The following is a 72,089-nucleotide window of genomic DNA, read 5'->3' on the forward strand; positions in this document are numbered from 1 at the left end:
AGCCAGAACAATTCCCTATGGAATTCCTGAGCTTGATGAAGAAATAAAGATACCCTATTATGAATCCAGCACTCTCATAGAAGAAAAGATGAATGAAATACAAAGTGCATTGGATATAAGAAGGAGACAAGAGGCACTTAGAAAGGATTAAAAATATAGGCAAGTATTAAATGAAATCAAGGACATATTCATGGATGCCTTCAGTCTACAATCTCTAGATGAATCAAGACCAATTATAGAGCAACTATTAGATATAGTTGATCAGGTAACAAATGAGGACCATGACACCAATGCCAAACTAATGAAATGGTCAGAGAAGAAATTCCAAGGTAAGGTCAATGCGAAGATATCAAATACTATCATTTTGGGACAAGTTGACTTGGCTAAGAAATTAGATAGATTCAAAATTGTACTTGGAAATATATTCTCCCTTTACAATAAATTGTGTGATTTTTCCAATTTCACACAAGAGATCAGCCAAAAGATATTGAGCTTGGAGATAAATCTAAAGATTTCTAGCATGCAACTTCTTATCAATCTAGCTCAAAGTGAGAAGCATTTTGCTCAGATGCTTCACACTCAAAAGGAACTAGTTGTATTAATAGCAGAAGAGGCTAATATAAAAGCCAAGCTAATGCAAATTCAATCCTCCATCACCCCTCACTTGGAGGTACTTCACAAGGAGCAAATGTATTCAGAGACAGTCCTAAAGAAAGATCCAAATCTTTCTACACATGGACTTGTAGACCTAGCAGCAGAGCTTGTGCAATCCAACACAAGTCATTGGATATTGCATTAAACAACTAGGATGCAGCTCTAAAGATACTCCTAGAGGTTAACAGCTCATTTTTGGCTAAACATGGAATTACTCCATAGAACCCTTTGACATCAGTGTCAAAAAAGGGGGAGATATATATTATAGGGGGAGTAATAAGTAAAGGAGGAGATATGTAGATACTATGGGTAATTACCAAATTTTGACAAATTTTGATCATTCATTTATTTTGAAAATAAAAAGGAATGATTGTATATAACCAAAAAGGGGGAGACAAGGAATAAAGAAGTGAAGGAGAGATGTAAAAATTTGGTAATCACATGGAATACAGGGGCATCACACAGATCAGATACAACATACAGGCTTAGAATGTAGAAATAGGTCAAAGGACAAGGAGGATTAGGCACATTGGTACATAATTTCAATTTCAAAAGCATAATCAACTTAGGGGAGTCATAAGGTATATTGCTACTCACAATTTTTTGAAATTTTGCATGTAAGTTGAGTAAGTAAAGAATGCACTCAATAAGGTTAGGATCATCAATGCTTAGTTACGTGTTTTTGACACTCATGTCAAAGGGTGAGATTGTTGATCAAATAAATAGTATTGACAAATGAGTGTCAACACACTTAACCATTTTCACTATGTATGTTGAGTACACAATAGATGTCGAGCTAGAATTTGAATAGGTGTTGAGTCACAATTAGTGCCGAGCAAATCATAGTTTAGTATGTGTCGAGTGATCCAAGAATTGTTCATGTGTTGAGTAATATAATTATTTAGATGCCAAGCAACTTAGAACAACATATTCTGAGCAATACAGGATATAACAGGTGCCAAGTAAACCAAAAATTGTAGATGATGTTGAGCAATCTAGAAATCGTATGTGCCTAGCAACAGTAATACTTCATGTGCTGAGCAACACAGGGTCAGCATAAGAGTTTGTATTTGCACAAACTAAGATGTGAACTATTTTTGGAGCTAACTTGGAGAAATTTTGAAGGAGAAAAAGGATAAGGACAAATCATTTGCATTCCCTATGCAATCTACATGCAACCAATCAAAAAAATGGTGAAGACATGTAACCAATAAGAAAAATGCAAAGTATGAGCGAGAATTTGAGATTCAATATGAATCATAGATCCATACCTAATCCTAAGTCTTCATATTCTTTATAAGGAGAATGAATGCACCATTGTATGTGTGGAAGAAAATAGCATAAGGGGAGATTATAGCGAAATTTCAGTGTGAAGAGGAAAAGACTTAGTGGAAAGAACAACATTTATAAATCCAGTTAATCAGAACAAAATAGGGGACATATCTAGAGATCAGATCTAGTAGATATCAAAAGAGGAAGAGCAGATCAAGAGCTTGAATCAAGCAATTTGAGATTGCATTCAATCAGGTTAAAATTTCTAATACTCTCTCACATTATATTAGAGGTTGAAATCCTATGGTGATAGGTTAGCTTAACAACTAGGTAGGAGAGCCTTTGGAGAAGGTCAAGAAAATCCTATGTATTAGATGGGTTTAATAGCCTTTATGTAGATCCTTTAACAGGGTGACACTTCATGTAAAGTGTTTGTAAATCCTTTCAACAGGTCACATTTAACAGTGTGTTGTAGCCTTTAATAGGGCAAATCATCAGAAGTGGTTGAACTCATTGCTGCAATGATTTTTGTGGGTGTCATCCCCACCTCAGTTTTACCTTCTTATTCTTGGAGGGTTTTTGGGTCACCAAAATCTCTTGTGTTATGTATTGATGCATGCTTTCATTTTATGTTTGTTTACATGTTTACTTGCATGCATGTTAATTTCAGTTATATGTTATTAAGGGTTTGAAAGGATAAAAATTGGTTACTTCTGATTCACCCACCACCCCCCCCCCCCCCCCCCTCTCAGAAGTACTCTTCCCATTTGAACATTCCAACAATTACAACATATCATTAATATAAATAATACTGACATAAAAATAGGCCAAGAACCTAGGAAAGCCATAGCCTTAAATATGTGTCTAATATGTTATCATTCATTTTCATCTCATGTGCATGGTGTTTCTTGTAAATTGAGTTTGAGAACATCCAGTACTTATGCATAGCTATGATGAGGTCTATTATTTTCATAGGAGGAGGATGTTAATACATGATAAGGAGATCTTTACCATTATCTTATTGTATTGCAAACTTAATATTGGATTTCCTTACCTTTTTGAAACCTCACATTGACTTTGAGAAAGCTCAAATACTTAACAAATTGAGTCATATACTCATCTTGAGATCCTCCATCCTTCAATATTTTGTTCTTGAACATATGACCAATCTTGTCTCCTTGGCTCTTATCCCTTTCCCTTGATCTTCCCCCATAACCATCCCAAGAGCTTTGTGAATTTATTCTCTTTGAAAGACCCCATACTTTCTATTCCCAAATTCAATCCCAACATTTAATTCATTTACAACAAACCATGCATTATGACTCTGATCAAGTTGCATAGCTAGTGAATTTACAAGAGACAATCCATTGCTAAGTCCTTCCATTATAGAGTTCCATCCAGAGTGAGTCAAATCTACTAATACCAATGTGGGCCCATACCACCCTTTGTAGGAGCCACCTCTAACCATAATGCCCTTCTTCCCAATCCTCTCCACAAATTCCCTTGGGAGAAAAGAAGAAAGTCTATGTAGGGCCCACAAGAAGGGCTGACCGCTAGCTTCTAACCTGAATTGCACATCATCAATCTCTTCACTACTTAAAAAGCATTGGCTCCCAAATGACACATAGACTATAGACCTTTGAAAATACTTGTCAAGCCATGAAATGACATCCAAGCCAACTTTCCTTTTAGAAAAATGTAGTGATAAGAGAGGGCCAAGTGGAACAACTAGTTTCCTGGTCACCTTCCCAAACTACTCAACATACTTTCCCTATGTCTTAGCACATGTCTTGACTGTCATGCTATTAGAGGCCCCTATACCACACAAGTATCACTCGATGTAAAGTTGGGGCCCATTGATGAGTAAATTCATTGTAGCCTTATAAAGCCTCAATGAGATCACATGTGAGGGATAGTCTCTTGTCGCTTCCACCATATTGTATGTCGTTAAGTATATTTCCATATTGTTACTAAATGGGATTCATAGCTTAGCTAATAAGAGAGAATCCAGCTACACCAAATTTGGTGGTGGATCTTCCCACCCACCACTATGCAGTCAAAGATTGCAAACTCTCTCTTCACAAAGTCAGATCTTCCTATCCACCACTATATGTGACCAACCCCAAAAGGTGTACATAGAGGCCAACATTTTTTTGAGATCTAAATCTCTTATTTCTTAGCTTGGAACCAACTCCCACTAGCTTAGATGCAAGACAAGAAGATGGAAGAAGCCAAAAGAACCTTCAAAAGAGAGATTTTGCATATTTTTTAATTCTAGGAAGATGGAAACTAAACAACATACGAAGACAACTGAGTCAAGTTTGGGGACATTGTATTTGATAAAGGTCTTAGCACAATCTATTTAGTAAGGAGAACATTGGTAAGTTAGGTGGGACCATCATTATCTTACATAAAAAGAGGACTAGATTATTAAAGTCAGTTTAGTGGATAGGGTGTCCCATAGGGTATTTTTAGCTTCATAGAAGCTAAAATTTGATCTGTCTATCATGCAGTCTAGATAAATCTTCACCAAAATGTTTTCAAATGGGGCTCCAATCAATCTTCCATTGTAATCAATAGTGAGGTCAAATGAATTGAAATGTCTAATGGTCTTTCTATTTCTAGTGGAAGCCCTACTACTTTTGGCAATGACAACTCCAATAGCTGAAATTGAGGAATTCGCAGGCTTGCAAAGAGGGGCTTAATCTTAGCTATATTTAGTGATGTTAAAAGCAATGAAACTTGAATGCCTTATTATGTGACCTTGATGGAGAGCTCTGCATAAGTGGATATGTGATTGTGGGATAATTAGGGAAACATTAGGACATGTAGTAGTTGACTGCCATTATTTTGATATCCCCCTTACCCCATCTTACCAAAAGATAATTGAATAGGAAATATAATATTGAGATTGAATAGATTTGAAGAGTGTATATATACAAATTAAGTGAAAAGAATTTGAATTTTATTTTAGTGTCAAAAGTGATGTTAGCAAATGATCATATGTCTACTTAACTTTCTTATTTTTGACACCTTGTTGTTAGTTCCTATTAACCAAAAATGCCCGCCTCCCAGAAAATCAAATTCAAATGATAAGTCATTTAATGGTCACCTAGGGTTTTTATGAAATAATTTAACATTGGCCATATTCTTTGTCTTCATGTTATGCCTTAGAATATTTCAAAGTTGTGACCGTGCGATTCACATAGTCGTAGTGGGTTAGATGCTAACTCAGGTCAAGGTAGCGAAGATGCAATTGATTTGTGTTTGCATCATCGCAGAGTTAGCTGGTTCAACCCAAGTCAAGGTCTCAATGGGGCAGTTACATTGTTTTCACCTAGTCACAGGGTGAGTTTGGCAAACTGTGGTTTAAGTCGCAATAGTGCGGTAAGGGAAAAATATTTAGTGTTTCAAGGATGCATTTCACACTGGGTAAAAGCACAAACCTGTGTCACCTTTTATAAAGGAATGTGATATCAGAATGTGACAATTCAACATTAATGACAAAAAAAATGGTATTTGTGTTCAAAATATGAAGATGATGTAAACTAATGAAATGTGTAGAATTAGATGAATTTTATGCCTATAATTTTTATAATTTTTTTGAGTAAGAATTTATTCATTTTTTCTTTTTTGAAGTCCCTTTTTTAACTGTAAAATATATAGGGTGTAGTTCCCGTCAAACAAGTATATGCAAATCATCTTTTTTTGTTCTGATTTGAAAATATCTTATAGAGGACATGTATAGCTAGTGAACAAAACAAGAAATAATTATTTTTGATGTATATTTTCTTTGTTATAAGTACTCAAGTTCGACCTTATCAAAATCCAACACTTTTTTTATCCCATCAAAACTTCCCTATCAAATCTATACCTTTTTGAAAAAAAAATTACATATTCATGAAGAGGATTCTCTCCTCTAGAGATTAATTTTTATTTTTATTTTTTTGATATGATATACTATTTTTTTTCCTTTTTTGAGGGAGCATCTTCTGAAATGTTAAAATATCGACTTATAATATTTTGAGATTATAACATATTATAACTAATTAAAACACTCAAAAAATTATATAATGATGATATTGAATCTGAGATCTATAAAAGGGTATTTTTATTTTTTGACAAAAATTGAGTTTTGATAGAGAAATGAGATGTGCCCAAAACAAGTTTTGGTATCATGAATGGTGACACAGATATGTGCTTTTACCCCATTGTTAGATCTTTTAGATCTATGGCCAGCGCACTATCGCAACATGTTAAGAGGGAAGCTATGGTTAGAGTTTTGATGAAATAATTTCTTTTTTTTGTTTGGTCACAAGGTTAGAAGGTGAACTTCGGGTCAAAGTGGTGACGATGTGAATGCAGTCAAGATCTCAGTCTTTGCATAATTAATGGAAGATGTTAAGGGAAGGCTGTGAAGTAGCAATAACCAATTGGTCTTGGTTTCACAAGCAAGAACTATTATTGAAGAAAGGTGGTGGTGAAGCTACGATCACAAGTGGTAAAAGCATGAAGACTTCGCAGAGTGGTGAATGGTAAAAGATGTTTGGTCTATGTGGCAAGGCTTGATGGTTGACTCTAGTTGACCAAATAACACAACTAATTTGGCACACTTATGACAGTGGAAGTAGCTCCTTGATGATGGATCTAATCTTTTCAATCTTTTGTAACCACTTTCATCATTCTCCAGGTCTGATAAATACAAAGGAACACTCCATCACTGCCTATTGATCCATCTATTTAGTTAGAAGTTAATGACCATTTTTTTCGAGCTCTCAAAGCTTTTTTTGGTGGACAAGTGAATTACCAACATCCATTTTTGTACCGAGATTATATATCTTCTAGATTTGCAATAGTGGTTGGATGTAGTGGTTATGAAGTGGTTCTATTAGAAATATCTAGTTATGCTTAAGCTATAAAAGCATATCTTTTGTAACTTCTCAGTAATAGATTCTTCTTTGTTTTCCTTGGCATGTTTTCCTTGGCATGTTTTCCATGTGCATTGTAAATTCCCTTTACCTCTGAGCCATTATAATTCTCTATTGTAACTCTTTCAACCATTAACACACTGTGCAAGACTTTTTTACCTCTGGTTAATGTTCTTGTCTATATTCTGTAATTTGCATGATTGTATCTATTTTGGCAATTGAATGATATTGAGTGAAGTTTCATCTTTTAGCATTCTTTTGTTGTCTAATCTACATGTGGTTGTTAGAGTAAACAAGGCCTGAATTCATGTTCTTTGAAGTTATGACTGGTTAATTGTGCATATATGGGCAGAGGAAGGATTGAACGCCCTATTTTGGTGCATCACCTCCTTAGAATAGATTAGGTAGTTACTTTCATGCATTCCTTCTCCCTTTTGTCTTCAAGTGTAGTTTAATCGCATCTTGATAGCATAGGAAGTTGGCCTTCTCCAAAGACTCAACCTCATAGTTCAAGTCCCACAGCTTGGAGGTTATTTCCATGTTTCACAAGGTTGTCCTTAAGTAAAAACTTTGGACAAGGGTGCAAGCTTTTGTGACAACAGTTCCTACTAAAGACAAGATACTAATGCATTAATTGAATTCATTTTCTCAATTAAATTGACGAATCACATTAAAGAATTAAACAATCTTCAAATGTTTATATTTATTTTTTATTTTTAATGACTATATAAATCTCATTTATTTAGAATCCTACTAGGCCATACTAATTTTGATAGGGAGTAAAATTAATTTTCAACAACAAAAAATATGTATTTTCAACATGTCTAATCAAAATTCATGAACCTTATCTTTTTGTACCTTGTCCTTTGTACCATCATTAATCTCTTTCAATTGATAAATATATAAATTAAAAGTCCATTATCTTTATCTACAAATGACAGCATTAAAATAATATAAATATATTACCTAACATATTAATCTAAAATGATTTAAAAATAATATTGTGTATTATATTATGAGTTTTTAATTGTCTTGCATATGTCAATAATAACTAAAATTAGAGCTTAATTGTAATGGTAATTTTTATATCTATACTAATTTTTTCTTTTTCTATTCTAATCATTTTCACTTTTACGTCAAACTACACTTTTTTTTTACAAATTTGGTTGAAAGCTTTTTTTCTTTAGAGAAAATATATTTTTATTAAATAACAATATTTAAGTATAATATAATATATTTAATAATTATATTTTTAATTTTATAATATGATTTAATATATTAATTTTTTTTCCAATTATATATGATAAAATAAAATATTATATATAATATAGATCCATTCTATAAATATATGAAATCTATATCACATATATGTATGTATGTATGTATGTATGTATGTATGTATGTATGTAGGTATATATATATATATATATATATATAATTATAATATATTAAATATACATATATATAATTATAATATATTAGAAAAGAATAGTTCATATTGATTTTTTTATTAATATATGTATATTATTTGTTGTAAAATGAAATATCATAATTTTAAGTATATTTTTAAAATTATATGTTATTTTAAATGTATAAAATTATTTTATTTTTAAGAGTTTAAAAAATTTGTTTAAAAGACTTTATAAACTTTTATAAACTCTCGCTTTTTAATTCTAAAGTAAAAGTAAAAGTTCTTGATCATTATATTTCATAAAATTTTAATGCCATTATTTAAAATCTTCATGCAACAAATATTATGCATTCAAATTTAAGAATAACTTATATTTTTACACTTTTTCTTCATTTTTTATTTCAATTTTCATTAATTTCTTCTATTGCATCTCTTGTTTGGTACCATATCAACCTTCAAGAAAATTGTTTTCCTTCTTGGCATCACTACGTTAATCTAACTTCAACATGGTCACAAAAAATATTTCTCAAACTTTGGAGATAATATTTTGTTAGTGTTAGTGTTAATTCTAACTTAACGATGGCTCTATTCTAAACCATAATTTTAGCATTTATGAGCTATGATCACCGATATTAGTTATTACGGTCTTCACCATTTGTTCAAACAATGTTTACCATGTATGTGCTTTGTATGCTTTGTTTATAGTGGTTTTCAATCTATGTTCATGCATAGATTTGTTATATAAAACATGAAATATTGTAATAATAAATTACGAAGAGCACAATGTAATCAATACATTTTTTTATTCTTGGTGGCTCTGTATTTTTTTAGTATTTTTTCCCACATGGTATCATAGCAAGTTGCTAGGAAAGAGAGTTTTTTTTGTAGGGATTGAAGATTAGAGCTTTTGGTCTTTATCTTTATCATGCCATTTAGTTATCTTGAGCAGATGTCGTTGATTTTTCTTATGCCCACATGCAGAGGCTTGCATCAAAATGTCATGGCATCAAAGTTTGGACCTGATTCTACATCTGAGATAGGTCAATATCATGCTCTCTTTGCATGGATCTAACCTTTCTTTTCTCTCTAGTGATATAGTGCAATTTGTGGATCTGTCATGTCTATTAGTGTGAATGCTTTCTTGGTTCCATAGTTGATCATATTTATAGATGATTGGCACTTGTGTTTTCAATCAACATTTTATTCTTGCATGATTGAGTAATGTTCTTAGGGTTACTCATACATATTTATGTGTTACCTACATCCTTGATAGATAGATGTTTTGCCTTTGTTTTTCATCTATTCGTTATTTGGGGGAGCTATGTAGGTTACTGTCTTGTGTATCTTTGATTGGTAGATGTTTTGCCTTAATTTTCCATCTATTTATTGTTTGAGTAGTGTCATTGGGGGCACTCATGTAGATTAATCCTGATCTTCATCTTAGTTTCAGAGGAGGTTCTTCATTCATGGCTATGATTCAACAGATGTCCATAGTTTTCTCAACTCAAATAATTTACATTGCATCTTTGTAGATTTTTAGGGGGGAATTTATTCCCACTAGGTTTTCCCTCTTTCCTATTTGCTTCATTAATTTTTCCTCATTCTCCTTATCTAGAATGAAGGGGGGTGTTAGCGTTTAATTTCAACTAAGAGTCTTAGTTGTGCATGGTCTTCCAATAAAAATTCTAAACTTGAGTTTGAACAAAGATTGTCCACAATTTACGGTGACTATAGAGATTAAGGGCACGATTGCCTTAATTTCTTTCATGTTTTGGTTTCTATTGTAATTTTCGCCGTAACTTATTGTTTGAGCACTAGTTTCAGCTCTAAATTCATGCATTGATTTTCTATATAAATCATGTAGATTATAAGAAATTTTTATGGAATGTGAGGAGTTTTCTAAATTCTTTGTTTTCTCTAGTTTGTAATTATGGTTTTCTTGATATGTGCAAATTATGCTTCTTTCTTAGCTAGATCTAGCAAAAGAATTTACATGGTTGTATTTATTACATTGTGCTCTCTATAATTGATATTACAATATTATATGATTTATATAACAAATCAATGCATGAACATAGAATGAAAATTGCGATTAAAAAAAATGCAAAACACATGCATGGTGAACATTGATTGAACAAATGGTCAAGATGGTAATATTAGTGATCATAGCTCATAAATGCTGAAATTACAGATTAGAATAGAGGCATCATCAAGTTAGAATTAACACCAAAACTAACACCCCCCCTTAATTGTAACTAAGGAGAATAGAAGTTAATAAAGAAAGGAGGAAAGAGGGAAAATCCAGTGGGAATTTAGACACAATTCAAGATGGTAACTAGGAATGGTTGTCAAGACTATTTTAACCAACAATATGCAACCAAAAAAAGATACCCATACTTCTTTCCATGCTAAAATTATTGATTTTATTCTCTCATTAATTGTTGCCCGGTAACATGTTTTGTTTGTCCCCACAAAAAAAAAGGAATGCCAAGATAAGAAGAAGGAAGATGGTCAATTGGAAAACCCAAAATATTGGCAATTTTATTAGAATAACCAAACTCGTATTGAAGAAAAAGATCTTGGATTTTTGTAGATTTATCTTTTGACTTGAAATTGAAGTGTATGGATCAAGAGTACTTTTAATCAATTTAGCTTCTTGAATATTTTATGCTCCAAATAAAAGAGTGTCATTCGCAAATAAGGAATGAGTGGCAGTGACAGAAATGCCAACGATATGAACCCCATGCCAAAGATCCAAGCTATGCTTATGGGTATGTGCAGGATCATGGTGTACCAAACTATGGCCTTAAGTGGCAGTGAAAAACCAGCAAATCAGGGTTATGTCAACTTGACACATAATTTAAAGTGGTTCTGGACTTTATATCAAAAATTTGTAAGAAAATAATTTGTAGCAAATTGAATCTAGTTTCTAAACTACAAGGCCTTATCTAGAGAAAAAATTATTTGATTGGTCAAAAGTTTGGATTTTAATGCAGTACCACAAAACTTTTAGGGCAAAAATAAAAAGTAGGTGTATGTCTGACCACCTTAACTAGTTTAAAAAAAATAAAAATTAAGTTTTTTTTTTCTTTTTCTTATACTAGTCGAAGCATAGAATGTAACGCATCTTTTGGATTTCACAAATCTTATATAGTTTGAAAGTTATAGCTATTTTTCAACTAGTATGTCAATCAACACTTTGTAGCTAACTCCATTAGAAAATAAGTAATAATTACTTATTGAACTCGTAATTTGACAAACCTTACATTTATGAAAAGCTAAGAACATTCTTAAGAAACCCTTTTCATTACATCAAATTTTGGTTTAAAAAAAGTCGTCAGCTACATGCTTGAAGTAAAAAACACATAAGAACATGCCAAAAATGCATTTTCGGAATGTTTTAAAGATGACATATAAGGTTGGTATCGAAAGATATAGTAGGAATTATAAAGGTATTAATTGTTTTCATTTAGTATCAAGATGGGTGGGAAAAAAGTTGGAATAGATTTTGAAATTCTTTGAGGCATTTCAAAACTACATATTTTTCAGATCGCCACTTTTTGGCACACCATGATCCTACACATACCCTTATGTGTGATAATCCTACTAAAAGCCTCATCCATTAATATGAAGAGGATAAAAGATAGTGGGTCACCTTATCTAATCCCTTGTGAAGAAGGGAAGAAGTTAGCTGGAACTCCATTAATAATCATTGAGAGCCAAGCTCCCAAAATACATGCTCTAATCCATTTACACCACTTGGTAGAAAAACAAAAATTTTGAAGGACTTTAAAAAGGAAATCCCAAGAGACTCTATCATAAGCCTTTATCATGTCAAGTTTAATGATGAAGGTGGATGATTGGGTAGATATAATGGAGTGGAGAACTTCATGAGCCACCAATGCACCTTCCATAGTTTCTCTTCTTGGGACAAAGCCTCCTTGTTCAGTTGAAACAAGAAAAGGAATGAATCAAAGCAACCTCAAATACATAGCTTTTGTAATAATCTTATAAACTAAATTGCAAAGTGAAATGGGTTGGAAATCAACAAATGTATTAGGCTCTTTCATTTTACGAATGATAGAAATATTTGTAGTATTGAAATATTTCAGCGTGGACTTATTTCTCCTTGATTCTTCTAAGACAGAGACCAGATTCAGGTTGATAAAATCACAACATTTTTAATAGAAAAGTGCAGTGAAACCATCAGGGCCTAGAGCCTTATCTGATGCAAGAGAAAATGCAACATGTCTAAGCTCATCCATTGTGAAGAGGGCCATTAAATTGCTATTGTCTTGATCACGTATTGGATTGGGAATTGCCTCAAGAATTTCGTTTGTGAGGACTTCAGAATTGACTTTGAGTCAACGGAAGAATGTAATAAATTCCAAAAAAACCTTACACCTTTAGCTTGAATACCATTAGCATGAGTAATAAGATTACCATTCTTGGTATTTGAAATTGAAAAGATTGAATTGGTTGCCCTTTTGTGCTTTGTTGAAACCTAGAAATACTTTTCATTCTTGTCCCCTTCCTTGAGCCAGAGCTCACACGATTTTTGTCTCCAGAAGTCTTCCTCATTATGGCACAACTCTTTCCAATCATTTTGTAGTTATTCTTGCTTTGAAAAAGTATCCTCATCCATACCCTATTGAATAATAATAACATTGATTGCTGAAAGTTGTATTTTGATCATGTCTTTTTGCTAGAAAATGTTTTTGAAAATTGTTATGTTCCAGTATTTGATGAGGCCTTTAATATGCGTCAGTTTCCTTGAAAATTGGTACATCTTAGTTCCATTAATCTTGGGAGCCGAAATCCACAATTGTTGTAGAAGAGGGAGAAAAGTTGGATGTTGAAGGCACATCCTTTCAAATTTGAAAGATGGCCTGTGATTTTGCCCGGAATGGGGACGTGATTTGATTCAGAAATTGATAAAATATCTAAGTCAAATGTGAAATTTTGAAGTTTCCAATCTTGAGATATCAGGAACTTGTCCAATCTCTCAACAATTTGAACAAAGCCAACCCTTTTATTAGTCCAAGTGAAGAGATCCTTAGAAGGTAGAATACCCAGTAAGTTCTTGCATTGTATTAGGTGGAGGACAAATACCTCCACACTTCTCTTCAAAACTGATGATAGCATTAAAATCACCCCTAGAAAAATGTTGTTATCATCAAGATGTTTAATGATGTCAGTTAGCATTGCCCATAGTTTCCTTTTATCTTGGATTGAAGGGGGGCCATAACCATTAATTAGAGTAAAAGATGTCTCAAAGTGGGTGAATTTGAAGACTTGAAAGTTAGCATTCTGCTTTATTGGTTGACCTTGATTTTTTTTGGATTGCACAAAATAGCAAGACCACTGGATGCACCAACACTTTGCTGATGTGTAGATTTACATAGCTGTCATTTACTAATAGAATTGGAATATGACTCTTGTGACATTTTTGTCTCTTGCAACAATACCAGGTCAGCCTTCAAAGAATCAAGATGATTTTTTATCCTTAATCTCTCTGACATTAATATACTAAATTTATTATTATTATTATTACTTTATTAATTAAAATAAATATTCTAGATAGTGAAATTTGTAAGACTACCACCATAATCCCACAAAATTATTAGTCTTGCAAAAAACTAATATTTTTAGTGGGCTTAGTTAAATTTATTTTTATTCTAAAGTTTTAAAATACTATAGGAGAGAGGACCCAATACTTGAACACGTTCCAATAGTTGTGATAGGAGTTATTAGCCGATAGGCTATTATAGGTGAGAAGTTCATCTAAACCTGTCTGCTTAAAACAACTACCAGTTTTTGGGAGGTGGTTTGAACAAATTGGTTTGTATATTGTTTAGTAAATAACTAGTATCTTTTAGTCTACATAATATCATATCTTTCAGTCAACATAATATCAAATAAAATCAAATTTCTGATCGGATTGCAATCTTTTGTAATAAAGCGAGATATTCTTTTGGTTTCATCTTCCCTAAGGCACTACGTAAGATTGTTATTAAATAGATCTCAAAAAGACTTGTAGAGCATGGTATAGATTCAAGAGAGAATGGTCAAGGGATTCCACACCAGACGGTTGAATCATGATAGACGAAGATGTCTGATTGCTAATCTCCTGGCTTGGCAAGGGTGACCTTTTGAAAGAAGTAATTTTTGTTGTGTTTATTGCCTCCGCAGTATTTGAAATGGGGTCGTCGATGAAGGGACCTTAATGAGGTTGTCGTAGATGATAATGAATTTTTGAAGGATTTTCCAGTTATCATTAAGGTGTGGTAAACCACAGAGACTTAGTTCCAAAATTTCCTCGGGTATTTTCCAACATGAAGTTAGGATGGCAAACAAAGTTTCTGCAATGGCTTCCTTGGGTGTATGTTCATGTGGGAGTAGAGATTAGTTAAGACAACATCAACTCACCTTTTCTGAAGAAAATGCATAATCCTGCAAACTTTCACAACTCGGAGGATTATTTGCATTCACTTGATGGCTTTCAAGGAAATCACAAGCTACCCTTTAAGTCCTCTAGAAGATATCCAGCCTTAGTTAACAAATCCCTCGTAACTGGTGGCTAAATAGAAATAAAGGAGTGGTGAGATGTGCATAGATGATATTCTCCTACAACTCCAAACCCTATTCCAAATCATGGTTATTTTCTTTTTCCGCCACAAAGAATCCCATTGTTATTATCCACGTTTGTCTCATGCTCTAGAGCATTACTCACAGCAGTGTCAAGGTTTGTTTATATTTGTAAATTACATCACCAAAAATCAGGCATTAATTTTCTAAAATTGGGGGTTTCATATATAAGTTTTAAAACTTGAAAAGCAGATTTGAATTACATTTTCAAATTTGGTAAAATGATGGTATGATGGTGTGTCCTGATATAAGTCAGACAATGATTCCTAAATCAGCCTTTTATAGTTTCTTTCAGAGTTAGCTTGTATAGAGTTAATGAAACCTCTTCGTCAATATCTACCTTCCATTTGTTTGAGTTGATTAACTATAATTATTTTTAGTGGATAGAATAGCCGACTAGCTTAACAATTTCCTTTTGATTTGTTGTGTGTGATGCCTAAAATTCATGATTGTGCTTAAGCTTCTAAGAATCCCATGTTTTGGGATTTTTTTATTTATTTTCCTATAAAAAATTGGTCATTCTTGCCAGAAATACTAGACCAAAATGTAACATTTAAAATTTCTTCTGCGGATGTAGGATTTGCACCAGCAACACTTCAACATATCGATATAACTTGATAGATTTATGGTCATTATATTACATTGGAACAATAAAAAGATTTATTACATGATTTTTAATTATTTTCTAATTTCTTGTATTCAAAAATCAAGAAAGATTTTACAATGTCTTTTTATAGCTTTAGCCTCCTAGTGACTTGAGATTCATGACAAGAAGTTTATACTTTCCAAGGATATGTTATACCTGGGCAATCTGTGCGATGTTGCCCCTTGACATTGATGACACTTTCAAAATTGTCAGCCCACGCATCTCTATATGTAAGGAAATTGGAGCTCAAATTGAACATTTTCTAAACTGGGATGATGGACCTCGCAAAAAAACTGAAGATAATGAGGTCTTCAACCAAGAAAAATTACACATAATTCAAAGCACTTAAGATTGTTAGTAATATAACTATATATAAAGTTTGCATCAAAATTTAAATTTGTCATAGCTTAAAATATCATTTATGTTTGGAGAACAACCATTCCTATGCTAAAGAAAACAAAAAATTATACTTGTGCTTTTGCTCATCGAGTTTCTTCGCTACGGAGAAAATCTTGCCAAACATGGGATAGTGGGAGATGTCTCTATCTAATCAATTTAAATTTAAAATATTTTTAAGTTTTTATCATTTTTTGTTTGTTATTATTATGTTAAAATATGTTTCAAAGTGTTGGTTTCCATGTAAATTGATGGGAAGACAAAACAAGAAAGGCAATTGATGTGAGGACAAAACAAGAGAAAAAATATTGTTGTTTAATAGTGCCCTAGTTGGCTCATAGATACAGATGAAATACATAATATTTTAAAATTAAAATATTCTATGCTAAAACAAGACGAAAACAAGTAGATATATTAGAGAGCTAATTTAAAAATAGCTTCTGTTGAAAATGAGTGTAACAAGCATTTGCTAGTTTTCTTCGACATATAAGGCAATGGTATAATCAGCGTTAGTGAACTTCTAATGAGGGCATTGTAATTGTGCACTCTAAACACTTCATCCATAATACTTGTCATCAATCATTGCTACATGGAATGTAGAACATTAAGTCATTTTTTCTTTCAAATTTTTGGTGTTTCTTAGTGTTATTTCAGGATATTTGAAAAAGTGTAGATCATATAGGTGGCATTCTTCTTTTGTTATTTCTTTCACTTGTATTAAAAAAAAGTAAGAGAAATGAATTCATTGCACCTTATTTGTTACATTTTTTTCATCTTTGCGACTGTAAATACAATAAATCGATAAAACTCAATGTTCTAAGGCATTACATTATTGAGGCTATAGATAGAGTAAAAGAGAAGTAAAGAAACTTGGCGTGGGGGGGAATTTGGCAATTCCATAACTGTGACAACTATGAAAAAGGTGCAGAGTTATGCTAGTGGCTATCCAACCACAAAAACTATTTTCACTATAGTGCTTCTGACATTTTTTTTATAGAAAATACTAAGTGTCCCGCCTAGTATAGTTTACTTTTTCATGCCTCAATTGGTACCTATAACGCTATTGATGTAGATGGCTACTCTTCTTTAATGATCTATCACTAGAATTAAGTTAAGTTCACTAAATTGATAATCAAATCCTTTACAAATTCGTAGGGGAGCTGAAAACCTGTAACTATATTTATGATGTGTACTAATGTAACAATAACGGGCTTAGAAATAGATACATGGGAATGTTTATCCAGGCATACACCGTGAGTTTAAAAGAAGAGAAATTCAATAATTTGTTCCTTTACTCTAGTTAATGAAAAATATATGGGTCTAATTTTAAATGTATTGCAGGTATCGAATCCACTCTCAAACAACATATGTGAAGATAATTTTAGATTGGAATTTAGGAATTAAAAGCCTAGATTTAAGATTCTTATATAATATATCCCCTTCTAATTATGTTAAGCATATGACTAGGGATATTGAGGGTTTTGATTGAAGGTTTAACGATTTCAAAATAGTTGTAAATGGCTTCAATTGATGATTTCAGGCTTCCGAGTTAGAGATTTAATGGAGATTTATTTTTTAAGTTTTCAATTAAATATTTTTAAACATTTTGGATTTTTAGATGAATATGTGAAGGTTTCAAAATAGTTGTTATTGATTTTAATTGGAGATTTTACAATTTCAAAATAGCTTCTTTCTAATAAGTAAGAGATATTTTCTACAACAAGTCAAATTATAGGCACTAGCTTGCAATGCAACAACTATTGCTTTTCTTTGTAATAGAAAGACCTTGTGTTCGATTCCTAAAATGGGAGCTTAAATAAATTTAAGAAAAAAAAGAAGTCAATTTATGATATTTTTATCAAGGTTTAACTATTTAATTTTAGTCAAATTCATTGATCCATGTTTCATGAGTAGTGGTTCACAAGAACCCATCTCTTATGAGAATGAATGGAACATTTAACCTCTTTGTTTCTAGGTGATGCTTACGGTAGTGAAGGGTAGAGAATTCTCTACAGATCACCCATCTGAGTTGTAAAATTATAGAATTAATTCAATCTTCAAACCAAGATTAACATGATATCATTTAAGATGACATCATTAGTAACACCACAAATAGAAACTTACTCATTTCTCACATTAACAACTTTTATTCCAAAATACGACTCCAAAATTTAGGAAGATTATATATAATCTGTAAAAAGATTTTGTGATGTGAAGATGCTCTACACCAATGAGGAGGACATTGGCATGTCAAGCATTTAGCCTATCCCTTTATGGTATCCCCATCAAGCCAATGAACGAGGGCTATGCATCACCATGTAGGAGAGGACCAATTGTTGTGAGAATTTTTAACTATTGTTCACATCAACTATGAACAGTTCCTTGGTACCTCACCCCTCTTATTTTGTTCTACGTTTAACATAATTTGATATATTTATTCAAGTGTTATTCTTTCTTTACTTTGAAGGGTCTTCACAAGATGGGTAACTCTAATGACACCCATTGTTAATCCACTTATTGTTCAAAGTGTGTGGATGAGAACCCCAAAGTAGGCACAGTGGTCCTGGATTCAATTATTCAATTGCACGCTAAGACTAAGTGGCTTGATGGAAAACAATTCATTGACGGCATAGTCTCTTTTAGAGAGCGCACCTCCAAGCTTGTAGCTATCATAAATGTTAGGGTTATTGTAGTTCCTTTTAAATTGTTTAAGATTTGGTCAAATTTAAGTTATTTTACTAATCAAATTAACTTATTGTAATTTTAAAATAACTATATGGATATAGTAATCTTAAGGATTTATTTTCCATGGGTAGAGTAATTACATTTTTCCATATTCTGATCAATCTACACTTGGACATGGAATGAGAATTTAAGAGATGCATTGTTTTAATTGCCTATACAAGAAAAAAATGGTTAACAAAATATAGAAAGTAGTGCATAACGAAGCCATTTGTGGAGAAGGTTGATAGCCTAAGCTTTGATTTTCATCTCATTTGTTGTCAATTTGGGGGTCTTCTTTTCTTTTTGCAATGTGTTCGTAGCAATTACTAAAAAATGAGGTTTAACACTCAGAAGGGTGATACATTCATTACATATTATTTGTCTCATGTATTACACACACACACACACACACACACACACACGCGTGTGTGTGTGTGTGTGAAAGTAATTCTAAACCTTGCAATAGATTGCATATCATTTTGTGTGACCCATAAATTCCAATTTTATTGATTAGTAAAAGCTTTGCAAGTGGAGCATAACATATAATTTACTCTTGAGAAGTACAATTAAACCTTCAAGCACTAAGAAACAAAGAGGTGAAAAGAGCACATTTTAATACTTTACAAATTCAAAAACAAGACATTTAGGCTTGAGCAAGTGTTTATGAAATTATATTAATCGTAAAACAACAAAACATGCCTAGAAATTTTGTCCAACAAAGAAACTCACATTTATGTCCTAGGATCCCATCCATGCCACAAAAATGAGACAATAAATTGAAAAAAATGAAAAACCTCTCTACAAAGACACACTCTTATCATGTTTGTCTTACATGGGGAAGTTTAAGTCGTGTCTAGAAAAGTAGTTTATGGTCCTCTAGTGTATTTTATATGGGAAGTTTGAAAATATATAATAGAATTTAGTAAAGATATTTTTGTGTAAATAATAATACAATTTAATAAAATGATTCCCTTTGTTGTTCAATAAGTAGTTGGTGTTGAAAAGAAAATAAAATGCAAAGAATAGTTAAATATTTTTATAGGAACTTAATGGTTTTATCAACTAAAAATAAGCATAAACATTTTTTTTGAAATTGTGAATAGTTGAATATCTTTTCATTTTTGTCAAACAAAAAGAAAAAGAAAAGTGATTAAAAGAGGGGAGGAACAACCCAAAAAAACACAAGGACATGGGAAAGTGATAGAGAAAACCAACGCAAGTGAAGAAGGGAACAAAGGAACAAATTTAAGTCATTTTTAAAATTCCCAATATTTTTCTAAGAAGTTACTAATTTATCTCCGATATTTGCTGAGAAAATATTTGTTTTGCCTCACCAATAAGTGGTAAGAGGACAAGATTTTGAATGGCTAATATCTTATGCTTCACATCTCAACAAACTTATTTTTATATCTTCCTTCTCTATATGAAAAGGTGTGACTTTCCACTATATGGGCATGTCGTTAAATGGTTTTGCAAATGTGATGAACAAATACTTAAAATGACCAAATATTTCAAAAGCTTCACAAATATGAACACATCATTTTAAATATTACAAAAGACTCACAAATATTAGCACATGTAACATGTAATTACTCATATTGTATTGCTATTGGCGTACCCCTTGCACCTCCTTTGGATGCAAGTGCTAGTTGATATGATACCTACATTTATTGACTTAATGTTTAATTTTTTTTGGACAACATTGTACCAATACTTGTGACTTTAAAGTTTTTAGTACAATGCTGACTACCCAAAATTGAATATAATGTACACTTAGTTATAAAATTAACAATGATGTGATGCCACATCACTTATTCAAGTATGTGTACCTTTATGCATCACTATTGGTCTCACTTTTTATTTGAGTTGTTTTGGACAACTTGGCAAAAAACATGCTGATGTGGTATCATAATGAGAGATGTGGACTTGAAACCATAGTTATAAGTAGGCGATTCAGCTAGTAAGTTGTCAAAAATAGGAACGCCAAAAATAGGAACGATTGAAATTTTCATGTAAGATTTTGATAAATATGAAGTTAAGATGTTCAAATACAAGTTCTTTTTTTGATTGGTTGAATCCGATCTCACCGAGGTTTTTGGGATTTTTTTGAGAACTAAAAATAAAAGGAGCGAAGTTTTTTTCTGAAGACGTGAGAAAGCAACAAGACATGCCCAGTGAATGCATTGCAAAGGAGTTTGAGAGGACAGGGTGAAAGTTGTGAAGGGTTTTGGTAATTTCTGCCGCTCCTTCAGTGCTTACGAAGCCAGCGGTTCCTTTTACGCAATCCTCTGAAACCTTTTTCAATGCCGTCACTCATGTATATTTTTCATTTGTTGTTGCTTACATGTTAACTGTTAAAAGAATAAATCCCAAGAATGCCATGAGTATTATGTCTTTGGCTTCCAGATTTGGCTCTAACCGCTAGAAAAGAAGCAATTATAGAAAAGGCTTTTACTTCTTCGCAGATTCAGGGATTTCGAATTTATCTTGCCATGCATGCTAGGGTGTTTGACTGATAGCACAAAAATACACCTCACAGCACTGTGATTTAGTTAGTGCGTTGAGTGACTATTAGAAGAATTATTTATTAGTCTCTAGACATCCAATATTTACAATAATATTTTCCTTGTAAGTTTAGTATTTTTATCCATTTAATAGAGGAGCTTTCAAGCAGCGCAGCAGTGCCAGTAGCACATTGCAGTATAATTTTTCCTAAGTTATCTTCTGCTGGCTTTGTTCTGTTCAATTTCATTGAATTTCAGCTGGGCATACACCATGCAATTTTGTTGTAGATTTAACATGCAGTTCACTGTTTTTGTATTCAGACCTTCGGTTATCAAACTAGTTAGCAATGTCATTGTTTTTTGTTCCTGAAAAATGTTCAGAGCATCCGCACATATTTAGTATGAGGAATGTTGCCTGAACAGTGAGGAGATTTTTAGCTATTTATTTTTCATGTATAAGCCTGCCTAATTCGACTTTAGAACTTAACTAGGGATATAAAATCAAGCATACCTTTGGCTGTAGTTTGTATGGCTAATGCTTTCCATCTGTAAGTATTTAAGTATCCATATTTGAACAATAAGACATGGTTGCACTCAAACAACAAAAAATAATAAAAAATACAGCCAAACATTTACATAACAAAATATCAAAATATTACAAAGCTAAAGATACAGATTAATGAAACATAGCTTATTTGTGGAATTTTTACTCCTAATACTGATGCTTCTAAGGCTACAGATGCCAGCTGAGATCAAGAGGAAGACGTGGCTGCCCCAAAAACAATGAATGGCTGTACAAATCCATGGTTTTTCGCTTTTGTTAGTAATTTCTGTATTTCAGAAAGGAAGTTGGACGCATTTGATTTGTCATATTATATCGCTTTATGTTCACTTCTATTCACTTTACTTCTCTCTATTGCATAATTAGTTTCTTAGATTTAAGATTCTTATTGATGCATACATTTAGATTTGATTAGTTTTCACTTCTTTATCACCAAATATCTACATTGTTAATATCATCAACTGCATAGCATTCTCATCTATCTATTGGCGAATATTGATTTTGATTAATAAGGATATTTTTTCTCCCAACTAAATGGTGTTATTGGTTTATGCTTTTGCAGGGTACGATTGACACAGTTTTATATGATTTAGGAATAACAGACACATGCAACAACAGCAGCACACAAGATTCGAACAGCCACCCTCAAATCTAGGTCTTACTTAAAGAAGATAGATATTGTTATTTGTTTTTTGGATTTGATTGTGTGAACAATTTTTTAATATCAACGTTTTGGATCACATTCTGTGATCCATCATCGGGATCACACTTTCTTTCTCTTCTTTTTTGCATCTGTGATCTGAAACATTGATATTAAAAAATTGTTCACACAATCGAATCTAGAAAACAAATAATAACACTGATGAATTATAGAAATCTGATAGCTCTAAAACATACACATTGTACTTATTCTTTATTCCTTATGATGAAAACAGTTTCGCAACTTCCTCTCTAACTTTGATCGATATGTAAACTGTCCGTACTTGAAAAATGTCAGGTCTAGTCATAACCCTGTATACGACTTTGGATAAATCTTAAAATAAAATCTGTTATCAAATGCAGATTATATTTAAATAATAGTGAGAGTTCAGTTGCAAACTTATTAAAAAATAATATCTACAAATACATAATTCATACATATCCCTGAGAGTTCAGTTGCAAACTTATTAAAAAATAATATCTACAAATACATAATTCATACATATCCCTGGTTTGAACTGGGGCCTTTAAATAGCGAAAAAGTAAAAGAAAGATCTTGAGTAAGAAGGGCGCAAAAGAACAATCAAGATTGTCTGTCTGAGCCCAGGTTCGAACTGGGGACCTTTAGTGTGTGAGACTAACGTGATAACCAACTACACCACCCAGACTTCAAAAATTCTGGGAGAGAGTTAACTATTAGTAAAGCAGTACATTTTGCGCAACAAAAGCATACAGTGAAAGCGAATGCATACTCAAATTACACAGGGACAACGAGAACAATGGGCAGTCCCAACGCAATTGTCTTACACGGCTCATGCAGTCAAATATTGAAATAATGGGATCTCCATTAGGATAATTGCCTTCCAAGCAATAGACCCGGGTTCGACTCCCGGCAGACGCAATCAATTCAGAGCACCTGCTTTTGTGAATGAACATCCTATCCTAGAAGGAAACCACACTATCTGCTTTTGTGAAGGGAAATACAGTATTGAACAGCAAAAATACTTCCGTTGCCGGGACTTGAACCCGGGTCTCTCGAGTAAGAGCCGAGTATCCTAACCAAGAACAGATTCAACAGGATTTTAAAGCATAGTTAATTATATTGCTGGCTATGTTCAGAATATTGCAGCAGCCAGAAAAGAATTAAATAAATTGCTTCGAAAGAATGCACCACCCTTGACAACCAAGCATGATAAAGCAATTCAAAAAATTAAGCAACAATGTCAACAGCTACCACCTCTTCGCATCCCAGGAAAAGGTAAGAAAATTGTGCAGACAAATGCTAGTGAAAATGCTTGGGGAGCTGTAGTCCTCGAACTTGTCTTAGTCAATGGTAAGATGAAAGAAGAAATTGCCAGATTTGAATCTGGCACTTTTAAAGGCTCTGAGTTAAATTATCATTCTACTCATAAAGAGCTTTTAGCTGTTGTTAATGCTTTCAAAAAGTTTTAGTTATTCATTGGTGATCAAAAGTTTGTCTTAAGAAGTGATCTTCAAAATCTGGCCGGATTCTTTAAAAAAGAATCCAAAAACAAAGTTGTTCAAGCTCATTTGCTCAGATGGGCTCAGTTTCTTGATACTTTTGAATTTGAAACAAAACATGTAGAAGGTACTAAGAATGTCTTGGCAGATTTTCTCAGTCGAGAAGGATGTCAAGAAAATCATGTTCATACTTTGAATCAACTTGTTGTTACAGTTGATGGTGTTCGAGTGTTGCAACCCAATCTGCGAGATACACTCACAGATAGTCAACAAGATATCTTGTCAAATCTGTATATCCGAGTCTATGCTAAACCAGGCCCATGGGAAAGATATGCTCAAGATCGTCAAGTCATACTTGAAGAAAATGCTCAAGGGAGATAGGCAGAAGCATATCGACAACAACGATTGCAAAATGTGCGTGGTGTTCGAAAAGGACATCTAGATCAACAAATAGTTCAATAGCCTAACTTGGTGACTGAAGTTGAATGAGATCAGACACAAGTGATAGATCATATACATCAAATGTTTCAGCATCTAGCTCAAATCAATCCTGAAGATGATCGGCTACATAATGACAGGTATCATGTTCTCCTCCATGAATTTAACCAAGTACTAGCTCAAGCACACCATGTTCGTATGATTTGTGAAAGAAAAGAAGTTTATACATTCATCAGTAATGTGCCTTGGGAAAACAATCGATTCTCTATGACACAAAAGATCTATCAAGAACAGAGAGATCTTCATTTTGCTGCATCCAGGAAATTACTTACAGACTCTATCATTCAAAAAGAGCCATGTCACCCTTCTGATGATGAAATTTGAATATATTTGTCTCATATGGCTACCAGTGCCACACTGTTTGAATGGCCGGTTCATATCCTGAGTAGTACTCATATTCCTAATCAACGAAGATGGCTAGCCTCAGGAGATCCTTTTGAAATGTATTTTCGAGGTTTGTATCCTCACTCTCATGCCTTGATGCCCACTGAGGTAAATTATGGTTATTTGCATAAACTGGATTTTTATTCATATATCTCTAACCCAATAAATCAGTTTATTTTTTATCACTTTGGTCCAAGCCCTATGTAGCATGACACTATTGAATTACGCAATCTTCATCATTTTGCCACTCAACACAAACCCCTTTGGATGTTTACCAAATTCACTACTCTTCCTCACATAGCAGGCATTGGTACCAGTCAAACTACAGCTTATGTTCGCCTTGATCGTAGCATCTTGTGGAAGGAGGAATCTATTGAAGACCATTTAGAACGTCTATGTCGAGAAAATCATCCATCTCCTTCCAGCTCAGAAGAAGGATATGATTCTGAAGCTGAGTCACCCAAAAGAGGTAGATATTAACCTAATCAGTGGGGATGTCACTGATCTGAGTCACTTAATCCTTAGAGAATAAAGATTAAGCATGGACCCTACCATGGTATAAAGGAGGTCAGATTACACCTCTAAAGTAACTACGAGTTATCCTTCTCATGTCAAAAAGATGTGTGTAATAATGAATCTCTTTTGTAAAGTTACTTTGAAAGATTCCTTTGTGATAAGGTTTCGAGAAGTCTGGACATGTGTCCATTTTCTATGGACGGATTCCAATTATTGTAAACTCCCTTGTATTGTAAAAGTCGGTGCTCATCTTATATAAGGGCATCCATTTCTCCATTAGGGGGGAAGAGGTTCTAAGTTCAAGTCAAGTCTAGTCGAAGTCTAGAAAGCTTTGAGTGTTTAGAAAAACATTTGAGAAGGACATAGAGAGTAGGCTCTCTTCCGAAAGGAAGATCAGAAATCAGACTGTCTTCACTGAAATATGTGTTTGTAATGTGTGTAGTACATAATAATACATAAGATCATGTATATTTGCATAAGATCCTGCATTTCCTTGAATTGAACACCTGTTACCTCTCTTACAACGATTAATATTTGAAATAGACGAGCTCCAAGGAATTGGGGAGAGGCTATCAAACTTAGTGATGGAGGTCCAAAGAATACATCTACGTCACTTTTTCCATCAAGATGAACAAATCATTAATATTTTCCATGAAAAGATTGAATCATTAATACTATACTATATAAAAAATAATCTAATATTTATTTTTCAACTAATATTATAAGTAGAAGATGTTTTCCACAAGTTAGATTGTGATATTGCTATCAAGATTCAATTGTTAGTTTTTGAGTCAAATTCATTGACCCATATTTCATGAATATTGGTTCACATGAACTCATCTACTTACTCATTAGATCTAAGTGATGCTCACAGATGTGTAAAGTGTTCCATTCATTCACATGAGAGTTGAGTTCTTGTTAACCACTAATCATGATAGATGAGTCAATAATTGACTTAGAAACTATAGAATTGAATTCTGGTAGCAATATCATAATTAATATTATAATTTTTATTTTACTATTTTCTCTCGATAATAGATCATATATATATATATATATATAATCCGCCAAAACTTAGATTATTTATTATTCATTTATTAATATTAAAAAAATTTACATAATAGTATTAGTAACTACCTAGAATATCCATTATTCATCCTATATAGCATTTACATATATTCTATTGAAATGTGTCCAAAGCTAAAAGGAATGTGAACATGGATTTATGATAATTACTATTTAATATCTTCCCTAGTTTTTAGGGCATTAGAATTCTAAGATAAGTATATATTTGAACATACATGATAATTTTCCATTAACAAAGGAAAATTCTCACGCATTAAAGGATATTCTTATTCTATCTAAAATAATAGGCCCTTGTTGATTTATTTGTATAGTTTTAATCTACATTGTAAGCACTCCATAGGAACTTTTAATATTAAAAAAAAATGTAATGAGTAGCTTCTTTTATGCAACCAAAGTATACAAAAAATAACATTTTTCCTTGAACTTTCTAGGAATATGCAAAAGTATTAAAACATATGAATTTCTAGAAACTTCTTCCTATATAAATTATCTTCCAAATGTGGTAATGTAATGATATGGTATGGTGTTTAAAATAGAGAAAACAATTCTAATGGGAAAAATGACATGGACATGGTAAGTTGTACTATCATTGCATGGAAATTACCCATAGCTTCCATCCTATACTTGATGAATGTAATAAATCAAAACAATAATAGATGAAAAAATTTGAATGAAAATGGACGACAAAAATAAGTATGAAAGAAAAGCACAAATTTTAAATTTTAACGTGTTGCCCAATGTAGATTTAAATCCCAATCTGGCTTATAACTTGCCTAATTTAATTTGAAATAGCTAATAGAGAGAGCCAAAATTCTTCATATGGAGAATGTATGTGAGTTTGGAGCTAGGTATCTCAGGTTGCCATCTATGGAGCACATAGTGTTTGGACTTTTGATAATTAAATTCATATTTTTAATTTAGTTAAAAATTTGAAGATTTTGATTTGAGGTTTATGTGGTTGGTCAACCTTTCAATTTTGATTGTTATAATTTTGGATATTGCAAGGCATCAAAGATCGTTTCTATTAATCCAAAAGTTTAAAACAATTCAACTTTCTATTTTCAGACAAATCTCATCTAAATTCAATACTTATTTATTTATTGAAAGAAAAGATGTGTATGTTGGAAATATAAGAGGAGTAACTAAGAGGGGAGGGGTGAATCATTTACCACTAAAATAATTCAAAATCCCTTCGATGTCAATACAAACTCTCTTATAACTCACAACTCGGTTAAAACTAGAAATTCATTGTAACTTGGTTAACAAAGAAATCTTGAAATATTAATGTGCATTAACCTTCAGTAACTTAGTTGGAGAAAGATAAAGCAATAATAAAATAACATGAACACATGAGACACTAAGATTTAACATGGAAACCCAATTTGGAAAAATCACCAATGCAACTAGTTACAACTTTGCATTCTTCTGAAGAGAGCCCTGTTAGGAGCCAACCCTATTAAAGGTTACAAAACACATTGTTAGGCGTGACCCTATTAGAGGATTTAAATCACCCTATTAGGAGTGGCCTTGTTAGAGGTCTTAAGACACTTCAATCTAGAAATGCCACCTTGCTAGAGGATTTACAAAATGACTGTTAAGTCAACTCTATTAAGAGATTTCTTCACTGCTACAATTGTTAGAGAGTAAAAATGATTGACTTGATTTATGAAGCAATTGGATTGCAGATTCATACCACTATTATAGTTTATCCTCTAGATCCTTCGTGATCAAAATATTCTTTGCAACTCCTTGGATATTTTACCCTTGCTCAAATATCCTTCTTAATGTGCATCTTATCTTCTTTCGCAACTTCTTTTTTTCATACCACAACTTGACATTTCATATGTATGAAATACAATGTCAAGTTGGCTAGAATATCCTTACAAATAAACAATTAACATCCATTAAGTCGGCTTGCATAAAAAAAAAATAAAAATAAATTGATTTTAATGTAGGTTGACTTGAACTGAAACCAAATTACTCGGTTACCACTGAGTTCCTTGGTAACTGACCTGACTTTGTTTACACAAAACTTCTAACTTGATTACAATTGAACTCCTTTGGTGACCAACCTAGCTCGGCTTCAACTTGATCACTGACTTTGTCTTCTTCTCGGCTGATACAGGAGTTTTTTGAACTTGGTTTCAACTGGCAATACTTAGTTAGAGTATAAAATTTGTGTAACATCAATGACAATATACAATTGAATAATTTTTATTAACAATCTCCCTCTTTGACATTGATGAAAACATAATATCATTATGCAAAGAAAACTTAGATCAATAAAATAATTCATAAGATTTTATAATATCCTTAGTTTCATTCCAATTCTCTATCCATCCCCAAGAACTCTCTCTAAGATTCTCCCTCTACCATTTTATCTTCAGACTCCATCAGATCAAGTTCTCCCTCTTGTAGATTACTGCCTCTGATTCTTCTTTGATTATGCCAATATCTCTTAATGAATATATGACATGATTCAATCTCTCCCTCTTTGACATCACATGTCAAAGACTTGATAAAATGTTTTTATATAATGTACCTGATGTACTGATTCACATGCAATGTGCTCTGACTTCTTTGCATCAATTTGATAGTTCTTCAATGAAGCTTAGTTGATGCATCACTAATATGTACTGTAGTAAGCATCATATAGGGGAATGACCTCTAACTTTCCTCTTAGATACAAAAATGTATCCTTAGGTAATGGTTTGGTAAATATGTCAGCAACCCACTCCTTTGTGTTAACATATTCCAATCTAACATCTTTGTCTTGAACTAATTTTCTTAGAAAATGATACTTGATTGCAATGTGTTTTGTCTTGGTGTGCATCACAGTATTTTTAGAGTTTTTTGTTGCACTTGTATTATCACAATAGATAATCATTAGGTCCTTGATTTCTTCCTTCATTCCTAATAACAATTGCTTGAACCACATTAAGTTGGAACAATTAACTGTTGTTGCAACATATTCAGCCTCTGTTGTAGACTGAGAGATGCAATTTTGCTTCTTACTTTTCCAAGATACTAACCTCTTTCCAAGAAATAATACTCCTCTACTGGTTCTCTTCCTGTCATCAATGTTCCCATCTCAATCATCATCAGTAAAGGATTTCGACTCGAAGTTCTCTCCTTTCTTGTATCATAGACCGTAGTCTTGAGTACCTTTTAGATATCTCATAATTCTTTTAATTTTTACCATATGATTTTCTCTAGGATTTTCAAAGAACCTTAGAGCTATACCAACTATTAATGCAATATCAAGTCTTGTGCGAACAACATACTAAAATTTTCCAATTATAGATATATAGATAGTCTGATTTACCTGTTTTGAATCATCATCCTTGGATAACTTATGTCTAGTAGACATAGCTATTCCAACTAGTTTGGAATCTTCTATTCCAAAGGTCTTCAATATCTCCTCAATATATTTTGACTGAGTAATGTAAATGCCATCCTTCATTTGATGAACTTGTAAACCAACAAAGAATTTTATTTCTCCAAACATTGACATTTCAAACTCTTTCCTCATTTTTTCAAAGAATAACTTGCATAAGTCATCATGACCAGAAAATAGGATATCATCCACAAATATTTCTACTAGAAAAATTGTGTTCTGTTGTCCCTCTTTGGGGGTGAATCTATTATCCAATTAAAACTTTTATCAACATTAATTAATCTTAACCATCTAATCAAAGTAAACAACAACCATAACATGATGCACATACACAATTACACCAGATTTGTTAACTAGGGAAACCATTGATCAAAGGCAAAACCCCAATGGGAATGATGCCCACAAAGATATATATATATATATTCCTTGTTAGAACATGGACCTTGTTAGGAGTCTATAAACACATTTAGTACATAAGAACCCCTATTAGGAGATTCCAACCCTGTTAGGAGTTGTAGAAGGAAGAAGGACCCACTGTCCAAATAGCTTTTGGGGAAAGACCACTGAACTTCACTATCCAACTGATCTCTCAACTATTCCTTGCAAAATAATTGTTTGTACTATTCTTTAACCTCTTTCCTCGATCCTTTCAATTAGACCAATCACTATCAGACCTTGTAGACCAAGTCCCAAACTTCATATCCAAATATCAAAGCTCGGATCTCAAAATAAAACCTCGGCAATAAACTTTTCTCCAACTTCGCTCTACTCTTCTTATCCTCACATATCACTTGTTTCTCTTTTGTTCTACTCTTTGTGCTTCATGCAATCATTCATCATAACAAAGTAAAATTTCCTTCCTTTATACCAAATCCATAAAACAATTCCCTAAGTCAGATATTACACCCTCTCAATTAATTATTATAAGACCTCATTAAGAACACATTATATTTAGTGATTACATTAATATGTTGCCTTTTAACTTGAATAAAATTTTGTGCGTATAATATTATGATGATCGAGCTTAGCCACATCATCTCTGACATGTCTTCTACACACCTTTAACCTTTCTTCTTAGAATAACAACTCTGCTAAGAGATATAAAAAGTTTACCAGAACATGCTTCTATAAACTCTATCTCAAAAAAATCTTCACCAAAACTTGCATAACTTCTTCCAAACTTAATATCTTATGCACTCGAGGTTAGCTACATATTCTAGACACTTAGTAGTATCTATCATTAACATTACTAGTGAAAATACTCAATGATCTATCCATACCAACTTGATCTTTACCGTTGTTCTTTTGTCAGATACCATAGAAAATTGCTATGTTGACATCAATGACAAACACATTCATGAATGTAACATCTCATCAAAATAATATTTCTACAATACTCCCCCATAGGAATATCATTGGTACTCATGCTTCCAACAATCTCCCCCTTTCGCATTGATGGCAACATAGATGAAAACATCTAATTCCAAGAATACCAACTATAAAATATTGTTATCCTTTTTCAAATCCTCTTCATCAATCATACACTCTTCTCCTCAATGTGTTGTATATCAAAAAGTTTTCCATGTTGTAATCCCTCCCCCATTGACATCAATATCAAAGGTTTCAGCAACAATCTATGATTGCAGTAACTATTTTTGACCTACTCAATTGTCCAAAGACACTATTCAAATCAACATCTATCAAGACTCCTAGATGACTCTGTTCATCATAGATACTCCCCCATACAGGAAGCATAAACATTTAGTCCAGACAAACAATAGTGCTCTGTATCACTAGATTGATGCATTCTTGCATCATCTACTCTGATGTAGGTAAGGGCATAACCCCTAGCATACCTCGCAAATACTCAAAAGTTTCTTTGGAAGAGGCTTAGTGAAAATATCTGCAATCTACTCTTTGGTTCTTACATACTCCAATCTAATTTCTTTTTCTACAACTTTCTCTCTCAACATGTGATATTTGATAAAAATGTGCTTAGTCTTAGAATGCAACACTAGATTCTTAGACATATTTATTGTGCTTGTGTTATCACAATGTATCCTTCTATCCTTATATCCTTCAACATCTATTTCATACAAACAACTTGATTACAATTGTTTACTATTGCAACATATTCTGCCTCTATTGTACTCTATGAGATACAATCATGCTTATTGCTTAACCAAAAAACCAATCTTCCTCCAAGAAAGAATGCTCCACCACTAGTGATCTTTTTTTCATTCATATTGCTTGCCCAATCAGCATTAGTATAAGCATATAAAGTGAAATCATTAGATATGTCATACCATAGTCTGAACTCTAGTGTTCCCTTTAGATATCTAAATATCCTTTTAACTACTACATAATGTGCTTCTTTGGAATTAGCTTGAAATATTGCAACAATTCCAATAACATTTTCTATATCCAGCCTTGTGTGAGTCAAATATTACAATCCTCCAATCATAGATCTATACTTCTTCTGCTCAAGTAGGTGTCTCATCTTTTGTTGATAATGTGTGTCCAGTTATCATAGGTGATCCAACTGGTTTACATGTTTCCAAATCAAACCTTTTCAATAGATCTTTCAAATACTTAGTCAGAGAAATAAATATTCCTTCTTTATCTTGCACAATCTGTAATCCTAGGAAGTATTTCATTTCTCCTATCATGCTCATTTCAAATTCCTTCTTCATTTCTTCTGCAAACTTATCACTTTCATCATGATCTCCTCCAAATATGATATCATCAACAAATATTACCAAAATCATCACTCCATCATTTATTTCTTTCCATTATAGATTACTCTTGGAATACTTTAGAATAACTGGGGGGGGTGAATTAGTTATCCAAGGTCTAGATGTATAAATAAAAATTTTCATAGCTTAGTGAATCCATAAAATGTTTATACTCATGCATGCATCCATAATATTATGTAATCACTAAGAACTTGTAGGTCACTATCAAATCAACTTGCAGAAATGTAAAGCATGAAACATAATAGATTCATCAACACTCTTGACACAATGATTTATGTGGAAACCTAATTTTGGAAAAACCACTAGTAACATGCTAATCATTTCACTCTTCTGAAGTGATGCCCTGTGAAAAGCCAACTCTATTAAAGGTTACAATACACACTGTTAAATGTGACCCTGTTAAAGGATTTCAATCACCCTATTAGAAGTGAGCCTTGTTAGAGGACTTTAGACCATTCAATTGGAATGTCATTACTTTTAGGTCAACATTAATCCAAAGGATTTAACCTAGATTGATACAATTATTAAAGAGTAATAGTAAGGCTTTGATTTAATACAACTTACAACTTCATTTGCAGATTACAGATCTCTGTTCAATCCTCAATTCTACTTGACCTTCGTACTTTGTAGCTCTAATAGCTTGTTCACCCTTCAAGCATTGATCTCCTTAAGCCTTCTTTCTTAACATGCCATTGTAGACTCTTCTCTTAGGTCACTTGATGAAGAAAAACCTTTGACTCCTTGTCTTTCTTAGGTTATCGCACATGACAAGATTGCTTCATGACTAGCCATTCTTATAAATAGGAAATTAAAATCTTTTGTTGCTCTTTCTCCATCATCCAAATTAGGGTTTGGATGGATTAGGTAGGATACAATGCATCTGCCCCATATCTCATATCTCTTCTAGAAACTTCTCCTAGAACCCACTTTGAATTCACCTAAAAATGGTTTACCTTGAAATCTATGCCACTAGCTCATCAACCTTATCTTCCACCTAGTTCACATAATCCAAGAAATTATTATTTTTAGCTCAGATTCATTGAATCTACAATCTTTTAAATAATGTAGCAGCTCAGCATTATCAACTTTTTGATGCTCAACATATACTGCATTGCTTGACATCCACTATGAAATCACTCGGCAAGAACTAAAGTTTACTGGTGCTTGAAATCAACTAAAATTTACCCCACATCCACTATTTTTCTTAGCATACACTAGAATAAACTTTTACTCGGCTCCAACTAATTTTTTGCTCGATTGCACTAACTTTGTTGAGCACATACTATCCACTCGGTCAAGCTTGGTAGACAAACTTTGTGTAACTTGTTCTTCTAATCTTAGTGTAACTAGCCTTTGTAACCTTAAGTAGATTATCAATACATCATGTCATTATTGTCTTAACTGATCCTTGTACTTCATTACGTAATCATAACTCAACCTTTCCTCTAAGTGTTATAGTTACATCTTTTGATCAAATCCTCTTCATCAATCAAATAAGTGATAGCACTTTAATCTTATAAGTAGTTGTCTTACCAACAAATAATAGGTTTGACATCAGTGACAAAACAATGATTAAAACACATAGTCTTCTTCAACAATCTCCCTCTTAACAATCTAGTTCAACAATCTCTCTCAACAATGATCTTTTCAATTAGATCTCAATAATCTCCCTCTTTGGCATTGATGGCAAACCAAACTGATTAGCCAAATCACCCAAATGACAAACATCTTGTTCAACCAAACTGACTAGGTTAAAATAGTAAGCCAATACCAAAAAGAAAACTTGTATTGAAATCTCTCCCTCTATCAAAAACTTCCATCTTTTGAATAGGTTACAAAATTTTGTAACTCCCTCTGAGTTTCTTCTTGTATCTTCGAAGCTCTTACTAGATCTCCCTTTGACTAGGTAGTTATTGGATTTCTACTTCTTTGCTCTCTTGATTAACAACTATCTCCTTAATTATCTCTTGATGTCTCCCTCTTATATCTCCCTTTTTGACAACAATCTTTTGATTAGTGAAAATTTCTAGATTGGCAAACTCTCCCTTAGCATTTATACTGGCTTGATCAGAAGAATATCTCCCTCTTTGACAACAATGCCAAAGACTTGTCATCTTTAATGTGACAGATATAAAATTTTTAGTTTCTTTAGCTTCTCCCTTTGTCACCTTACTTGTGAATGATTTGAAGATTCAGCTCTTTGATTACTTTAGGTAGCTCTTAAGGTAAGATCCTCTACATCAATGTGTAACATATGAACCTTAGTTTTTTTTATACAAGGCACTCCTCTTATTACTTAGATAGCCTTTGATAGGGGTATCACCCCTAATTTACCTCTTAGATACTCTCCAGCATCCTTAGGTAATGCTTTTGTGAAGATATCAACAATTTGTTCATTTGTGTTGACATATTCCATCTTCACCTTTTTATCTTGAACTAACTCTCTCAAGTAATGATACTTGATTGCAATGTAATTTGTCTTTGTGTGCATCACTAGATTCTTTGATATATTGATAGCACTAGTATTATCACAATAAAGTATCATTGGTTCTGTGATTGCTTCCTTTATATCTTTGAGAAACTATTTGATGCATACAATGTTTGTGTAATTTATAGCAGCAGCAACAACACCATATTTAGCTTCAGCAGTAGATTGTGAAGTACAATTTTCTTTCTTGCTAGTCCATGTAGCTTTCCTAAGAAAAATTCTCCTCCATTGGTGCTCTTTCTATCATCAATGTTTCCAGCCCAATCAGCATCAGTGTAGACTCTTAGTTCAAAATTTTTATTCTTCTTATAATATAGACCAAGCTCTTCTATTCCTTTCAGATATCTCATTATTCTTTTCATAGCCATTAAATGATTCTCCCTGAGATTAGTAGATTATCTTGAAACTATCCCTATAGATAATGCAATATCAAGTTTTCTATGTACTACATTTTTCAATTTTCCAATCATAGACCTGTAATATGTTTGATTCACCTCAACTAAATCATCATTCTTTGACAGCTTATGTCCTATCACCATAGGAGTACTCACTGGTTTGGAATCTTCCAATCCAAAAGTTTTCAATATTTTCTTGACATATTTTGACTGAGTTATATATATACCATATTTGATCTGATATACTTGCAAACCCACAAAAATTTTGATCTCTCCAAATATAGACATTTCAAATTCTTGATTTATCTGATTTGCAAAATCTTACATAAAGCATGTTGACCTCCAAATACGCTTTCATCAACAAATATTTTAGATAACAAAATACCTTTTCCTTTATCCGTTTTCATGTACAAATTTTTGTTATCATCAATCCTTTCAAATCCAATCTTCACAAGATAATTATGAAGTCTCTCATACCATGCTCTTGGTGCTTGTTTCAAACCATACAGAGCCTTGTGTAGTCTACATACCATGTTCTTATTGTTAACATCAAAAAAACCTTATAGTTGTTCTATGTAAACTTCTTTCTCTAATATGCCATTCAAAAATGCAGATTTAACATCCATGTGATAAACATTGAAGCATTTGTATGCAGAATAAGCAAGTAGAGTTCTTACTCCTTCCAATCTAGCAATAGGGGCAAATGTATCTCCATAGTCAATTCCTTATTCTTATGCATATCCTTTGCAAACTAACCATGCTTTGTAACTTTTGACTTCACATTTTCATCTAGCTTGTTTCTAAATACTCACTTGGTGCTAATCACATTTTTGTCTTCTAGTCTAAGAACTAGACTCCATGTTTTGTTCTTCTCTATTTATTCAATCTCTTCTTCCATGGATATATTCTAGTCAACATCTTCTAATGCATCTCTCATTGATTTGGATTCCTTCATGCTTAGAAAACATGTTTCACTTCTCAATCTATTTCTTGTCATTGGTCTAGCATCTTTATCTCCAATGATTTGAGCAGTAGGATGATGTCTTTTGACATATTTGGTTCAGCTCTAATTTCTTCATTTTGTCTTTCAACTTCATAATCACTATGTATATCTCTGTTAGGTAGTTCAGCTTCTTTTTCATGTACACTAATCTTAGAATTAGAATGTGCATCCACTTCATTTTGTAATTCAACATCTAAATGTAGCTCAGCTTCTGAATGTAGCTCGACATTCATAGGGCGTGACTTGGAAATCACTAAAACTTGCTATTGATTTGTAGCTTGATTTGTAGCATCATCTTCAGTAGGCATACCTAATGATTTGTATTCTTTTGGTTCTTTCATAGATTTAGCCTCATACACTTCTATGTATTCATCAAAATTCACATTTTCACTTTTTACAATGTTGCTAGTGTTAGTATTTAAACACTTATAAGCTTTACTTTTTGTAGAGTGTCCTAAGAATATACCTTCTTCACTTTTTGCATCAAGCTTTCCATTCCTAACATCTTTAAGAATGTAACATTTACTTCCAAATACCTTAAAGTATTTTATATTGGGTGAGTATCCATATCATAGTTCAAAAGGTGTTGAATGAGTATCTTTTTTGATTTACATAGGGTTCAAGGAATAGATAGTTGTACTTACAACTTCTCTCCAGTATTTCAAATCAACATTCTTCTCCATTATGAGTGTTCTAGCATAGTCCATTATAGATTTTTTCCTCCTTTTAGCTATTCCATTTTGTGGAGGTGTTCTAGGGGAAGATTTATGTCTTTTGATTCCTCTATCATTACAAAATATCTCAAACTCATTTGATGTGAATTCTCCTCCTCTGTCAAATCTCAAACACTTTAGACTTTTACCTGTTTCCTTCTTGACTCTTGCTAATTACCACTTAAACATTTGGAAAGCATCATATTTCTATTTCAAAAACATAACTGTCGTCATCCGAGAATAGTCATCAACAAATAGCATTGGGTACTTATCTCCCTTATAGCTTTCCACATCAATTGATCCACACAAGTCAGTATGAACAATCTTTAGTATTCCTTTAGAGGTATAAGTTTTACTCTTAAAACTTGACTTTGTCATTTTTTTTAACTGACATTGTTTGTACATTACATTATCAGACTTCTTCAACTTAGGCAAACCTCTAACTTTCTTCATGTTACTAATCCTAACCAAGTTATCAAATGACTTAACATCTTATGTCATAGCCATACATCATCAAATTTTACAACAAGACAAGTAGCATCCTCTATATCAAGATAAAGTAGATTACTTCTAGTTTGATCACCCTTTCCAATTAGTTTCCCATTTGTGTCATATATCTTAGCAATTTTGTTTTCAAACTCAATCTTACATCCCAAATTATTCAGTTGTGACACACTCAACAAATTATAGTTAAGTCCTTCAACATTGTAAGCATTGTCACATAAAATCTTGTCTGTGAGCTTGATAGAACCTTTTCCTTTTATCAAACATGGTGCATCATTACCAAATCTTACACTATTTCCATCATAACAATTTAGGGTAATGAACTTACTTTTGTCTCTAGTCATGTGATGTGAACATCCATTGTCAATGATCCATCTATCATTCTTGTTCACACAAGTCAGAAGTGCAGTTGCCTCATCTTCATCAGATTCATCCTTCATTGCAACATACACCACCTCATCATCATGTTCATTAGAATCACCCTTTGTTTCCTCTTCAGTAATGTAGCAAGACTTCTTCCCTTTTTCTTTGTAATCTTTGTTGTCTTTATCTCTTCTACTCTTGTACTTTCCACCACCTCTATAGTTCTTCTTCTTTGGACATCTAACAACAATATGTCCAACCTCATTGCAATTGAAACAAATGATGGGTAACTTACCTTTCAACTTGCCTTTACCTTTGTGGAATCTTCTTTCTAGTAGTGCTTCAAACTGTTCAACATCCTCCTCATCTGTATCACTGTCACTAGAAACATACATCTTCTTTTTCTTCTCCTTCTTCTCATCAAGTTTCTTTAATGACACCTTAGCTTTGGAAGTAGATTCAATCTTTTCAAGTTTTTAATTATCAAAGTTAGATATCTCAAAAGTAGTGAGTCTACCTACCAAGCCTTCAAGTGATAGTTTATTCCCTAGAATACATCTTAGTTCTTGAGTTGCAGAAACTCTAATAGAACAAATAGGCAATAAAGTCCTTAAAACTTTGCTTAGTATAGTATCAACATCTATATTACCAGTAGCTCCTCTCATTGCATTGACAACTTCTTTTATCCTTTCAATATATTGAGCAATATTCTCACCTTCTTCCACTCTCATATCATCAAACTTACCTTTAAGACTTTTAGCTTTGACTCTTAAAACATTTTCATCTCCTCTATAGATAGTGGTTAGGGCATCCCACATTTTCTTTGCACTGTCAAGACCTTTGATATCATCAAATTTGGCATAACTTAGGGTAGAGCCAATCTCCACCATTGCTTGGTTTTGTTCTTTCTTCTTCCTCATGTCTTCAGTAGTTGGGGCACCAACAAGATCAATATGTTCCATAGAAATGGTAGATTGTGCATGATCTCCAAGTCCTCCAAGGTGTAGATTCATCAAGCTTTATCACCCCGAAAAGTTATTTCTATTGAGCTTGGGTACTTCTCTTTTTGACATCTTGATCTTTGTGCTTCTAGTACCTTTGAACTAGTCCTCTTAAGCAGATGACTCTGATAACAATTGTTGGAATACTTTAGAATAACTAATGGGGAGGGTGAATCACTTATACAAGGTCCAAATGTATAAATAAAAAATTTCATAGCTTAGTGAACCCATAAAACATTTATGCTCATGCATGCATCCATAAGATTATGCAATCACTAAAAACTTGTAGGTTGTTGTCAAATCAACTTGTAGAAATATAAAGCATGAAACATAAAAAATTCATCAACACACTTGACACAATGATTTATGTGGAAACTCAATTGGAGAAAACCACCAATAACATGCTACTTTTTTCACTCTTTTGAAGTGATGCCCCGTGAAAGGCCAACCCTATTAAAGGCTATAATACACACTATTAAATGTGACCCTGTTAAAGGATTGCAATCATCCTATCAGAAGTGAGCCTTGTTAGAGGACTTTAGACTATTCACTTGGAATGTCACATGGTTAAAGGATTTACAAATGATTGTTAGGTCAACCTTAATCTAAAGGATTTACCTTAGACTAATATAGTTGTTAGAGAGTAACCGTAAGGCTTTGATCTGATACAACTTACAACTTCATTTATAGATAATAGATCTTTGTTCAATCCTCAATTATACTTGGCCTTCATACTTTACAGCTCTGATAGCTTATTCACCCTTCAAACATTCATCTTCTTAAGCCTTCTTGCTTAACATATCATTACAGACTCTTCTCTTAGGTCACTTGATGAAGTAAAACCCTTGACTCCTTGTCTCCCTTAGGTTCTCATACATGACAGCATTGCTTCATGACCAGCCACTCCTATAAATAGGAAATTAAGATATTTTTTTTGCTAATTCTCAATGCTCAATTATGTATACAATTCTAATCTATCACCAAGAAGCTCCATCTTTTGGGTGTCAAAATTTCCTCCATCAGACTCAGGACTATCTTTTCTGAATATGTTAGCCATGTATCTCCCAAAGTTGTTAAACTTTATCTTCAAGGACCTACTGCTTTGATACCAATTGTTAGAAATAATAGTCCACCAAGATAACTGAGAGGTGGGGGGGTGGGGTGGGGGTGTGAATTAGTTATCCAATTAAAACATTTATCAACCTTAATTAATCTTAACCATCCAATCAAAGTTAACAACAACCATAACATGATGCACATACACAATTACACCATATTTGTTAACTAGGAAAACCCTTGATCAGAGGGAAAACCCTGATGGGAATGATGCCCACAAAGATATACTATTATATATATATATATATATATATATATATATATATATATATATATATATATATATATATATATATATATATATTCTTTGTTAGAGGATGGACCTTGTTAGGAGTCTATAAACACATTCAATACATACGAGTCCCTATTAAAAGACTTTGAATCCTTGTTAGGAGATTCCAACCCTATTAGGAGTTGTACCAATCCTATTAGGAGCTGTAGAAGGAAGGAGCATCCACTGTCCAAATAGCTTTTGGGGCAAGAGCACTAAACTTCAATGTGCAACTGATCTCTTAACTATTCCTTGTAGAATAATTGTTCATACTATGCTTTAACCTCCTTCCTCTATCCTATCAACTAGACCAATCACTATCAGACCTTGTAGACTAGGTTACAAACCTCGGATCCAAATATCAAACCTCAAATCTCAAAATAAAACCTTGGCAATGAAGTTTTCTCCAACTTCAATCTACTTTGCTTATCCTTGCATATCAATTGTTTTTCTTTTGTTTCTCTCTTTGTGCTTCATGTAATAATTCCTCACAAAAAAGGAAAATGTTCTTCATTTATGTCAAATCCATAAAACAATTACCTGAGTTTGCTATTACACCTTCTCAATTAATCATTATAGGACCTCATTAAGAACACTTTATACTTAGTGATAACATTAATATGTCACCTTGTAACTTGAATAACTTTCCATATGTGTAATATTATGATGATCAAGTTTAGTCACATGTCTTCTACATGCCCTTAACCTTGCTTCTCATAATAAAAACTTTGCTAAGAGATATAACAAGTTTACCATAACACGCTTCTATAAACTCTATCTCAGAATAGTCTTCACCAAAACTTGTATAACTTCTTCCAAACTTAATATCTTATGCACCCAAGGTTAGCTGCATATTCTAAACACTTAGTAGTATCTCCCATTAACCTTTCTAGGGAAAATACTCAATGATCTATCCATACCAATTTGATATTTACCATTGTTCTTATGCTAGATACCACAGAATACTTCTATGTTGACATCCATGACAAACACAGTCATTAAAGTAACATATCATCAAAATAATGTTTCTACAATACTCCCTCATAGGAATATCATTAGCATTCATGCTTCCAATAGCTCTAGGAGCTTGTTTCACACCATATAAAGCTTTGTGTAACTTACAGACCATGTCTCTTTTGATTGGATCAATAAAACCTTCAGGTTGATCAATATAGAATTCTTCTAGAATTTCATTCAAGAAAGTTGATTTTACATCCATTTGATACACTTTGAATCCTTTAAATGCAACATATGCAAGTAGTGTTCTAACTCCTTCAAGTCTAGCAACAAGAGAAAATGTTTCTACATAGTCTATGCCTTCCTTTTTAGCATATCCTTTGCACACTAGCCTTTCCTTATTCCTTAATACTTTTCCATTTTAATCCCATTTATTTATGAATACCCACTTTGTACCAATTATAATTTTATCCTTGGTTCTAGGAACAAGAGTCCAAGTATTGTTCCTTTCAATTTTCTCAATCTTTTCATTCATTGCGTCTACCCAACTTTCACTTTTCAATGCATCATTAACAATTCTAGTTTCAAATTTAGTAAGAAAACATGTACCTTTTAGTTTATTCCTTGTCATTGTGCCTTTTGTCTGATCTCCAATTATTTTCTTAGGTGCATGATGCCTTCTGACATATCTGGCAAGTACAGGCATCTTAGTTCTAGATTCTAGATTGGATTCACTTGGTTCACCATGCTCAAAGGAGCTATGAATTTCCAAATTCTACTTTTTTTTTGTTAACTGAGACTTGGTTCCCATAGATTGTTACTTAGTTTCCTCTATCTAAGATTTGATTTGACTTGTTTCTAACTTGGGTTGCACTAGTTGCAATTTAGTTGACATTGGATACAACTCAGTTGACACTACAGACTTGGGTGACTTGAGTGGGGTAATCTATTGAATTTTGGGTAATGTATCAGGGCCAAAGTAGACAAAGTTTCTATAATCTTTAGGTTCTTTGCTACTTTGTTCTTCATTCTTTTCTACAAACTCATCAATTTTTATATGTGCATTTTCTATAACCTTGTGAGTAGCAAGATTCAAACATTTGTATGCTTTTCTCTTGTTGGAATATCCTAGGAAAATGCCTTCATCACATTTCACATCAAACTTTCCTATAACATTTGCTTCCTGTTGCAAAGTTTTAGTCTTCCACTTTTAAGCCTGAAGTATTTTGACATGAAATTAAGTGTGTGTCCAAGTTTGATGTCTAAGTATCTTTTAGGTCACGATGTCTAAGTATCTTTTAGGTCACTTCTCATCTTTCCTGAGTAGTTTACTTTCTTTGTTTTCTAGGTTTTCCCCTTGCATCACCTTTACCCACCATCTAAGCAGGTTTCCTATTTTTTTTATGTTTGAAGGGTCTAGGTGATCTAGGCATGGTTGGGATGTCCTCCTGATGAGAAGTAGGTTTTTCACACTTCATTCTCTTCTATCTTTCCCTAACATTCCATTTCTCACTGATTCCAAGCTTTCAAGCTGATTTTCCTCTTGAGTGAACTATATCAAGTGCAAATTTGAAGGATGAAGTTGTGATAGTGATTAACAAGCTAAGAATATGATTATGTCATCTTGGAAAGGCATAATAAGCTATGAATCAAAGTCAAAATTAATCTCATTCAAATTTGTAGAGATAATATCAAGTGCTATGAGGGAACTCGGGTATATGGGTTTTCTGCTCCATACTCATGGAAGCAAAGTTGTTTTGTTCTGCTTCTGATGTTGTGTAAACTTAAGCCAAATCTTAGTCACAATGATCAAATAGTGTGAGCACAATGTTGAATGAACCATTTATGGGCTCATAATCAGTAAGCCATGGTTGAGATCTAGCTTCGAGGCCATCAAATTGAGGTGAAAGAATGAAGTACCATTAGTTGTGCTCCAATTCAAGAAATTTTGTTGAATAAGGGGTTTTCCATCCAAATGCAATAAAAAAAGTTAACTTCTCTAGAGCCCTTGAAGATAGATAAAGAAGGCCATGTAACAAATGAACAATGTGCTGACTTGCTTAAGTTCATTACAAGGATAGAATAACAACTTTCAAAGAAACAATGCTGGTCCTTACAACAAAAAAAATTACAATCAAAATTGGAATAGGAATTTTGCTAGAAATAACAATTATAGGAATAAAAATGGAGGAACAATTCTAATCCTCTTGATCATAACAATGACTTCTAGAGATAGAATAGACAATGCAACACTTGTTCGAATAATGGAAGCATTCCTATAAATAACAATAACAAAAATGTTCAATATGCAAATATCAATCAGTATGACAATGGCTAGAATGCATCTAACAATGATGGTTTGTATTATAATCGGCCATGACTCAGAATTCACAAGTGAATGATAATGTCCCTCCTATATATTTTAATGCTATGCTACTAAAGTCTTATGATTCTACATAGAATGTACAGGTAGAAAAACCAACCAAAGAAGATTCTCATTTCCATTTAGCCAAGAACTAGACCTTCAGCCTAAAGAGATGTTTACTTTTCACAATGACAATTGGAATACATACAATTTGAGAAGTAGGAAAGAACCTATGACAGATAGAATTCCTCTAGGACTACAACCAACTCCTCCTAATTTGAGAGCAAGTAATAATCCAGTGCCAATCAAGCCCCCATATGGAGGACAACAAAATTAGAACCAAGGAACTATCCCAACAATCTTGATAAATCCAACTTGGTCTACTGAGAAATATATTGTGGTGGAAGATTTGAAATGAACAAAGGCCAACATGTCCATGTTTGACATGCTACAAAACTATCCTCAACAATGAGAAGTGTTGATGAAAACTCTATATCATACAAAGGTACCCCATAATATGAATATTGTTTCTCAAAAGACAGTATCTCAACAAGTCAATGCTTCAGAGGCAATTCCAACTATGTTTAAAGACAAGGTTGAGGTGCCTCTATTTCTACTTAGCATCAATATATATGGGAAGGATCTTCATATTAGCTTAATTTATTTAGGAGCCTCATGTAATATTATGCCACTATCAATAGATGATGCAGTGCAAAGTAGAAAATCCCCAAAGGAGATGTCCTAGCCCCCCACTATAAAACCATGCAGCGAAAACACAACAAGAAGAAACAATGCAAGATCTAATAGAAAATAATAATAATATATTCATAAAATATAAGTGATTACATGCAATGTGTTGGGATATAAGGCCTTCCCGATTATGGCCAGATACAAAGCAAGTAATAGTTCTACAAGATCCCTCAAGATCCAAACCCAAACCCTAGCTAGTCTAGATCCACACTCTGGTAGAAACCTCTAAGGAAGATCTCAACTTGTGCTTCCAAGACTACCAAACAATCTCCTTTTTTTCCAAGTCGCAACTACTAGCTATTCTCTAGCTTTATCCAAGATCCAAGTGTAGACTGCCTCACATTTGGTGCTCTATCCACACATTCACAACCTCATCATAATCCTGTTGTAAACTGCCTCACATTTGACACTCTGTTTATAGACTCAGGAAAACTCACTCTTCAGCTGCTCCCCATTCACTCCTCTTCTGAATGAATGACTAAAGACTCCCTCACAACCCCTACTTATAGCAATCTAAGCTATAAGCCAGACCAAAATATAAATTAAATGCAAATACATAAATTAAATGCTAAAGTTGGCCTCCTATAACAATTAAATTTCCAAAATTGATGTCTTAGTAAAAGCATGATATCTCCTAGCTCCAAATGAATTAGAACTCATTCTTCAAACCGTAGTTATAAATTTGGGCCCTTTTCAATCTCTAAAAAATTTATCCTCTAACTCATTATAGAAAATTAGTTACATGATTTGCAACATGGACCAAATTCCTAAGCAAGGCCAAACTCCTCCCAGACCATGCCAAGCAACCAAAGACCATGCCGAGTAACCAAGACCATGCTGAGCAACCAAGACCATGTAGAGATCCAAAGACCCTCCAAAGAAACTACTAAGCCTCCTCCCATGAATTCCAAAGTAGTCACCAAGTAAATCCAAGATGCTCCTGCATCAATAGCACAAAGGTTGGGAGTTATTCCTCAACCTTCTAATTGGATAGTGATACAATTGGATAAAATAGAGGTGAAAGTCATTGGTATGTTGAAAGACATTTGGATATAGTTGATAGTTAACCCTAAAATTCAAGATGTCATTGATATACATGTGGTTGATATTCTTGAAACCTATGGATTGCTACTAAGCAGAGAATAGATGAAATGCCTAACAGGATGGTTTTCGACGGATTTCACTCAATTATGGTTACCATGGAAAGGTTTGAAAAATCAAATCAAGCTAGATGCAGAGTCAGAGTTAAAAACAATGATTATTGAATATAATGCACCTAATGTGGTCACAATCTTACAATCAGATTTTGGCTCTTACAAAGTGATGGCTTTTGATACAACCAAAATATCCATTCATCGAGATGAAAGATATAGGGTTTCTTTCCCAAAATAAGAGGTTGTAACATAGTTCATAGATAGCATGGTGGCTAATTTGCAATGTTTAGGAGAAGAAACTGACCTAGTATCCTCCTTCTCCAGGGATTTTTTTGATTGCATAAAGTTAGTCATTCAGAGTTTGAATGTTCATCTTTCCAAGAAGCAGTCACTAAAGTATTAACATAGATGATGAGGCTAAGAAATGATCCAAAAGATGAACTTGCAAAGAATAAAAATCATATAAACATATCTAAATCTATGGGGAAGGTTAAATAGGCAATTGAAGATCTAAATTTTTCATATAGTGATACCTCTTCAGATGGTGGAGGTTTGTCTTCTCCTCCACTAGGGATGATCAAATTTCAAAGAAGAAGATGATACATGAAAGTTCAAGGATGGACTTCAGTAGTCATCCATCCAAAACCCAAGTGGATGAAATTAAGGAATTGATAGGGAAAATTCATGATCAACAAGAAAAACATACACTCCCAGTATCAAGGAATAACAATGGAAAATTACCAAGTCCGCCTTGAAAAAGACTACAATGGGTACCTAAGAGACAATCCTTCCAGGACCAAGTAAAAGGGAAGGTAAGGACAAATAAGCATAAGGTTAGATAGCCCAAGGAAGATCCAATTTGGACACAATGCTTTGATGGTTACAAATGCAAATTGGGAGCCGACACATGTATTGACTTGATCAACCCAAAAGGTAAGTCTTTCTATGTAGCATATCGTTTACAATTTATATGTACTAATAATGTTGTAGAATATGAAGCATTAATCTGAGGACTTCTTTTCACACTAGAGAAAGGAATCACAACTCTCAAGTTCAAAGGAGATTCTTAGTTAGTTATAAGACAAGTGAAATCATTATACTCTTGCAACAATAAGATGTTGCCTGCTTACAAGAAAAGAGTATGGGATTTAATGGATGACTTTGAAGCTTTAAAATTAAATTCCATTCCAAGAAAGAAAAATATGGTAGCAGATGCTCTTGCTATTTCAGCTAGTGCATTACAACCAGTCAAAATAATGAAATTGAAAAGATTTTCAGTTGAATTGGTTGTTGCTCATCTATTTTGGATGATATCACAAACTTCCAAGTCTTTCAAGATGATCAACATATACTTGAATTTATCATGTGCAATGGCCACTTTAAAGGGCAAGAAATTGATGACAATGCAAATGAAAAACCTGAAGATGATGAACTTGAAGATGAAGATGAGATCCTAAATTTAAAAACCAACACTATTCCTAAGGGAATGGTTGATTTGGAGCACATTTTTTATCGTGACAAATCAGAAATTAACAGAAGAATGATCAAAGAGAAGGAAATTGAGGAATGTGATTCGTACAATTTAGGTACTAATGATGATCCTAGAATGGTGAAGATAGGGAAAGAATGCAATACACAAGAAAGGGAAGACATGCTTAAATTACTTACAAAGTATAAGGATGTTATTTCTTGGAGCTATGAAGAGCTAAAGACATATGATCCTGAGATTATCACACATGACATTCCATCAAAACCTAATGCAAAGCCTTTCTAGAAAAGACAAAGGCCTATTAATCCTATCATTGAACCACTAATAATGAAGGAAGTTAAGAAGTTACTTGATGCCAAGATCATCTACCCCATTTTCAATTCTATGTGGGTGGCTAATTTGGTTTCTATATGGAAAAAGACAGCAGAGATTCATCTTTGCATAGATTTTCGTAATTTGAACCTTGCATCTCAAAAGACAACTATCCATTTCCTTCACTAGATGAGGTTTTGCAAATTGTAAATGGTTCATAGATGATGTCATTCTGGGATGGGTATTCAGGATATATTTAGGTAATGGTTGATGAAGAAGATAGGCTAAAGACAACCTTCACAACTAAATGGGGAACCTTTGCTTACAAAAGGATGCCTTTTGGGTTGATTAATGTAGGGGCTACATTTCAATGAGCCATGGGTGAAGCTTTTAAGGCATTGATAAAAAAGTGTATAGTCATTGACATGGACAACTTAACTATCTTTTCAAAGGATCAAAGAACTCACATTGCCGATTTAAGGCAAGTATTTAGTAGATGTCGTAAATATGGCATATCCCTCAATCCCAAGAAATGTTCATTTCGAGTTACTAAAGGAAAGCTCCTAGGTCACATCATCTCTGAAGAAGGAATCTCCATCGATCCTTATAGAATTGAAGCTATTCTAAAGTTATCACCGCCTCACAATAAAAAAGAACTTAAGTCTTTCTTTGGGAAGATAAATTTTGTGCAAAAATTCATAAGAAGATTTGTGGAGATAGTTTGTCCCCTTAATGATTTACTCAAAAAGGGAGCTAAAACACAATGGGTTCCAAAGATTAAGAAATCATTTGAGGATATCGAAGTGGCCATTTCCATGGCCCCAATACTGGTAAGTCCAGATTATGGACTACCTTTCAAAATATACTCTTTTGTTTCAGAAGATTCTTGTGTTGGGATTCTTATGCAGAAAAAGGAAAAGGAAGACAAAAGACCCATTGCCTTCATGAGTTGCCCTCTAAAAAATGTAGAGTTAAATTATTCTAACCTCAACAAATAGTCTTTTTCCTTAATCAAAGCAGTAAAGAAGTTTCACCAAGAAGTAAGGTATATGTAATTGTACCCAATCCAGTAGTTAAGACACTGCTAATGCAAAATGAACTTGGTGAAAGACAAGGGAAATGGATGGCGCTCCTTGAAGAATTTGACTTAGGAATTCAACCCATTAGGTTACTTAGAGGTCAAGGATTATCAAAGATGATAGTAGATAATCAGACTAAAGATGAAAATAAATTTAGGTTTTAGTGAAAAAAATGGGGAAGATCAAAAGAAGATCATAGTATCTCAAGTTGATATTGATAAGGGAGTAATAATAGATGTCTGATACCAAGATATTATTTACTATCTTTTACAAAATTAGTACCCTAGTTGGATGAATAGTTCATAGCATAGGGAACTCAAAATGAAGTTTGAATCCTACATGTTGAGGCATGGTTCAACAAAAGCAACTACTCATATGATTTTAAGATTGTGTTATTTTTGGCCCACAATATTCAAGGATACTTTTGAGCATGTGTGTACTAATCATATTTGATAGACTAGTGCTAATAGAAAAAGACATCCTATAATGCCATTACAACTTGTGTTTGAGATACATCCCTTCACAAAGTGGGGGCTAGATTTTATCGGTCTAGTCAATCCACCATTGTCAACTAGACACACTTTTATTCTCACAGCTACTAATTATTGTATATGTTAGATAAAAGTAGAAAAAATTAGAAACTACATAGGTAAGGTGGTTACAGACTTCTTGAAGGAACACATAGTTACTATATTTGAGATGTCATTCTCCCTAGTGTGCGATAATGAATAAAATTTTGCATCACTTTTCCTAACTCAATGGGCATTAGAAAATTAAGTTATTATCAAGTTCTCTTCAAACTATTATCCACAAGGAAATGAGGTTGTGGAATCTACAAACAAGAACTTAATCACAAAGACAAGACGTTTGTTGAAGGAGAATCCTAAAGATTGGCATACACAACTCAAATATGCTTTATGGATAGATCAAGCAAGGGTCAAGAATGCTTTGGGGACATCTCCATATTTTCTTGTTTATGGAAAAGAGCCAGTATTCCTGCTTATCTCAATATTCCTATTTTGAAATCCATGTGTGGGTATGTTGAAGATGTTGACAAAGTACAAATCGTATTAATGAATCTTTTAGAAATGGATGAAAAATGGAGAGCTACTTTGGAGCACATGGCTAAACATCAAGTTGTCGTCAAGAGGTGGTTCCACAAGAGGGCCATGATAAAATCCTTCATAATATCCAACCTTTTTCTACTTTGGGATAAGGTGAAAGAAAAGTTAGGTAGCCACACTAAGTTTCAATGCTTGTGGATTGGTCCCTATCAGCTCACAAAAATTCATGGAGAAAATACTTTTAGGCTAAGTTCCTTACAGGGGGAATTGGTTTTGTTGCCAGTTAATGGGCAATTTCTAAAACATTATTTTAAAGCCTAGAAGACCCCCCCCCCCACAAAAAAAAAATCATTTCTGCAAGTGTGTTCCTTTTCAATTGTGTGTTTTCTTCTAGTCATGTGTTTGTTTTCAAAGTTGCGTTAGTCCAAGGGGTAGGTGCACTCAAGATTTTTTATCTTGACATATCTTACTAACTACTCTTTTGGTTTTGATTTTAGGAAGAGTAATTTCTTTGTCAAAACATTTTGATGATTTTGTGTCTTATATCAACTAAGGAATGGATGGTACTTGTAGTAATAGGGGACTTTCAGCCCTGAATTTGGAATTACAGATCAACAAGTTCTCGACACTTTGTAAATTTAAAGATCGATTATCTCAGGCATTTTTTAACCAAGGTTGAAGATAACAAGGGATGATCCAAACACCATGGGTTCAAATAGAAGGATCTTCTTGAAGGAATTGCTAAAATTGTTGTTTGGCATGAGAGTTTCTAAAAGCTTCTTAAAAGAGGAATGTAAGGGATGTTCACAAAAGATCGAATCACACCATTGTCTTGGCCACATAGTCTAAACATGGTTAGGATACAAAAAGAAAATAAGAGAAAAGGAATGGTGTTGAGAATGAAGGATTCTAAAAGGTCTAAAAGGGGGTAATTTGATAAATGGATATGCACTCAAAACAAGCTATCCAATACCAAAATATTGCTTCATCGAAGAATCAAATGGCAACATTATGAACTACATGAAGAAAGTATTCAAAGGATTGCCAAGGAATTCAAACAAAAAGTGACAACCCGCCAAGAGCCCTCAGAACTGATTCTCTCATCTAGTCAGACAAAGGATTGACAAACAACTTTTGTGAAGATTCCTGACAAATGAGCCAAATGGGGTGGAATATTGTTTCCATGTCATCAAATTTTTTTGATAAACTACATTTTGAGATAATGAAGGGAATGAATACATAGAGCACACACTGAAGTTGAAGCTCAAGATTTTGAGGTTTTGACTAAAAATAGACTTGAAATATGATTGGAATATTCAAGATGTAGTTGGTGTTTGACACATGTTAAATGAATGTTTGCTAATGATGAAATGCCTTTGTCATTTCTTCCTTTTGTCAAGGTTATTTGTTGTGGTTTCACAATGCACGCCCCATTTTAATCAGAAATGGGGACCCCCTACTCTTTTTTTTTGGCTTTATAGATTCCTTTATCTATGATCTAAGTCCTTTTGAGGTCTTATCTAGTGTCCTAGTTCGTGGCTAGATCCTAAACTAGAAAGCCCAGTTGACAAAAAATAGAATTTTTTAGGAAATAGGCTTATTTTGAAAAAAGAAAATCACACTAGTGCACCTCAACTAGTGTGCTAGTACACCAAATTACATAGAGAGGAAGGCATTTTTTTTAGCATTAGCACAGTCACATAGTTGTGCAACCTGCACAACATCCACTGATCTAGGGCCTATAAATTGCCCCCCTCCCTGCTTCATTCTTACCCTTTTTTCATTTGCATATTCAAAGCTTTTTGACCATAGCTACGCACCCTTTCAGGTGTGGCTCCTCCGCATGAACACCCTATGAAACACATAAAAAGAAAATGTTAACTCAAAAAGGTGCACATCAATGCACCTCAAGAGGTGCACTCATGCCCACCTTTTTAAATAAAAAAACCTTCAAAAACAAAACCAAAACTTAAAAATAACAACAATACATTGAATTTAGGTGTGCATCACTGCACCTAACCAAGTACGCTAATGTACACTTAAATTCTTTAAAAAACCTTCATGCCTAAGCATGAGTTGCACAACATCACACCTCATGGGGTGTGTTGATGCACAACACATACAAAATTTTCTTGTTTAAAAAAAAGGCACATCAGGCACACATGTTAGGTGCACTTGGTGCATCATGTTTTTTACTTCTATCATTTTATATGTTATAATTAGGTTTTTCTTATTTTTCAACTGTCAGGATTTTTGGGATTTTGATCATGATAATCTAGGGCATTGTTAATCCATTGTTCTTTAATTCTAGACTAATGGATGTACATTTTGTGTAGATCCAATGGTGTCTTCATCATCCTCCCTTGGTGAGAAAATGGCACCAAAACTAGTAGTGGTCACATTCCAGGGCATTCCTACAAAATCATGGTTCCAAGATGACAACTCAAAGATTTGAGATATAGATTTGGGTCACATGGATTTGGGAGAATACTTAAAGATATGCAGCAAACAAACTAAAAGGTCCCAAATGATCTCCGCATTAATCTGATCAGAGCTTCTTAATACAGATTCACACCCCATGTCAATACAGTCTTCAAAACTAATCATGACACTTGCAAAACATTTTGTTCCTGAGGAGAGGGTAGTCAAGAGTATTATGAAAAAGATCATCCTTGATCTATGACCCAAGAACATCAAGACATTATTCCATCTCCCAAGGGTGGTTTAGTTCATTCGACTAACCTATGAGCAAGTAGAGAGATGGCACCAGAAACACATTGATGAAGCTTTTGAGATTACCCAATCTTCATACCTTATAGAGAAGACTCCTCTAGGAAAGAAAATGGGAAAAGTAGACATGACAAGAAGATTCATAAAGGAGGATATTGGGTACTCAATCATACTCTTGAGTAGGGTTGTGGGTTTTCTAGCAGCTGGACACCTAAACATTTTCATGGTGCATTTCATTGAGACAATAAAAAAAGAAAAGATGCCACTGGATTGGGCTTATACTCTCTGTCTAAATTTGGGTGAGTAGTTGGTGGTAGCTAAGAACAATAGGAATTTTTATATGACTTCATATTTGGTATACCTACTAGCTATGAGAGCAATAGATTATCGAGAGCTCTATAAGAGGGGCAACATGCAAGATGCAAATGCATGGCAGTATATTGTATATCCTTAGTTGGTGAAGAAGAGGATTTCTGAGAAAAGCAAAGAATATAGAATTGTAAATGATGTTTTCATATTTGTCATAATTTGGTTTATAGAAGGAGATTATGCAAAAAGAATATCAGAGGAGGCAGCTACATAGACATCATTAGTCGGGGCTTACTATATACAGTTTTAAATGTTTACATATTTAAGGGTAATGGGTACAACTATTAACCCTAAGAAAATCACTAGGTATCCCAATGATAGATTAATTCTCCTGGAGATTTCTTGACAACTCTTGTCTGCATATGATAGAGTCAAAAAGCAAAATAAAATATTTTGGACCTAGCCTATGACTATAGGACATTTTTAGGTAGATCGAAGGCAAGATATTCCTTCTTTTGAAAGTGAATGGGATCAATATCCCTTGGAAGATTATAATTCTCCTTGGCCATATTTTGATAATATTAGGAGAATAGAATATTTAGCAGGAAAAACATTTCAACATGAAGAAGCCATTGAAGATCATTGGATGAATGTAACAAATGACTATGATGTCTACATAAGGGATTATTGTAGGATGACTTTTGTATCTAGTAGATAAGGCCTTGAAGATAAAGATTCCATTGAAGATAGTGTAATAGGACATAGAGGAATTGCTTGATCCTTTGTTCAACAGGGATAAAATTGGTGAACAACCTGTTATGAATGCCAAGATTGATAGAGAAGAAAACTTAGACATCAAATATAGGCTGAGGTATGTCATCAAATTGACATAGGATTGGATCAAGAAACTATTCAAACTTGATCCAATTCTTGAGATAGTAATCTTCCATGTGCAAGCCCATCTAGCTAGAGGTAGAGGAGCAAAAGTCACCCTACCTACATTTATAACTCAATAACCAAAAGGCCAGAAATGGTGCACCAACTTGATAGGCTTGTTGGTTATTATTGAGCTCAAAAGGTTAAAGGTAAGGGAAAGAGGAAGAGGAATTATCCTTAACAAGCTGAACCTGAAGAGGGGGAAATTTTGGCACCTCCATAGCAAGGAGAGGAAAACATATAGGGCCTAGAGAATGAAGAGGTCATACAAGCTCAAGCTGATCCCCAAGTACTACTAGTTACACCAAGCCAAGGGGAAATAGAAACAAAAATACATGAGGTTTCCCCACCTCAAAAAATAGAGCAAGCCTCCCCTTCCATGCCTAAAAGAAGGAAGATTAAGACTCTAGTAAAGAGGAGGCAAAAGGTAATCAAGAAAGTGATTTGTTTCCCCTTAGTTCCTGAACCAATTCTAGAAGAAGTAGAAGAAGAGGGTGATGAGGAGGAAGAGGATAATCTACCTTTGAATAGGAGAACTTAGCTAGCCAGAGCCACAGAGGAGGAACAAAGGAGAAGTTACATGACCGCACTGCCATCTATCCTTGATGAACCCATTCAAACCACTACATCAGAGGATGAAATGCAACAATGGATAGATTAGAAGGATGTGATGGGTACTAATGTATTTTAGATGTTAGATTTTGACTTTATGCCCATGGGTACTGAGTTGGTTAGGGATAAGATAAGAGACAATCCAACTCATCAACCTCAATAGGAGGATTAGAGTTAGATGCCCCCCAAATCACAAGGACCTAAAGAGGTTTCGTCATCCCAACTACAAGTCACATTTTGTGTAGATAAGGGAATGGATACCCCTTTGCCTCCTAATACAAAAGTTGAATAGGTCTAGATGGAACATTAAGAAGAGCCACAAAAAGTATCCACTGATGAAGTGTTAGAAGAGGGACAGATAAGTGAATAACCTCAATAAGCTTCCCAAGACACAGAGGTGAGAACTATGGGCTCCAAAAATACAGAGACTGATGACATAGACCTCTCACAAAGGGAGAAGACTTCAGAAAGGGGTGATAAGGGGAAGAGTATAGTTGAGAAAACTCTTTCATCCTCTAAAGGTAAAACCCAAGTACAAAAAATCCTAAGGTGGCTCAAAAAAGAAGTAATAAGAAATAAGAAACAACAATTCACTACCGAGGAGGAGGATAGAATAGAATTAATAGAAGCTCTTAGGAAGCCTGATTCACCTCCAAATGATGCGTGAACACTAGCCTTTGTCATGAGTGATCAAAATTAGGACCTTTTTGCCTGCATAGCTATCCCTCTTCCAGAATCAAATGTCAAAGAATTGACTCCAATGGATTATTAGATCCAAGAAGTTATGCTTGGAAAGCCAACCTTGGAGAATGCAAAGCTAATGGTAACAACAGGCATAAAGGAAGTGTTCAAGAACTTAGAGTAGGATGGGGTGGAATTGATAACACTTTAGTAGCAAAAAGAAATCCTAAAGGGATATTTGAGCAAAGTTGTTGGCCCCTTGGATCCCACTAACCCCAAGGAAACTTTAAATGCGGTGATTTAGAGAAGAGATAGGGGAGCAGTACAATTGGACCCATTTTTTAATGCTTGTCAGCAATGGTGAGAAATTTTTGAGGAAAAGGGTGTATTGATCATTCTAGGGAATCTTAAATTATTACATGTTATGCAGTAGAATGAAAATAAGTTGGTAGCAATTTTGAATCAAAATTTTGGTTTAATGGATGAAGTGTATACCTAGGGAAAAGACTTGTAGGCATTACAGGCAATAAAAGGCCAAAGGTACTAGATGCTAATGGATGTATATATGAATGCGGAATTAGATAAGATAGATTATTGGATAGAGAAGATTGTAGATAGTAATAAAGTAATGGAAACATTACATGTGGAGATTCACAGGCTCAAGGACCAAGCCCAAGAGTGAATTTTGAAAGCTGAGAGACATTATATTGATGCATGTTTGGACATTTTTGAGGATGATGCATGGGAAAAGCTAATACCAATAAAGGTAGTAGTTTAAATATTTTCAAAAACTTTTGATGAAGTTTCTAATGATGAGGATATCTAGTAGGCATTTAGAATGAAAGAAGCTTTGTTAGATCTTGATACAAAACTTGGGGATTTTGCAGAAACCCATATAGAAGTGGATAACTATATGCATAAAGTAAAGGATAAATATAATGCATTAGGTTTACAATACATAGCTCAAGTCACTAAGATAATATAGAAATTCAAGGGCGAATATCTAGGCATAGCTTTGGGATAAAAGGAAACAAAACCCAGATGCCAAAATTTCAATTTTGACACTTAGTGAAATTTTGCAATTTTTGAGCCTACTTTTTGAGGTGCACTACTATGCCAAGTGTGCTAGGTGCACTACTAAATTGGTGCATTGGTGTACTTTTTAAAACAATGTCTTGGAAGGAATATTTTGAAGAAGTTAGAGGTGCACCAATAGTTAACTATCAATTCCAAAATTAGAGTTTTCCATGCATCGAAAACACATTTTGATAGTAGTTTAACTCCTATGGATGCCTAGTGAAGATGGAACTTCTATTTTTTCCACTTCTAGACACTCCTACATCAACTAAAGGCTTTTTCTTTCTTATTTTCTCATTCTTTCTTTGTTTTATGACATGTAAAGGTTCATGCATCCAACTAATGATATAAAATGGATGGAATCCTACTTAGCCCCAGTTAGATAGATAGTTTGTACATAGATAGATTTGTTTTATTAGTTTCAAAGCATATGATTGCATAAAGATATCTCTCACTCTCAACAAAAATTGAGGAGAAGATTTCTTATAAATTATAGATTGTAATATGTAATCAAGGCCAGCGTTATTTTGCAGTAATATATGCTTTTGGTGCTGACATTTGGAGTGTAGTGATTCTTTCCTAAGTGTGTTATATTTTGTGGATGTATGTTCATGGAATATAATTGAGCCAAAATTTTATTGCATTATTTTTTGTTGTGCAATCTTTTAATTCTAGTGTTTGCTACAGTTTTACAAATTCTACTGACATACCTAGTTTAAGAAGAGATCATCATATTGTTCCTACATAGATTTTTGTCTCACATTAGTGCACTTTCCATGGCCTTGTGATTTGATGAAAAGTGAAACATCATATAGTTATTGAATTCCCCATCGATGATTGCATCAGTAGAATTAAGCACTACTCCTACTTTCATTGGTTACCCACCAATCTTTTCGAAAGCTTAATATGCAGACATGTTGTTTCTATAGTTTATGTCTGTTAGGATTTAATTTTAATGTTATTTTCTTAAACTTCTTGTTGCTTTATCTTCATTATTTGATTTACTAACCCCTTGGTTAAAATTAGGAATTCATATAGTGCATTGTTAGATTGCATTCATTGTAAAATAGAAAAATATAAAAATATGTTCCTTTTTGTGTGTTTTACTCTTTTGAAGGAACAAACAGATTCTACATCTTATTCAAAGTTATTAGAACTAGCAAAGGCCTCCTCTTGAATATTCACATTTATCTTCAACTAAGTGGATTCTAGTAGGTCACAAGATCACCCAAAACTTTGGAGTTGATCCTTGGATTAGCTTTTCAAGAGAGGAGTTTGAAAGGATTCCTGTTATTAAGCATGTTGCAAAATGATAGCTCAACAAGTACCTACCGCAACACTTTCTTGGATTCTATCTAGTGGCTCCCATAATATCCTCTATGTCGACTAGTTGTTTTTATCATGTAGTCTCTTTCTAAAGCAACTCCTTCTCCTTTTATTATATTTTCAAAAACTCTCTCTCATGATTTTGATTATCAAACTTTTGAATATCTGTCTCTACCATATGTAAAATCAACCTCACATTATGTTTTAACTCTGGCATAGGTTTTTGATCCTCGATAGCTTTCATTTCAGCATTCAATTTTTCAATATTGTTCAACACCCTCACTTGCAGACCTCTCATGTCAAGCACTTTTTGTGTTTTTTCAACACCATGTTCTTGATTCTAGGCTAATAGTTCTTTAGGTGCATTTTCTTGTAAAAAATTTTTTTTTTTGAATAATTGTAAACTATTAGAAAGTGCATTGTTGTTTTCTATTGGCATTGGTGTTCTTCCCTTTAACAAAATTAAAATGAAGAGGCATAAATGAAACACAAATTATGGCATTTCCTTCATTGCACCTGTATCTTCTCTTTATGTCCCTAAGCTAGACAATAATGTCTATTAGTTCTCATAAACAACTAAGATAATTAGTTCTCTTCCACTATCAAAATTTATCAATGGGAGAAAGATGGTCCAAATAAGTAATCAATATGAAATGGGAGTTGTGTTTATGTAGTAGATATATATGTGTGTATCTATGTATGTGTATATGTATATATATGTTTATATATGTATGTATGTATGTATGTATATACATATGTATATGTATATGTATATGTATATGTATATGTATATGTATATGTATATGTATATGTATATATATGTGTATATATATAGAGAGATCTTTTTTTAAGGTGCTTATTACATCTTAGCACAACACAAAAATTGTTCCAACTGCATACATATTTTAGAATCCAAATAATAAAATAATAAAACTCACTCAACCCATGCTAAGTAACTTATCACAAGGTCTTACACAAAAATAATGCAGACTAGAAAAAATGAGTAGAGTTTGCAAGAAATTTTACAAAAACAAATCATAGAAGATATTTTTAGAAAGAAACAAGCCATAACCTAGTTAAATTGGTCTAGTTTCTAATTAGCTAGGTTGATTAAAAATTCCTATAGAAATGTCATCAGATTAAGTAAAATAAAACAAACATTCAGTTGTTCCCAACTAGAAGGATCAAATATAGTTTTGCAAGGTGATAAAATTGCTTATGTAGATGCATCACTTACATGCCAGACATGAAGCACATTCCCCAATTTATAACGAAGCGTTGGGTATAAAGGCTCCATATATTGGCCCAACAATGGAAGACAAGGTTGTAACCATGCATGTATCGGCATAGTCTCCCTGTGAGGATCCCAAGTATCTACTGTTGTTGTTAATTTGGGCATAACTATATGATCTAGAATGATATGAAGTATTGAAGCTAGTGAAAACTTCTCCCATGTCTCCAAAAAATGTAGCATAGGTTTAGGGCCCCTTGGCTCTCATGAATTTGTAGTAGCTATTCTCACTACTGGAAGAATAACTTTAGTGAAGAGTTGAGTGTAAGGAGTTGAAGACACAAGTTCTGCTTCTGTGTAAATGCTATAATCGCAAGGCTCATTCCCTTGTAGAAGACTATGCCATAATGAAATTACCTCTAAACCATGCAAATATTAGTGAAGTGGTTCCCAACCTTGAAACATTATTATAAGAAATGGAAAAGAAAATATAGATGCAATACATGACAAATTTCACAACTTATGTGTATGTATGTGTGTGTGTGTGTGCACGCTCACGCGTATATGTATGTATGTATGTATGTGTGTGTGTGTAGACACCTAAATCTGATTAAACCACTAGGTAATCTAATTTAGTCATCTTCTAGGACATTATTGATTAAATATTAAATAATTAATTAATTAATTGTCATCCCCTAGTTAATTAATTAGATTAATTAACTATAGTCCAATTGATAAAATCAAATAATAATCCAAAATCAATTTATCAATTAAATCCCCATTTCTCTATAAATTAAATAAATACAAAAATCTATTTAATTGAATACCACATCCCCATTTATAAAATAAAACATTTAATAAAACAATCCTAAAACCCTAAACCAATCTTAACACCATATTATTACCCTAAGCCAACCCATTCACCCATACTAACCTCACTTAGCCAACTAACTAACCCATCCCATCAATGTTAAGCCACTTACCTTCTCATCTGCCTCCTAAGTGAAGCCTAACCCCCCTCCTAAACATGTGCACAACTTTAAGAAAGGGTTAGGAATTTCTAACCCAAGCCAAAGTCAAAAGTCTACCCTATCCTCTCACATTCCTATCCAAGAGCATTAATGACTCTTACATGTCATAAATGCCCTTAAATGTCTCTTACATCCCTCTTCCACACACCTCCTCCTTCATAATTCTTGTTGGCCAAAAATGCCTTCCCACTAAGGATTAATTTCAAATATTTGAACACACCCAATGGTCATAAGGTTCAATTCTATATTTTAAATCCTAGAGTCACAACAAGATGATATGGTCCCAATCTTACAATAGCTCATGTATCGAAGGATCGTTGGGCAATTAGAGTAGTGATAAGATGCTACAAGGCTCCTATTGATCAAGTGTTTAGGTTGTCATGATATCACAGATGGTCAAGAGATCATAAGCCAAAGCAAGTTCTTTCCTGATGTTATGATAGTAAGTGATCCTAAGATTGTCAGTGCCACAAGGATATGTTTCAACACCACGAGGGTCAAAAATCATAGGATCATGGAGTTGACTTCCTACATTGTTGACGCTAACAAGGAAAAGGTTGATCATATGATCGTAAAGCTGTAAGATTGCAAGCACAAGTGAGGAAACCTCTTGAGGTCATGACAAAGGATAGTCAAACCACGATTGTAGGATTGTAAGGGTTATTGCCACGACTATAGATATCATGATGGACTGCCATCATAAGATCATAAAGGTCAAATTAACCATGCTATAACATCGCTAAGGGAAAGATAATGGCATCACAACCTTACGCCAAGGGTGATAAGGGTTTCCATTATGTTGTGAGATCATATGATCTTGTTTCTATCAAAGTATCATAATGAGAATGAAGGATGGGCTTGATGCTACAAGGTATTGGCAATCATAAGATCATGGAAGTTAGGGTTATGAAAAAAAGATGATTTAAAGGGTTTTGACCACAACTAACATTTGTAGGATTGTAAGTTCAATGTTGACCAAAATAGACAAGAATTTCACTCACCAAGTTGGATGAAGAGGAACTCCCAACCAATCAGTTAGTAGGAATGGTATAGAGAGATAGTTGAATACAATTGACCTTTTCTTTCTACCTAATTTGGCAAGTTGATAATAGAGGAAATAGCTCTTTGATGATAGATTCAATCTTTTGAATCTCCTAAAACCACTTTCATCATTCCCCAGGCTTGATAAATGCAACAGAACACTCCATCATTGTCAGTTGATCCATATACTCAGTCAAATGGTTAATGGCTGCCATTCTTGTCCTCTAAGAGATTTTTTGGTGGATAAGTGATCTTCTCAGTTCTAAATTTGCACTGTGATTAGATCTTTTCTAGTTTGGTAGTAATTATTCTCTATAAAGTTGATTATAGTAGTTGAATTCTATCTTAGGGTGGAAGCTATCTGAGTTATGCTTACACTATAAAAGAAGATATTGTACTCCTTCTTAGGGTCAAATCTTCTATGTGTATTTGGTATTGTCTTGGCATGCTACTACAATTTCCCTTGTTGCCTCTGAATTATATGACATCATGTCTTATCTCCTTCAGCCATCGATGTACTATGTAAGCTTTGTCTACCTCTCTTCAATGTACTATGGATTTCTATAAGCTACATTTCTATATCTCTGTTGGCCTATGAACAATAAGAAGTGAAGCATTTTTTCCTTGTGTCACTCATGTGGTTGTCTAATTTGTATGTAGCTAATAGATTAAAGAAAGTCTGAATTTGTATATCCTTGGACTGTCATAATAATGGTACTATGCATGCATGGGCAGAGATTGGTTTAAACATCCTATTTTTGATGCATCACCTCTTTGGAATAGATTAGGTAGTTAGTTTCATGTATTCCTTCCCCCTTTTCTCTTCAAGAATAGTTTAAGTGCATCCTAATAGTAGAGGAAGCTGACCTTCTCTGGAGACTCAACCTCATAGTTCAATTCCCATAGCTTGGAGGTTATTTCCATGTTTCACAAGGTTTTCCTTAGGTAAACACTTTGGACGAGTGTGCAAGCTTTTGTGACAATAGTTTTTGGCACACCTGGTGGGACAATATATTAAAATATTTAAAATTCATTAGTGTCAAAGAAATATTCCATGTTCATGCTAAGGATATAATACTACCTTAAGTATAAAGCCTTCAAGAGGCTTATTTGTTTAAAAGTACTTGGTGATATAAGCTTCAAGCACAATCTAGTTTCCAAACTAAAGTTGTTTTGACTCATGCCCAAGACACACAAAAGGGCATCTTCCAGAGGTAATTTCCAATACCAAGAGCTTTCTTTTTCTAATATAAGAAGAAATGCTGGGGTATCTCTATCACCAGTTAGGAGTGTGATAGTAACACATACCCCTACAAGATCTATCTCCACTCCTTCTGTTGTTAGGTCTCATCCTAGAATACCATATGCTCATATCAATAGATCACTTACTTACATGGCTAAAGCTCATTCTTTTGCCACCTTTAATGGTGGGAGCCCCCTCCTATTAGCCCAAAGGCATGACATACCAGTATCAACTCTTAAAAGTTTATGTGATTTTACTGGTGAAACCTCCATCTCCCCTATTGAGCATATTCAAGAGGTGTCTAATGTATACAATATTCATAGCATCATTGAGGATGATGTAGCAGTCAAGCTTTTGGCCTCATCCTTGAAGGGGAAGGCACTACAGTGGTATAGAGGTTTGCATCATAACTCTATTGCTAATTGGGATGGGTTAGGGGCAGCCCTATGCAAGCATTTTGAGTGAAAAAAGTGATCACTTATCACTTTTAGATCAGCTGACAACTATCAAGAAGAACCCTCATGAATGTATGACTAATTTTAATTATAGACTTTAGAAGACATGGGAAAAAATATCTACTATAGCAAAGCCCTCTCTTAGCAATAGATTCTTGTATCATCTTAGAGCCTTCAATAGTGATATTGCTACCACTTTGTAATCTATGGGAGGGGACACTCTACCAAATGCTTACAAGGTTTCCATAAGAGTGGAAAACATTTTGATATAGGGAGGGAACTTAGCTCCAAGGCCCCTAATGCCTTTCCTCCCTGACATGTCCAATCATTAGCCTATTGTAGCCCCTATTCATGTTTCCTTTGCAAGTTAGCCTCTTGATATGGTCTCAATAGCCTCCACATCCTCTAATGGAGTTGATAGGATTGAGATCATGATGCAGACATTGATGTAGAATGTAGATAGGAGGATGTTGGATCAAGAAAAGAAGATGTAGGACAATAGTACAGTAGTACAAAAGATGGGAAATGAGTTGGTGACTATGAAGAGGCATCAAGATCAACATAATAAGCCTCTCTAACTCTGGGGTCAAGGTCTCATTCATGGTAGACCCCCAAACTAGAGTCATGTCCCCTACAATCAAAATAGACCTATCAACCATCCTCACAATCAAAATAGAGCTATCAACCACCCCCAGTCTTCAAACACCAACCTAAATAGGGATTTAGTCCCTCAGAAAAATCTTGCCCAAGATCAATATTTATGCCCTTCTTGTAACTACTCCTATAGATATTACATGTGTTAGAAGGTAGAATCTTACTTGGCTTTAATTGTACTAGAGTGAGTAGTTTCCCAACAACACAATGTTGTTCAACCTACTAATACTTTTCAACAAGATGATTTTTCTTTCATAACCATCTGGTGGAAGAACGTTGTAATGTAAACTAGGATTCCTATGCTTACAATACTAGGATCAAGAGAAGATTTGTGGAAAAGGTTACTCCTCCTTCTAATCAAGCTTCAACATCAAGTGTAGTGCAACATGTACAATCAGTTTCCTAGCAACAAAATGCTAATCAACCTGCTAATACTCCTTAGTAGCAAAGAAAAAATGAAAGCAAAGGAGATGTGAATAACCCTCAGGTTGTTCCACCTCAAGATTCTAGTTCTAGGGCTTCTATTAAAACATCTATTGCATATTTTAGTGTGGTAGACCAAATGAGGAAGACCAATATGAATATTTCTATCTAAGATGCTATTGTTATCATACCATCACAAAAGAGGCTACTGCAGTAGAAGTTGGAAAGCATTGAACTCAGAGATCAACCGCCTAGCATGGAGAATGCCATGAGTTTGGTATAACCATCAAAGTAGGTAGAGACAAGTAAAAAGGTTAGACCTCCTCCATTTTATGTTTCTTTGATTATAGGAGATAAGCTAGTCCACAACTACATGATTGATTCAAGGGCTAGTAGTTCAGTAATGCCCAAATGTGTCGTTGATATTTTAGAAGTGAAATATGAATCCATTGTTAAGGATGTATTGCAGTTAGATGGTAGTACTTTTAAGATTATGTGAATCCTCAAAAATTTTGAAATGGTGTTACATGCATTTCTAGGTTGTACTGTAGTTCAATATATATATCAATTAATAAGGTTAAGTCACACTTTTTCATTAGTCTTTCAAGAGATTTTAGTGCTCAAATAAGTGGAACCAAAGCTTTTTTGACTGGTCATATATGTTTTTTAGAACTAGATATGGAACCAAAGCTTTGATTAGAGCAAGACCATTAGCCCTCCATCATATCGAACCCTACACTCCTAATCTCATCAATATGAATTGCACCATCCTAGAAATAGATGAAAATGACATAGCAAATGAACCCACCACTTCTTTAGCCAAGATACCCGATTTGCTCTTGGATGAGTGGGCTAATGCATATCAGTTTGATCCTATATCAAAAACTTCAGAGACAAGACTTGGCACCTATTGTATATTAGAAAAGGATGCTCTTATCCCCAACTTAATGAAAACCAAAGAAGACACAAGTGGGACATGGAGTATGTATTTTGATAGATTAAGAAATAAAAATGGATTAGGGGCTACTGTGATGTTGGTTTCTCCTGCACTAGAAAGGTACTACTTCTCATTTAGGCTTCAATTCAGTTGTACCAATAATGTGGCTGAGTATGAGGCATTGATTCAAGGTCTCTTACTTGTTCAAGAAAGAGGAATTCAAGCATTAAGTGTATATGGAGATAGTGAGTTCATGGTCAATCAAGTGAGGAATCAAAATGTTACTAAGAATGGTTTTCCCAGGTCTTATAAACATAGAGTATGGGATTTTCTTGAAGGTTTCAATGCATTTAACATTCAAAGCATCCCTAGAAGAGGAAATAGACATGCTAATAGACTTGTGGCAATGGGTGCATCTTATGATGTGCCAAGAAGCCTCAAAGATGAGAAGAAGTAGAAGATTAAAGTGGTGGTTAGACCCATTTTCCCTAATAATAATATCTATTGGCAAGTCTTTGAATCTGATGCACAAATTGTGAGTTTCTTGTAGAATGAAGCAGAGTCCTCAGATAGAAATTAGTCAAGATTGCATGACCAATATGGTGATCAAATCATCAACCTTGGCTCCAATAAGTTGCCTAAGGGTCACATTACCTTAGAGAGTGTCTTCAATCATAATGATGAATCAAGGGATAGAGGCATGAATCTTGCTTACAAAAAAAGGAGATCATATGCTAGTTGTAGTTGCTAATGGGAGAATGTTAAACATGGGGAAGGTATGTTCTAAAACCAAGCAAGAAAGTTTTGTCCATCTATGTCAAGAATTTAATGATATATTTTCTTGGACATATGATGATTTAAAAGGTTTTGACCCTAGTCTATTTCAACATACTATAGATCTAGTGGATAATGTCAAGCCTATTAGGAAAAAATAGAGACTAGTAAATCCCAAGATTAAGCCACTAATGAGAAATGAGCTGTCCAAATTAATTGAGGCCAATATCATTTTCCCTATTAAACACTCCTCTTGGGTGGAAAATCTTGTCCCTATTAGGAAAAAGAATTGCAAAATTAGATTATGTGAAGATTTTAGGGATCTTAACCAAGCCTCCCTTAAAGATCATCATCCTTTCCCTTCCATAGAATAGATATTGTCCAAAGTTAGTGGTTCAGAGAGATTCTCCATCTTGGATGGATTCTTGGGTTATAATCAGGTGTTAGTCAAAGAAGCTGACTAAAATAAAATTGCTTTCACTACCAAATGGGACACCTATGCCTATAGTAAAATATCTTTTGGACTAACAAATGTAGGTGCCACATTTCAAAATGCAATGGAGCTAGCCTTGAAAAATATGATTGAAAGGTTTGTTTTGGTATGCCTTGATGATATCACAGTATATTCAAAAGATGTAGCAAAGCATTTTCGTCATCTCAAGGAAGTGTTTATAAGATATAGAGAGTATGGAGCATCTTTGAATCCAAGCAAGTGTGTCTTTGCCACTAATCAAGAGAAATTATTACAACATATTGTATCTAAGGATGGTCTGACCATTGATCTAGAAAGAACAAAGGAAATACTTGCCCTTTCTCTTCCTAGTCACAAGAAAGGTCTACAAAGTTTTCTTGGTAGAATAAATTTTGTGAGAAGATTTATTCCTAATCTAGCTACCATGGTGAAACCTCTTACAGCAATGCTTAAAAATAATATGGTCTTCTCATGGACCAAGGAAGGGAAAGAAAGTTTTAAAGAAATCAAAGCAGCCATAGCTTCAACCCCTACTCTCATCAATCCAAATTTTGATAAGGATTCCATTCTTTAAACCTTAGGAGGCGAGTCAAGTATTTCTACTATTTAGACTCAATTAAATGAAAAAAATTGAAGAGCAACCTATTTATTTCTTTAGTGAAGGGTTGAAAGAGTATGAAAATAAGTACAACTATGTGGAAAAGTAGGCCCTTGTGGTTATAAGAACCTTGAAGAAAATTAGACACCTGTTGTCTCATAACAAAATCCATTTGTTGGTTCCTTATGCAAGTGTTAAGGATTTCTTGTGGAGTAGAGATATTAGTGAGAAAAGGGCAGGTTGGATCACTAAGGTGATGGAGTATGATGTGGACATCTAGATTACCAAACTAGTAAGAGGAAAAGGGTTGTGTAAAAAGATGATCTCATCCCTTGAGCCTAATGAGGAGGTTTTCTTGGTGTTGGAAAAATAGCGAGAGGCAAGGAATGATAATCCAAGGAGTTGGATAGATGATATGAAGACCTTCTTAACTAGGAATGACTATCCTCAAGGATTGGATAAAGCTAAAAGAAGACAATTTAGACTGTAATCAATTCCCTATGCTATAGTTGATGATGTTTATTTTAGGAGGGACTTCAATAGAGCCTTGCTAAGATGTATTGACACAGATTGAGTAGAGAGAGTTATTAAGGAGCTCCATGATGGTCCTAATAGTGGCCACTTTTGAATAAGAACCACTACAATGAAGATCATGAGAGTCAGTTACTACTAGCCATCCTTGTTCTATGACTACCACAGAGATGTAAGGAAGTTAGAAAATGTACTTTCTTCCAAGGTAAACAGAGACTTGCAGTCGTTCCACTTCACCCCATCCAAGTAAATCAGCCTTTTAATCAGTGGGGATTATATTTTATTGGTCCCATTAATCCACCTTCTAGTTCTAGTCACAGGTGGATTTTGGCTACAATAGATTACTTTACAAGGTGGACATAAGCAGTGGCTTTAAAGGATTCTACAGAGGCTTCAGTTGTGGAATTCCTTGATGGAATTGTTACTAGATTTGGTGCTCCTACCAATATAATATCAGACAATGCAAAATCATTTATAGGAGCTCAGATCTGTGCATGGGCAATTGATCATGGTATTAACTTGAGCACATCCTCCAATTACTACCCTCAAGGTAATGATGCAAGAGCATCCTGGGTGAAAGGGAAATCTTGCATCACCCAAAAATATTTTATTTTCAATATTTTCTATTTCAATAAGGGCTAGTAGATAGGGTGGATTATGGGAACTTGCTATTTTTATTAAGTTTTTCATATGAGCTCAAAATGTTCTCATTTTCTATAGGAAGGTTCATTTTAGAGATATAAACCTACCATAAAACTCGCATTGCTCTAGCTTAAGTATTGGAGAAGTTATTGTGGATTTTCGATGGAAAAATTTGTAGAAAAATCTTCAAGCTCACCATTGGAGGCCTTAGAGTGCCTGGATGAGGTCTAAAAACTCGACAAAAGGGCACTAGCACAATTTTGAGCCTGTAGATCATGAGTTGGCATTTCTAAAAAGTGGTTATAATAGCCAATCGAAGCAATGGTTCGTGAGTTATGGCCTTCTGAAGTTGGGCTAATCAAAATTTATATAATAATTGTCAAAGATGTATTTTGTTGGCTCTCTATGTTTTGTTAGAGTCTATCTGCCCTAGGTATTAAGTTTGAGCATCTAGAACCTTCCTGGGCAGCATAAAACTGCTTATTTAAGAAAGGCTCGAACATTGTCTAGGACAGCTCAGGGTGATAGTTTGCGGCTTGTCTTGCAAATTATTGTACTAAAGGTGCCCATGTGGGCTAGCATATTGTACTTATGAATTCTCTAATTTTGCATTTTTGACACAAATGAGAATTCCATATTGTGTTCTGGCATTTGTTGTTGTTTCTTTGTTTTTGTTATGAGTTTATGGTATTAAGAGGAGCACCCTATATCAAGTGGTATCAGAGCTAGAGTTCTTGAGTGTGTGGATAGATCACCGATTGTGACATAGTTTGCACTAGAACCATGGTTTAGGCATAGTGTCTAATTGTGAGGTAGTTTGCACTAGGGTTTTAGTGGAAGCACAATAATGCCTCCACGAAGAGAGCATGGCAAAAGAGTTGTAGGTGTTACACTTGAGGGTTTCTAAGCCCTCCAAAGGAAAATGCAAGTATTGGAAGAACAAATGAAAAGAGGAATAAATGTTCCTGTAAGAGATGAAAGCAAGGATGAGGATGAAGTAGAAGAAAATGCCGAAGCAGAGGTAGTTCTAAATCCAAAGGAAGAGAGACTTTTTAGGGCCATCTCCAAGATTGGAAAAAGACCAAAGTTTAAAGTTCCCACATTTTTGGGAAATCTTAATCCAAAGGAGTTGATCGATTGTATCAATGAACTAGAGGAGTACTTTGAATATGATTATATTGAAGATCCTAATAGGCTCAATTTTGCAAAGGCAAAACTGAAGGGACATGCAAAGATCTGGAGGCAGGAGGTTTGGTTGGAGAGAAATAGAAAGGGAAAGGACAAAATCACCATATGGGATTGGATGAAAGATAAATTGAAGTAACAATTCATTCTTGTGGATTATGAGCTTGATCTATTGAAGAAAATGCAAAGGTTGAAGCAAGCGGAAAAATTTATTCAAGAGTATACCGAAGAGTTCTACCGAGTTATCATTAGAACTAGCCATGCAAAAGCTGATAAGGAGAACATTGCCCATTATCTTAATGGGTTAAGGCCTAGCATTTAGGATGAGCTGAGTCTGGTTTGAATGAGCAGTATTAAGGAGGAATATCAATTTTCCCTAAGAGTTGAGGAGAAATTGAGAAAGAAGTTTGACAATAAGAATAGTGGAAGAGGTCATGGTGGAAGATCTAGTGGACGATCTTATGGTGATCATAATGATGATCAAAAGAACAAGGATGAGGCTAGAAGTAGTAGTCAGAACTAGAGGGGAAATGATTCCAATTGGTTCCATGATCAAAACAATAGAGATCAGAGAGGAAGAGGCAGAGGACAAGGATCCAAAAGAGGAGGCTTCCATGGGAAATGTTTTAACTATGGAGAATAAGGGCATAGAGCATTTGAATGTACCCAGGACCAAGGAAGGACATATCAAAGAATAGAAGGCCAAGCTAGAGTCACACATATTGATGAAGATGTTAGATCCTCACATTTTGAAGATGTTGAAAGAGGAGAAGTCCTAGTTAACTAGAGAGTCTTGTTGAATGGTGAGAATGAACCTGAACAAAGAAGGAGCTTGTTTCACACAAGGTGCAAATGTGAGGATAAGTGTTGTGATGTGATAATTGATGGTGTAAGTACTAACAATCTAGTGTCAAAAATGATGGTCATCAAGTTGAAGCTGAAGAGGCAGAAACACCTGCATCCATACTGTATTGCTTGGGTGCAAGATGACCGCAAGGTCATGGTTAATGAGTAGTGCTCATTGAAGCTCAAGATTGAAAACTACTAGGATGAGGTACTATGTGATATCATACCTATGGACATATGTCATATGTTTTTGGGTAGGCCATGATAGTTTGACAGACATGATGTACATGATGGGCAAGCAAATACCTATACTCTAAGTAAAGATGGAGTGAAACATAAGCTAAAGCCATTGAAGGATAAAGAAGAAAAGGAATGTAGTGCTGCCAAAATATGTTTTGTTGATGGAAAAGAGTTTCTTAAAGATATGAAGCATGAGCACATGTGTTTTGCAATAATTCCTAAAGATAGTAAGGAAGAAGTAGAGGAGCTACCTGCAGAAGTTGAAAATATGTTGGGAGAGTTTTCTGATATTGTATTAGATAATGTAGCTAATGGATTGTCCCCAGTGAGGAAGATCATTCACCAAATGGATTTGGTTATAGGAGCCAATTTTCCAAATAAAGTAGCACATAGAATGACACCAGCAAAAAGTGAAGAGTTGAATAGGCAAGTTCATGAGTTTTTGTAGAAGGGGTTGATTCGAGAGATTCTGAGTCCATGTGTTGTACCAACAATATTGGCACCAAAGAAGAATTGAGAATGGAGAATGTGCATAGATTCTCGCACTATCAACAATATCACAATAAATTATAGATTTCCATTGCCAAGGATTAATGATATTATGGACTATTTGAGCATAACTTAATATTTCACAAAGATAGATCTGAAGAGTGGGTACCATCAGATTCATAGCACAGAAGGTGATGAATGGAAGATTGCTTTCAAGACAAGGGAAGGACTATATGAGTGGTTAGTCATGCTTTTTGGGCTAACCAATGCACTGAGCACTTTCATGAGGCTCATGAATGAGGTACTAAAGGAATTTCTAAGTAAGTTTGTCATTGTTTACCTAGATGATATATTGATCTATAGTAAGACATTAGAGGAGCATTTGATTCATATCCAGAAGGTGTTTGAAAAGTTAAGGGAAGAAAAGTTATTGATAAACCTGAAGAAGTGCATTTTTGTAAAGGAGTTGTGTGCCTAGGATCTGTAGTCTTAGGAGAAGGTCTAAAAATCGACCCAAAGAAAGTGAAGGCTATCCTTGAATGGCCAACTCCAAGAAGTATGATAGAGGTAAGATCTTTTCATGGACTAGCTACATTTTACAGAAAGTTAATAAGAAGTTTTAGCAGTATTTGTGGACCCTTGACTGAAACAATGAGAGGAGATAGGAAAGAGTTTAAGTGGACTATAGGAGTAGATAAGAGTTTTAATTTGTTGAAACAAAAAGTTACTAAGCAGCCTATTTTAGCACTTCCTAATTTTAACAAGTTGTTTCAAGTAGACTGTGATGCTAGTGGTACTATAATAGGAGCTATTTTGAGTCAAGAAGGTAGACATGTTGCTTATTTTAGTGAGAAGTTGAATGATGCAAAAAGAAAATATTCTATTTATGATTAGGAATTTTATGCTATAGTTCAAGTATTGAAGAAGTGGAGACAGTATCTTCTTCCTAAGGAGATTGTTTTGTATATTGATCATCAAGCTTTGCAATATTTGAATAGTCAAGGAAAATTGAACCAAAGGTATTTAAAGTGGGTTGAGTTTTTGCAAAGTTATACATTTTTTTTGAAACACAATAGTGGGAAGTCTAACAAATTTGCAAATGCCCTTAGTAGAAGACAACTTTTGCTAATAGAAATGTAGATAGAGTTGGTTGGGTTCAAGAAACTCAGTACTTTGTATCCAGATGATCCTAATTTTGGTGAAGCATGGAAGGTTTGTACAGAACCTATTACACTTGATAGGACAAAGAAGTTGGGTAATATGATCTAGGATAACATTTTGTTCAAAGGAAGCCAGTTGTGCTTTCCCATAAGTTCAATGAGAGAGAATCTCATCAAGGGGAAGCATAGTGGAGGATTGGCTAGACATTTTGGCAAAGATAAAACTACAACCTTCATTGCTGAAAATTATTACTGGCCATAGTTACAACAAGATGTGATGAAGTTTGTACAAATTTGTTGAGTATGTCAGATGGTGAAAGGAGTGAAGTAGAATATGGGGTTGTATCAGTCATTACCTATTCTAGAGACGCCATGGGAGGATGTCAGCATGGATTTTGTTCTTGGATTACTGAGGACACAACATGGGTATGATTATATTTTTGTGGTAGTTGATAGGTTTTCAAAGATGGCACATTTTATTCCTTGCAAGAAGACTAGTGATGTTGTTCATATAGCAGAGTTATTTTTCAAAGAAGTGGTGGGACTACATGGTCTGCCAAAGAGTATAGTTTTAGATCAAGATACCAAATTTGCTGGGTATTTTTGGTTTACATTGTGGAAGAAGTTGAAGATAGATTTGAAGTTCAGTTCATCACATCATCCATAGACTGATGGGTAGATAGAGGTTGTGAATCACAGTTTGGGAAACTTGTTATGATGCTTGGTTGGAGATAAACCAAAAAGATGGAATATGACACAAGAAAAATTTGCATATAATTATTCAGTCAATAGGAGTACTAGTAAATCACCATTCCATATTGTATATGGGAATATTCCTAGAAATGTTTTTGAATTGAGGAAGTTGGATAAAGGAGAGAT

The 72,089-nt window shown here is 33.9% G+C and overlaps 1 non-coding gene and 1 pseudogene across 1 annotated transcript; both read right to left on the bottom strand.

Moving 5' to 3' along the window:
- Positions 1-2,960: 2,960 nt before the first annotated feature.
- On the bottom strand, positions 2,961-3,890 carry LOC149533658 (cyanidin-3-O-glucoside 2-O-glucuronosyltransferase-like; annotated as a pseudogene).
- A 19,148-nt stretch (positions 3,891-23,038) lies between these two features.
- TRNAV-CAC (transfer RNA valine (anticodon CAC)) lies at positions 23,039-23,112 on the bottom strand. The gene has a single exon. It is a non-coding gene; the product is annotated as a tRNA-Val (tRNA).
- Between the last annotated feature and the right edge of the window lie 48,977 nt (positions 23,113-72,089).

The sequence above is a fragment of the Cupressus sempervirens genome, chromosome 10, assembly GCF_028749045.1.
Source record: "Cupressus sempervirens isolate cs-2001-9-10 chromosome 10, ASM2874904v1, whole genome shotgun sequence".
Classification (NCBI taxonomy): Eukaryota; Viridiplantae; Streptophyta; class Pinopsida; order Cupressales; family Cupressaceae; genus Cupressus; species Cupressus sempervirens.